Source organism: Lissotriton helveticus, chromosome 3_1, assembly GCF_964261635.1.
Source record: "Lissotriton helveticus chromosome 3_1, aLisHel1.1, whole genome shotgun sequence".
NCBI classification, from domain to species: domain Eukaryota; kingdom Metazoa; phylum Chordata; class Amphibia; order Caudata; family Salamandridae; genus Lissotriton; species Lissotriton helveticus.
In genome coordinates, this window is record NC_136061.1 from 1,204,973,944 (window position 1) to 1,205,046,032 (window position 72,089).

At 46.9% G+C, this 72,089-nt stretch overlaps 1 protein-coding gene across 1 annotated transcript; it reads right to left on the bottom strand.

The window, feature by feature from the left end:
• Positions 1–18,467: 18,467 nt before the first annotated feature.
• Positions 18,468–30,632, bottom strand: LOC144823396 (uncharacterized). Its single transcript, XM_078681863.1, has 4 exons — positions 30,562–30,632; positions 29,977–30,058; positions 27,984–28,110; positions 18,468–19,786 (listed from the first exon to the last, which is right to left on the bottom strand). The coding sequence occupies exons 2-4, from the start codon at positions 30,023–30,025 to the stop codon at positions 18,667–18,669; spliced, it is 1,296 nt and encodes a 431-aa protein (XP_078537989.1). The 5' UTR covers positions 30,026–30,058; positions 30,562–30,632; the 3' UTR covers positions 18,468–18,666.
• Positions 30,633–72,089: the final 41,457 nt, after the last annotated feature.

Consider the following 72,089-nt stretch of genomic DNA (forward strand, 5'->3'; position numbering starts at 1 on the left):
CAACTATCCCTCTTGGTTAAGGCCCTAGGATATAGCTATGTGCCAGGGGTTATTATGAACCTATTAGCTTAGGGCTAGATCTAGCATTTGCTAAATATCCAAGTTTTGGCACATCCTAGAAGGACTTCCCTACAGGCCTACCTTGCCATGACAGTAAGTAAGATAATACCCAAAAGTGAGGGCCCCTCCCAATGGAGCGCCACAGGAGAAAGCACAGTAGCAGATCTGCAATATGTATGATTTTCAGGTGCCAATATAAATTCCCACACAGCCATTAAGGAGTCACAACGTGGCTCGGGGCTCCCCCTAGCACACCTTTGGCACACTGATTCCTCACTGTTGTGGTCTACGTGCTTCTGTTCTGACAGTTGCACTATCTTGTTTTGAGTTAATGGTAGATGTAGTCCAGAAGCGCTCAAAGTTGGCCTTACAAATGTGCCCGAACAGGCGTCCATCACATACATGTATACTGAGCGCACAATGACGCGCCTCTCCTGGACCGAGCAGTCATACATAATTCTGCTGTGCACACATGACCCATTGCTCGGCACCTCACCTGCGGTTGACAGGCGCTGATACACACGTCCGCTGCTCGCCCCTCACACCATGTCTGTTCCATGCCATTCCTCTGCATGGCCACACATTTACAAGCCCCTCAAAACCATGCCCTCCGACCACCGCATGCAGGGCTAGGTGCGTCGCACATCTCCGACAACATGCCTCAGACACCTGAATACATATATCATGTAGTGGACGGCTTGCCCCAGTACAGGCCCCTTAAAGGTGAGCACTCAAACCCATAAATATTCTAGCCCCAACATACTGTATCTGTAAGCTGGTGGCCTGAAACACTGCACATCTCCTGTACACCAGCAAACGGTTGTGTGTACATATTGTCCACACTATGCAGTAGCATTTACTTGGCTGGTGTATCGCCTGAGACCTAGAACTGTATCCTCGGACCTCTGTACCTACTGATCACCTCATGCACGGATGGCTTCCTATTTGTCTGGACTAACACAGATCTCTAATTTGGGCACACAGTTATACGTATACAATCCTCACCTCATACCGTACTAGCTTGCTGCATAGCCTGATGTATCACACGTCTTGCACAGGGGCACCCCGAAACACGTACTCATTAACCGCCTTATGCCGAATACCCTAGCTGGTGGCCTGGTGTACCACACACCTCAAATGCATGTACTCAAACCCATAAGCAGACAGAATAAATCACCTTAACTCATCTGCAGGCACCCCGGATATACTCGGGGATGTGAATCTCCTATCTGGGATTTGCATTGTCTAATGCAGGCACACAATGGTATGTACTTACTGAGTATACATGCAGAGTCGGCTTGCTGCTAGCCTGGTTGCCTCACACACACACAAGCACTTCATACAGGTGTACACAATCCCCAAAGGCACCTCATAGCTTGTGTAACATTGCAAAGCTACCACTCACCACCTTTCCTAGGCATCTGTGAATGATTCTGACTAATACAAGATTATTCGCCCAGCGTAAATGTGATGCAACTGACTCTCAGTGATGCGCTCTGACACCTATGTGCAAAGATCGCGCTATGAACAACACCCTTAACTAAACGACTACAGCTCCTGCCCCGCACCCTGATGGGAGCATAGCCATGGCTAGTATCATGAAAATCGGTTCTTAAATGCGCCACTCAGACCTAGAAAAAGTTCGCGCCAGATCTAGGTTCGATTGGGTAACATACACACACCTCTTATCTCCTGAAACACAGCTTTGTAATCTGTACATTTGCAAATATCTCCTCCTGTGACATTACCGTTCCTAGGTGGAGCGCTCTGCCGCCTACAGGAGCGCGGTGCGGGGGCAGAAGGTGTACTGGAGTTACTACCAATCCTACCACCCTGTCACCATCGCCTCCTACAGCACAGTAATGATCGCCTTTGCATTAATGTAACACAAAGCATCATGCCTGCTGAGAGGCATGGCCCTATACCCCAGACGATGCAGCAGGGCAAAAGCTCACAGGAACGTTACCCGTTCATCGGCAAAGAAGAGAGGCTGGATAATAAAGGAGACAAAATTGGAAGGACGCCAAACAAAAACGGCCTTTGTGACCAACGGCAGCCACAGCAAGGTGTAGGAACATGCCTCGACTTGTATTGCGCCCATAGTAGTCTAAAATACTGACCCGCACTAACTATCGGGGGACGCCCTGATGTACCGACCGAAGCTACCGGGAAACAGTAGGGCAGATGGGAATGCTAACACTACGCTTATGAAGCCTGAACACGTCTCACTGATACCCTCTGTGAAGTACGTTTGCTAACTATGTCACACGCACTCTATCTACTGACACTTTGCCGCTTGTCTTTAGCGCATGCTCTGTAGCTTGCTCACTACACTTATATCCCCACCACGAGAGTGAATTCTATACCCGTGGTGAAGCGCTCTGAGAGCCTGGGTCAGTCGACGCATAAATTAGCATAGAAATAAAATAAACTGGCCATGCAAAGAACATCAAAGGTCGGACAGCCTATAGAAGCGTGGGCCCTCGTTGGGCTAACACAGGAACCAGGTGTCCTAAGACCGACCCGAAAAGGGGGGGGGGTACACGGGGATTGTCTCACTTCCCGCCCCCACCCCAACAACTGCAATTAGATTGGGACAACGCCAGGCAACACCTGTACAAGAAGGCTTGTATCCCGCCTGTAAGGAGGGGCAGACGCCAAGGAGACATCACCCACGAAGTGCCACGGAGAAAAGTTGCCAGAGGATATGGAACGCCACAACCGGGAAGTACTCGTATCCAAAGAACCTGAAAATGCGCAGATGAACCTCGCATTACGGACTCCTGTCCATGCTACTGCACAGATGAACCCTGCATTACGGCAACCGAGGCAACCTGAAATGAAAGAGCTATGACTCATAACACGTAACTTGGCCCTCGTAAAACCGGACAAGTGATACCTTTTCGCAAATGACAACATCTGTAATCTTTACCGGTCTGAGCCGTAAGCAATCCTCCCTTAACAAAACACCCCTCCCTACACGCATCTCATTATAGTTGTTGTTACAAGGATTGCTCATGTCTCACTGCCTAGCACATCGTCTACAACAGGCCTGCTGAAATAGCCAGGATCAATCTTTTACGCAGAACGCACCCCAAGAGCAGCCCGAAGACCTGAACGTGATTGCGTATTTGCCCAAACAAACCGCACCACGGGCCTCAGATACTATGGCAGGTCACTCGAATGGGTCTAGAGATGCTAAGGCCCAAAGATACTATACCCCGTTGTAAATACGAACACCATCCACCACATTGCGCACAAAACTGCAATGCCACGTGTTTAAATGAATAAGTGACACAAATGGGCCCGATGTACTATGGCCCGAAGATACTATACACCATTAGTAAATACGTACACCCTCCACAACTTAGCGCACAGAATAGGCTTATTTATCCTGCTGAAATTCCAAGCCACGTGTTGAAATTGAAAAGACACCCATTTCGTGGCCAAAGAGCATTTGCTAAAATACACTTCTCATCCCATACACAGTTATCACATAAAGGCCTGTTGGCAAGAGGCTCACACGGTCCACCACCGTGCACGATATTGGGACACAAGCATAAAACAAAACACTTGCGGCAATGTGGAAAATTGCCAATGCTTCCCACCTAAAATTATGACTGTGGGGATCTGTTTCGCGGCACTGGCTGAAAGCGCCCGGAAGTTCATCTCCCTACGACGTGAAAAGGCCGCTACCGGTGCTCTACACCCCACTCGGCCAGTCGTCCCTATAAAACATTTAATTCCAACTTGAACAATGACATTGACAAAGGCGTACACTTGGTGCACAACAGCTTCATACCGGGGCATAGCTATTATGAACGCCCCAAGAACCTTGCACCTACGAACTGGACACGTGGGGAAGTAAGCCTCAAAGTCTTTTTGAGCTTAAAGAAAAGTGGTCAAACTCAAAGCAAAAGCCGTGCCCACTGATCCACTGTACACTGCTCAAACATAAGATGAATCAAATAATAGCCAGGTGCCTCGCAACGCTCATCTCCTCCTTCATTTGAAGCTCATTGTTTACCACCAGTCCCCCTTGCTCTGGCATTCCTATGTAGCAGCACCCTCTCCTCCCAAATGGCTCCTTCACCCTAGGGACTATTTATCACCTCAACAAAGCAGCCTGACTCATCCACTTAACTCTGACCAATCAAGACAGATCACTGGAAGGCTGAATTTTGGTTTATGGACAAGAAAATGTTATAACTTCTTGTCTGTACATTTTATGATAAATTCATCAATAGCATATTATTGTATTTATCAATACCATTTTAGTGAGTTATTGAATTATATTTTCAGGTTTTCCTAGTGGGACTTATTAATTATTAACATCTTTCCAGGTTAACCTTTGTGGCTGAGGATCTGCAATGGGAAAAATGAACTGGGCAATTTTTCCAACACCAGGGTTTATAAAACACATTTTATAAGGACCCTGCCTATATCTACAAGACCCCCCCCCCCCCCCGGAACACCTAGGGGAGATTTTAGGTGTTCTGAATATGCCAAAATATTGCAGATCCTCACTCCATAGTGATCCTAGCACAAAAGTTGATTTTGGGTAGCACTTTACTACAATGTGGGAAGTGAAATGTGCAATGTCACTATACTCAAGGCATATAAATCCTATTTTATAAGGGTCCTCCTTATAAGTACCTGACCCCCCACCCCCCCACCAATGAGACACCTATGGGAAACCCTGTTAATTTGTAAGTGCCCCAAACACCAAAGTGAAGTTTGGGCACAATTTACATGTTAAAAGCAGTCCTGCAATTGCTTTTAAATGGACCTCAGGCCTGAGCAGTGCACACATGCAAGTGCAGAAAGGGCTACTGGCCTCTAAACTGCTATGCCCTATTACATATTAGGGACTTAAAGGTAGTTTTGATTTTCCTGCACTTTTATGTATTAGGGCCTTATAGGGGAGGTCATGCCAAACATAGAGTACCCTAACCCATAGTGTACCCTACTACATGTAGGTGTTTTCACAGTATTCTAAATGTGTTTTCAGCAAAGCACTGTACCTGGGTTAGGCAGAACCCAAAGGCAGTCAAAATCAGTTACCACAAGTACCAGTCAGCAAACAAAAATGGGGGGTGTTCAGGGCACCAGGATGAATTTGCAACAGACACAGTATTTGAACGAGAAACAGTCTGAACAATGCGGGCAGAGTCACACGTTTTCCAACACCGCAAGCCCTGCCATGCTTGCCTTAACCAGGCATATGCCTTAACCATGCTTATGCTTGGTTAAGGCAATGCGTGGTCTAGATGCATAGATGGGGTGGATGAACAGCAAGCTTCGGGACAGAAGGCTTGCGCACAAAGGGAAGAGGGGATGGGACGGGTTTGGGGAGGGGAGTAGTTTTTAGTGGGGGGTGTTTTTAGGGCTAGGTGGGTTGAGCTAGCTTTTAGAACTATGGGTTGGTGTGGGCTATGGTTCCCGGTGTCTAAAGCTCAGGGCCCGTTTTACTTTCATGCATATAGGAGTTGGCAAGATTTGGTATGTTTTTGACTTATTTTGGCTTACTTTTGCTTGTTTTTCAATGGGCGGGTGGGGGGTCCTTGGGGGGTTCAAGGTGCGCCAGATGAAAACGGCTTCTGTCACCAACAGCTAGGAATGTCCACTGTGCCTGTGATTTTTTGGAGGAAATCCATCCACTGGAAGGGTGGTTTTGTGCCTAGTTTTTAAATGGGAAATCACCTGCTTTGGTGCTTCGGAAAGGGGCTGGTTTGCACGTTTTCGGGGAGTGATTAGAGGTGGTTTCTAGCGGATCTGCTTGAATGGGCAAGTAGCTGGGAACCTCTAGTCCTGATGTTACCACATGTATTCCTTTAGCAAGCAAGCCATTACAATGAATATTGTTGTAAAGGCATGCGTGGTAAAGGCATGCATGGTAAACGAATGCATGGCTAAGACGCATTTGTGGTTGGGACCGCTTTGTGAAGGCATGTGTGGTCCAGCCACACGTGCCGCTGTCATACAACCTATATGAACTGATATCAGCGACTGGGCATGCTGATAGCGAGGAGTCATGGTTTTCATAAACATTGGGCCGTCTATCCTGGTCTCCACATTACAGATAGTCAACGTGTTTGGTTTATCCCTGCCATGCAAGTCTCAAAGACTAATGTGGTGCTGCCCATGAACATTTACTTATCTGGTTGTATGTGTATTAAAAAAAAATGCAATCTAAAGTACAATGTTCTGATGAATCTTCTTCGTCAAAACTTGTTTGATGAATTTTTCCACCTAGAATGGTTTTCATCAGGCTGATAGTCTCTTTGCTTTTTTAAGAGGGGTTCCCACCCTTAACCTGCCAAACCTTTTAACTAGATTACCCTGTTTTTGTAGTTTCTTTTTAGGAGGGTGTATTCCATCAACATTAACCCTTAAAAACCTCACATAAAACTGCCTTCTGCGCTCCATTTTTGTTTGTTATTTTATTAACATTTATTCACACAATTCCTATTGCAACTGGATTTGTAAGTACGTTTTTTCCGGTAACAGAACCAATCCCAGTAACAGGTATTGAAAGCTGTGCCTAGTATACCTTTTTCACAAAATCTTTCTGTTTTGTGAAAAAATGATATGTTATCATTTTGCCCTTACTCCAAAATATCTTTTGCCAGCCTAATTTTACCAGGCTGACAATCTTCATTTCGGATTTTCCTCATAATGACGGAATTTCATTTTTTGGTCTTGCCTAGGCAGCGCTTGCGCTGTCTCTCCGAGACATCAAGTAATCTGTATAGGTGTTGAAAATCCACCTACTCCACCCTCTTTGCTTTTAATTGGTTTCTTCCCTTGGCTGCTTTAATTTCTTTGTTTTCATCGGCCAAAGCACTTGTCTGCTTTAATTTCTTTGTTTTCACAGGCCAAAGCGCTTTTAGTTTGTCCTCTATTTCTTTGGGAACGCCTATGCAGCAACGCATAACTACAGTATACATGCTGCTAGTGGAATTAAATGTTTGTCTTGGAACTCGTTTTTTTTTTTGTGGCTTGCTTTTTCTTCTGTATTGCAGTGTTTGATGCACGTCTGTTGTGCCCCTACTGTCATCACCCCTACTGTTACCCACTTTTGTTGTCCCCCCCTGCTCCCCGCCTCTTCTCCTTGTTAATTGATGCTACCTGAAATGATCATTGCAATATTAAGCATTTGAGTGTTGTCAGTGCAGTTTTAATGTTATTCTTTGTAATTTAAAATCAAACTGAAGAGCATTTTTGCGATGCACATGGTTTTGAATGTTACATAACACACTCAAGAGCATTTCTGTGATGTGCATGGTGTTGAGTGTTTCATTGGTATTGTCTCCTGCCTTACCTCGGTTTCAGTCGGGCTATATTGAAGAGGATGCCTTTGAGAGCTTCACGGGGGGTGAGCTGCAGACCCCCTCCAAATGGGCAGCAGCTGTAGAAAGACTCACTGGGAGCATTTTATGTGGGGCTTGGCAGGGTCAGGAAGGACGCTGCTGTCGGTGGCAAGGGTAAGCAGGTGTTGCATGCTGTAAGTGCTGTAACATGCTTTTGTTCTTATGCATGTGTCATGATAAGTCCAGAGGAGCTGTACAGGTCACGCCACAAATAGAATTGTATTTTGGTACTTGTTATTAGGTCGAGGAACTAAAGGCTGCACTTGCGCAGTCTGGGGTCGGAGATTTAATGTCCCTTAGTAGCGCTTTGGAACCTGCCTCCCTGCCCTGTCTCTCCTCCATTGGCTGGCTTCCTAAACGGAGGCCAGCCATTGGAGGAGAGATGCGTCACTCCGATTTAGCCCCGTCTTTTCGGATTTGGGGGCGTAAGTTTTGCTGTTCTTTAGACAGTGACGTTGTCTGTCACTCAAAACAGCAAAACCACGCCCCCGAATCCGAAAATTTTCAGAAGCTTTTGGCCGCCATTGTTGCCTGTCCACCGCCGAGTCTTCAAGTGCAGAGAGCCTCCTCCTCGAGTCGCCCGCGAGCCTGAAGGCAGCACTGCAGTGAAGGTGAGCCGTTTTCCTGCCTACCCCGGCCGTTGCAAACAGCGCTTGAGCCCGCGAGCCTGAAGGCAGCACGCGCAGAGCGCTCCTCGTGCTCCACCCCCCCCCATTGTCGGCGCCGCACTCCAGCCGCCTCGCGCTGCTTTCCTCCCTCCTAATCCTCTGGCTGGGCCCTGATCTGCAGTTGTCAGTGTGGGGGGTGCCCCCCAAGAGCTGCTACGAGGCTAAAATTAAATGCGCAGGTGAGCGCCGTTCAGGTCTGCGCCGTGCGAAGCTACGCGAGCTCTGAGGCTCGCACGGCACAGCGTCTGGGGAGGCAGCTGCAAGTCACGGGGATCAGCCAGGCAGGCACTCTGCGGCTCAATCATTCACCTCGGGCCGCCGCATGGTAGTCTAGCAGTCCCTGGCACCCCTCGCACGGCCGCAGGAACTCAGCCGTCTCCGAGCAAGACCCCCGCCCAGGGTGGAGCCACCAGATTCTTTGTGGAGAGAGCCCCGAGCTTGATCTCAGCAAAAGCTCCACTGGGCCGCCACTAGACAGGGAAGAGGGTGTCGGTGTGGCCCGGGCTGGCATGACTGAAGCTTACAATTCTATTTTTACTGATGTGCAATGGTTCGATGTTGGAGAAATGACACTGGTATTCGTGGCCCAAGCAGCGTAGCACAAGGGGGGGGGAAGAGTATCCTCGCCGATGGAAGACGTGCTGTCATCCTGGAGCAGGTATGGACTCCCTACTTGTATGCAGCGATGTCTGAGGTCCCCCAATACACTACAGGCTACATACTGTACAGGCAGACATAGGGGATCATTCCAGGCGGTGAATTCAGCCCTCAGGTGTTGGGCCCGAGTCCGGGGGCTCAAGTTGATGCGCCACCTGGCCCCAGGTCCTCCTCACGCCCTCTTCCTCTCAGCCCCCCCTCCCCCCACAGTGTTAACCTTGCATCACCACGAACCGTCTGCCCACCGACACTCCTTCCCTGCATTTCCCCACCCTTACATCCTCACCGTGTGCAGCCCCCCGACCTCACATCTCCCACTCCTCCATCACCCACCCTGTCACACCTCCCAGCCTCCGTCGCCCCCTCCCTCACCTCACCCTCACAGTCGTATCCCTCACCTGTCACGCGCCTGCACGCTCTCACCATCCACTCACTTCCTTCCCATCGTACCTCTCACCCCTGCATCACCTTGCCCCCTGCTTCACCCCAGCCTTACACCCTCTGCCTCACCCCACCCTCATTTCACCACCCTCGCAGTGTTACTCTGCATCATCCCTGTCCCCCTTTCTTTATCCCTCCCTGTGTCTCACCCCACCCTCACACCCTGCATACCTCCTCCCCCCCGCAGACTCTCAGCGCCTGACCCCATTCATGCTGAAAGCTGGCAGTGTTTACTGCATCTCGGGATTAACCCCTTCGTGCCCTCGCCCTGCCTGTCGGTGCTGATGGGAGCTATGCCTGCCCTCCTCCGGACCAGACTCCGCACTCCGCCTTAAACATCTGCCCTTTGCGACTGCTCTTGTACTCGGTACCACTGCCCTGCCCCTTCCTACGGGGGGCAGGAGCCCCCAACGCCAGAGGAGCCCGCTGGGGTGCACTGAGCAGTGCATCTCAACCCCCCAATGCAATGGTTTCGGCATTATTAAAGGTAGAGCTATTGGCATTGCGTTTGTTTAAAAAAAAAATGAAAAAATTTCATAAGCAATGCCAATAGCTCTACCTTTAATAATGCCGAGACCATTGCATTGTAAATGCTTGTTTTTAGTATGCGGCTAACAAACCACTGTTTCTTTCTGGTCTCGGGAGGATGAGGAACTGAGTTGTCCCTGCACTATTTTCATCTCTGCTGCATTTAGTCAACCCACCAAGCTATCTCTCTCTGTGGCTATTTGCAAGCGCTGTGTAAAAACTGGTTTCTTTGTGCTTCCTTTAAACGGGAACGTTAAATGTTTTGATGTTTTTTTTAAACGTTAATATGGTTTAGCATTTGTACGTTCTCATCACCTGCTTCATATAAATTGTTATTATGAAAATAAGCTGGATAAATGTTAATAAGATTGTATATGAGCAGCATGATGTTTGGTTACTGCCACTTTTATAGTGCTTAATTTGTACCAGAAGAGGTGCCGGAGCTAACCTTTCTTGGCTTCATTGCAAAGCCCGGAGGAGCTGTACAGGCCAGGCCACCAATAGAATTGTATTTTGTCACATGTTATTTTTAGTATGCGGCTAACAAACCACTATTTATTTCTGGTCTCAGGAGGATGAGGAACTGAGTTGTCCCTGCACTATTTCGCATCTCTGCTGCGTTTGGCCAACCCGACTAGCTATCTCTCTCTGTGGCTATTTGTCAGTGCTGTGTTAAATGTGGTTTCTCTGTGCTTCCTCTAAAGGGGAACGATGTGTACAAAAAGTAGCCAACAGGGTTCCTTTTTTAGGTCTCGTCTAGGCAGCGCATGCGCTACCCTCCGAGACATCAAGTAATCTGTATATGTGTTGAAACTCCACCTACTCCACCCTCTTTGCTTTTAACTTGTTTCTTTGCTTGTCTGCTTTAATTTCTTTGTTTTCACAGGCCAAAGCGCTTTTAGGTTTCGCCTAGACAGCCCATGCGTTGTCTCTGCGAGACATCAAGTAATCTGTATATGTGTTAAACTCCACCTACACCACCCTCTTTGCGTTTAATATGTTTCTACGTTTGTCTCCTTTAATTTCTTTGTTTTCAAAGGCCAAAGCGCTTTGTAGTTTGTCCTCTATTTCTTTGGGAACGCCTATGCAGTACCGCCTAACTACAGTATACATGCTGCTAGTGGAATGAAGTGTTTTTTTCGTGGCTTGCTTTTTCTTCTGTATAGCAGTGTTGATGCACGTCTGTTGTGCCCCACCATCATCACCCCTACTGTTACCCACTTTAGTTTTTCCCCACCGCTACCTGCCTCTTCTCCTTGTTAATTGATGCTTCCTGCCTTGATCAATGCGATATTAAGGATTTGAGTCTTGCCAGTTCCATACCGCTCCTGCGGGCTTTGTAATGGAGCTAAGAAAGGTAACCCCCTGCACTACTTTTGGTACAAATCGTTCCCGTTCAGAGGAAGCACAGAAAAAACCCATTTACACAGCACTTGCAAATAGCCACAGAGAGAGATAGCTCGGTGGGTTGGCTAAATGCAGCAGAGACGCGAAATACTGCAGGGAAGGGAAAGATTTGTACCAAAAGAGGTGCAGGGGGTTACCTTTCTTAGCTTTATTACAAAGGCCGGAGGAGCGCTACAGGCCACGCCACAAATGCAATTGTATTTTGGCACATGTTATTTATTCAGTATGCGTCTGTCAAACCACTATTTCTTTCTGGTCTTTGAGGATGAGGGACTGAGTTGTCCCTGCAGTATTTCGCAACTCTGCTGCGTTTAGCGAACCCAGCGAGCTATCTCTCTCTGTGTCTATTGGCAAGCGTTGTGTTAAAACTGGTTTCTTTGTGTTTCCTTATAACGGGAACATTTAAAGTTTTGGTCTTTTTTTTAACCGTTAATACTGTTTAGCATTTGTACTTTCTTATCACCTGCTTAGAATTTGCTGAATAATTGTGCACCAATCCGCTCCAAAATATTACCATCCGTATGACGGCAGTGAGACTCCATAGCTTCATACAAAGGACGGGGGAGCTGTACAGGCCAAGCCAGAAATAGAATTGTATTTTGGCACATTTTATAATTAGTATGCGGCTGATAAACCATTATTTCTTTTTTTTCTCAGGAGAATGAGGAGCTGAGTTGCCCATGCAGTAGTCTGCTTTTTTTACTGTGTTTTGTCAACCCAGCGAGCTATCTCTCTCTGTGGCTATTTGCAAGTGCTGTATAAAATGTGGTTTCTCTGTGCTTCTTCTAAACAGAAATGATTTGTACCAAAAGTGGTGCAAGGGGTTACCTTTCTTAGCTTTATTTCAAAGGCCGGAGGAGCTGTACAGGCCATCCCACAAATAGAATTGTATTTTGGCACATGTTAAATTTAGTGTGCGGCTGACAAACCACTATTTCTTTCTTGTCTTGGGAGGATGAGGAACTGATGCACTGATTCTGCACATATACAGAACTGTGCACAGGAAACCAGGACCTCAGTGTGTAGTGGTGTACCAAAAACCCACCTTAGTGCCAGGAACCCCAATCCTACTAGCTATAGTGTTTCATTCGTTTTCCATACTACCGCGAAGGGACCAATGATTAGACATTCTAGAACATGTAACTCAGATCCTCCCAGGAATTGTGGGAGCAAGATTGCTCTTTCGCTCACTCACTCATACTTGTCCACAACGTGAATAATCAGAGACACTGTATAGTTTAAAATGTTTATTTTAACTAACGTGCTTGATAATGCAGTACACGAGCCAATACTAGCAGCAAAATGAATAAACACAAGATAGTAAACATTGTTACAATTCTATAGAAAATAAACGGAGATATCATTCTATAAAGATAGTGGAAAAAGGACTACCGTGCCTTGCCATCCTTCTCGTGCTAGGAACTAGTTTAATACAGAAATAGAAGACCTCTGGGCTTTGTCAGAGGGGACCCCATACCTCTAGGTTTAGTTGCAAAAGTTTAAATCTCTGTTCAAGCACAGCTCTTCTCTCTGGAAGGGTATTCTTCAAGTGCTTAACAAGCATGCAATGCCTTATTGAAGGCACTAAATGTTCAGTAGTGCAGCTGTGTGTGTATTATGTCTAATATGTGTGGGACTGACCAAAGCAGATTAACGAGAAACATTGTTTTTCGACCTTGAACACGATGTGCAGATGAGACCCACAGACTACAGCAAGAAACATGAAAGGTAGACAGTTCTCATGTGGACGAACACAAGCACTGGTTTTACGAAAACAAAGTAATATAGAAACGTGTGCAAAAGCGGCAACATGGCAGCCAAGCATGTACTAACATATGCTAACTTAGCAATGTCCGCAGTGAATCATGTATCCTCACTACACCCTCCCCATGTCAGTCCATTGTATGTAAGTATAGGACGAACACAGAGTTCAAGAAACGTGAGCAGAGTTCATGAGTTTCTATAGTCTATCGAATTTGGAAAAAAGTGGATGGCGGAGAGGAAAAAAAATATTTTAAGGAAAAAAAATGGAATTGTAAATTGGGTGCGAACATCTAGTTTGCCAAAAAATACCATTAAAAATAGGCAAAGACATGCGCCAGCCATTTTAATCCATCAGAGTGTATGAGGAGTAAACAGCCACTGCCTCCAATAGGAAATCATTGTCATCTGTAGAAAAAAGAGATGCCATCCAATTAACAAGCAGAATGAGCAAGCATGGACATGACAATTTGGAACTTCCAGGACCACCGCAGGACAACTTGCGTGATATTCAATGTAGCTACATTGTAGGAGATCCTGCGCAGCCGCACAGATATCCCACTGCACCAACATTCCAAGTGCAGCTGCACATGCCATAAAACCAACCCCGGAGCATTCTTGCTGTTGGGCCACTAAGGGACTCAACAACAGGTTGCATTCTGGGTCGGGAGATGACGTATTGGAGAGGCAGAGATCCAATGCCCATTGAAAGGAACATTCCAAGCAGGAGAAGACGGGTTGCACGCTAGTGAAGTATGCAAAGCCGAAAGACAGTTCATAAGCTTCGCTGAGTGTCACCAGCGGCAGTATACCATAGCAGTCAAGCATACGGTCATGAAGCATTTGTAGCTGATCTGGGTTGTGTAGAACCACAAGAGGTGCAGCCATTGCGTAGTAGTCAAAACAATAGCAGAACACCAGCGGCTATGGTGACCAACAGAGGTAAACCTCGAAATACGCTGGAAAAAATAGAATGTATAAAGACTGGTATCACACCAAATATAGTCTAAAAAGGGGTCACAAGGCCACAGCCCACTACTTTAAAAAAATGAAACAGGCCGTGTGTATGAGACGCATTGAGGATCCCGAGAATTAATTCACCAAAATGGAATGGGTTATTGGTATTTAAAAGGGCTTGAATTTCAGAATTAGTGCTCGCTATCTGCAAAACGAATGTTTCACATACAGAAGTAAGTATTACTTCTTGCTTAAATAATAGAGCTATTATTCTACTCAACTTATTGAAGTCTGTTTTCACAGTCAGGATGCAAGACCAAATCGAGACTTCGAGCTTCCCCTGCGGGGGCGGGAAAAGCAAAGTTTTACGACAAACTACACGCTGCGAAACTGTTACAATATATGGGATGCCAGCCACCAAACCACAACATTCTTTGTTATTTAAAAGAAGATAGCTACCGTTAGCAAGCAGAGTGAAAGTGGGTTTAATAGCTAGTACTGGCATACCTTTCAAAAAACATACAAGATTCGGGGAGGTAACACTACAAGTCCCGTGTAACTGTATGTTTTTGTGGACAAGGGAACGACCTATTGTCGAATCACAAGATTCCCCTGTAAGATATACCTCCTTGTTATCTCGCAAACATCTGTACGTGAAAGACAAGTACCATAACTCATGCAGGAAAGTGCTGCCTAGGGTTTCATAGCGACCTATAGGGTAATGCCTCATACAGGAGCTAAAATGAAACAGTGAAAATGGTAAAAAGATAACCCGTGGATGAGCCAGAAAGCATAGTCCATTTCAGCCACGGAGAAGGGTAAAGGGTTTATCTTTTCAATATGTAAAATAGTGTATGTTGCATCATTCATGGACATAAATTGCTGTTTCTCTGTCAAATTAAAAGGCAAAAACCAAGCAGATGCATTTAAATAATCCCATGGCACTTTTCCCATTTTCAGAGTTTGCAAAGTCCATGCAAACTGCATAACAGAACGCAATTGACTATGACCATGATACAATACAGACACATCATCTTGAACAATGTCAACAACAGATGAAACAATATTATCTAAGGTGTAAATGCGGGAAGACAGTGTGTTAATACTATTGTCAACTACAGGAAGTACTTTTTCTAATTTTTTCTTATCTATTTCCCTTAATCGTGAAGCAGCTTCAATTTGAGACATCTTTCAAATTTCATTGTAAGCTGCGTAAACACATCTCTTTGTCCTGGGACTAGCCAGTCCCTTGATAAAGTCTGCAAAATGAATGTTATTAGATAACAAAGATAAATGTTGTTTCACGGATGATAAGGATGAGTGCTGTAACCAATTTTGACATAACTTACCCTCAGAGTACGTGGTAACCGAGTGTGTATTTGCAAACCGTGGGTCAGGTCTAACCTGTTTGTAACCAGGAACTGTCTTATAGAAACATAATTGGCAGGCATCAGAAGTTGTCTGCTAAACCAACAATCTTAGTGGATCTAAACTGGAGACATTAAATGTCATCTTCTGAAATAAAGCTTGCAATTATTCAATGGAGTAATCAGTATGCAAGCTCCAGTTATGATGCATAGCTAGGGTAGGAATGGTAGGGGCCTTCATCTGTTTTGTAGTGGCTAAGCCAAAACAGGTTGTTTGATATATGGAATCATTTAAAAGAAGAATTTGTGTTGGGATAAGGCACTCCCTATGTAAGGCTTCAGTGCTGCGAATCTGCCAGGGACTAGAACCTCAGACGGATTTCAAATCAACGGTGGCCTCCCAATGTTCATAGCCACCCACTGATAATTTATCTATAAAGGAATTGGAATATGACAATTTTCTGTGAGTCAACATCACCTTGGGACTAGATGAAATGTTCAATTTAAAATAAAATGACCCTGGATTTGACCTATCAAAATATGTAGAATATGTAAATTTCCTTTACAGAGTTTTTGAGCTGCCTTCTAATTGAGTTGTTCAATGTTCCCATTGTGTGTTATTAAACCATTTCTAAATGAATTAGCCTAATGTAGGAAGTGGTGTCCAAAATGCTGATAACAATATAAATCAGCATAATTAGCAGTATTTAAATACAATTATTCAGCATCAAAGGCAGCATAATACTTCAAATCTGAAAATGAAGATTGTACTACCTGCACATCCCAGTCGTCTGAACGTATGTTCTGTTTCACCTCAACACCCATGCATACATGAAGTACATTTGGTATGTTAATAATCCCTGTCAGGCAATGAATTTGGAAATCCACAGCATCCCAGACAATGCCATCAGTGACTGGTAAGGCAGAAATGTTCACAAGAGTCTAGTCTTGCTTCATGATGTGGGAACATGAGTGTGGAGCCAAAGTACCAGTAACCAACTGAGATCTATATCACTGTAGATATTGGTGTGAGATCACCATCACTGCAGATATTGGTGTAAGATCACTATCACTGCAGATATAGGTATTAGATCACTATCACCGCATATATAGGTGTGAGATCTCCATCACTGTAGATATTGGTGTGAGATCACCATCACTGCACATATAGGTGTGAGATCACTATCACTGCAGATATAGGTGTGAGATCACCATCACTGCAGCTATAGGTGTGAGATCACTATCACTGCAGATATAGGTGTGAGCTCACTGTCATTGCAGATACAGGTATGAGATCACTATCACTGCAGATATATGTGTGAGATCTCTATCACTGTAGATATTGGTGTGAGATCACCATTACTTCAGATATAGGTCTGAGATCACCGTCACTGCAGATATAGGCGTGCAATCACTATTACTGCAGATATAGGTGTGAGATCACTGTCAATACAGATATAGGTGTCAGATCACTATCACTGTAGCTATTGGTGTCAGATCGATATCACTGCAGATATAGGTGTGAGAACAGCATTACTTCAGATATAGGTGTGAGATCAACATTACTGCAGATATAGGTGTGAGATCACTATCACTGCAGATATAGGTGAGAGATCACTATTTCTGCAGATATAGGTGTAAGATCACCATCACTGCAGGTATAGGTGTGAGATCACTATTACTGCAGATTTATAGATGTGAGATCACTATCACTGCAGCTATAGGTGTGACTCAATATCACTGCAGATATAGGTATGAGACCACTGTTACTGCAGATATTGGTGTGAGATCACTATCACTGCAGATATAGGTGTGAGCTCACCATTACTTCAGATATAGGTGAGAGATCACTATCACTGCAGCTATAGGTGTGAGATCACCATCACTGCAGATATAGGTGTGAGATCACCATCACTGCAGATATAAGTGTGAGATCACTATCACTGCAGATATATAGGTGTGAGATCACAATTACTTCTAAGATATACGTGTGAGATTACTATCACTGCAGATATAGGTGTGAGATCACTATCACTGCAGATATAGGTATGAGATCACCATCACTGCAGATATAGGTGTGAGATCACTATCACTGCAGATATATAGAACACCTACTTGTTCAATATACGAGAATTTAAGCTATTGGCATTGTAAATGACAATGCCTTTTATTTATGTTTTAAAAACAAAAACAAAAATAAAAGGTATTGTCATGTGCAATGTCAATAGCTCAAACTGGTGTAAATGCGAGACCTATTGCATTGCAAATGCTTGTTGTTAATTTGATGTTATGCATCTTAATGGTTGTTTGCCGGGATCTGAAAAACACGTGTAAAGCTGTTTTAGGGATGCATCGCATGTCCGATATACCTTATCCAGGGAAAACAATATATTTTCCAACAGGTAAATGACTCTTCGAGGGGCGCATGGATGTGGAAGGAGCAGGCCCATGTCAAGCTGAAATCTAACATGTCACGGTCTCATCTCCACCCACACGAGATGCTCAAGGGGAAACTGGCACGTGATTTCTTGACCCCAATCCTGCCAGAATGTCTGAAGCACGTGTTTACTGTAAATGTCCTTGATGTTCCTCAACAAGTGTTCTTCTGCCTGTTGAAAGAGTGCACAAATACACATGTGCATCCCCTGTTCACACCATTGCTAGTAGGTGAGTCCTCTTGCTGTGAGTCTAGTCAAATTACAAGAAAGTTCTTTTTTGTGGGCCTTCCCTCGCCCATGGGTGCCCTGAAGCAGCAATTTAACAGTGGACTGGTTCAACTGCACAGTGTGAATCATTAAATATGACAAATCATCTGTAACCACTGCACCACCCACAATTACATTGTGGCCTACTCATCTTCATGACACTACATACCAATTTGTTATTTACCACCACAATCAACACCATACTATTGTCAATGCCTTTTCATTGCCAGCTCCCGTAGCCTTAAAACCCTAAACTCAATTGCAGCCCTCTGCCCTAACCCCTAATTAAAACCCTAACTCTAACCCTAACCATCTAACACCAGCCTTAGTCCTGATTCCCAACGTTCTACCCCAACATAAATATTAACTTATTCTAACCCAGTCCCAAAGACCCTATCTCAAACCCTCATCACAACTACAAACCATAGCCCCTAACCTCAGCCTCGAACTAAACGAATGTATATAGGATAATGTCAGGGAGCACATTCCAGCTATTCAACAAGAGAAACAATTCAACAGTAGACACATTAACCAGGCTTGAACTGTGGTGCGCAAAATCTATTTTATTGGTCATGTACAGCTTTGAAGAGGATGTTTCATTATTTTACTTTGCAAATATTCTCAGGAATGGAGTTTGGAGTTTCTGCACAGCCTTATTATTAAATCTGCTAATGAGCATGGATGTGTTGTCTGTTAAATAACAGTGGGTTCTTCAGAATATTGGTGCTGGTCGATGGGCCCATCAGTTCTCAGCCTGTTCATACCTGTTCAGGAAGGAGGTAATCTTATCCCTTACGACCCCTTCAAGCATGTCCAACTCATCCTGGATTTGACTAGTGTATGGATCCAGATTCCTCTTCATGTCTTCAGCTCTCTGGATGATTATTGTTTTTAGATCCTCTCCATATGGAGTAGCTGACCGGCTGAACTCCTCGATCCTATGGTTCACTTTCTTGTTAAAGTCTTCCAAGTACGGTGATAAATTCTGCTCAATGTCGTCCAAGTGAAGTTTCTCTTTGATTTGGTTGGTGGAGGAGAGTATTTGCTGTCTCATGTCTTCCACATTGACAGAGAACTTGGTTCTCATATCCTCTATGTTTTTCTGCATCTGGAAGGCCATGATCTCAATCTTTTGGTTGAGGTTTTCATGGACATTCTGTGCGTACGGTGCCAAATGCTTCTGCAGCTCCTCAATGTTCTGCTCAATCTGCGCCAGGACCTCATCACTGTAAGGGCTCAGGTTCTTCTTCATCTGCTGTGCTTTTTCACAGATCTTTCCCTGAAGTTCCTCAGCATACGGGCTAAGGGCCAAATGCAGATTGCCCACATTTTCTTGCAGTTTGGCTTGAAGCTCTTTGGCATATGGTAAGAGTTCAGTCTGGAGGCTGTTCATCTTTTCCTGGAGTTTGGCCTCAAGCTCCTCCGCATACGGAATGAATGCTGCCTGGAAGTTATCCATATTTTCCTTGAGTCTAGCTTGAAGCTCCTCAGTGTATGGGGTGAGCTGGAGACGAAGCTCCTCCGCATTTTTCTGGACACGAGTGCCAAGTTCCTCGGCATATGGTGTGAGCGCCTGACGAATCTCCCCTGCATTTTCCTGTACCCGACTAGCAAACTCCTCAGCATATGGAGTCAGCTTCAGCTGTAGCTCCTCGATGTTCTTGTTAAGCTGCTTGTGGATATCATCTGCATATGGTGACACCTTAAAGCGTAACTCCTCCAGCTCCAGGCGTATCTGCTCCTTTAGTTTCTCTGAGTCTTGGGAGAGCCGTGCATGGAGCTGGGTGGTGAAAGGAACTAGCTGGCTTTGTAGGTGTGCAGCATAAAGAGGAACATCTTGGAGGTTTTCCTGGAGGAGGGTGCTAAGGAAAAATAATGTAAAAATTGATCAATATTACTAATTCAGATGAAATATCCTATATTTTTAGAATATAACAACTAACCCCTTTTTCTCCTCTTTTCTTTCTCCTTTTCCTTCAATATCTGCATCGTAAAATTTCTTCTATTGAACCACAAAATCCAAAATGGTCTTGGTAGTTTCTCAACTAGCTCAATTCTCTAAGGTTGAGCTATACACGCATTTTACTTATATCCCTTACTCAGTAAGTACAACAACCGGGTGGGTTACTAAATAGAGTCATGGAATAGAGGGGAGCTGGTGAGGGCATGGTACTGGGACAATGGGGCCCCGGAACAAAGTGATCTTATGCAGGCTGTCCAAGGAAATGGACCAACTGTTAGGCTAGAACTGTGTGTCAAAACCAAAGCCTCAGCGCTGGTGTGAGCAGCACTAGAGGTTAGAGAATTGTGATATGGCTGAAAGCTCCCTGTCACTGCTGAGATATGCAGATAATAGAAGCAAAAAGGGTATATGAAACCCATAGTCTTCAAAATAAAACTAGGATGCGATCAAAGCTGTAACAGGCATTTAAATATAGAAGACATGTTAGTGGAATATTGTAGAGGTATGATAAGAAACCTCAGAGCTTGTGGCCATAAAAGGAGAGGTGAGGTTAAAGATTTCAACTGCAAGGGCATGGCTTGGCACCAGCCAAGAAGGCCGCGCACTTAGGGGGAGATTTACTAAGATTTTACGCCGTGTTTGCATAACACAAGTGACGCAAAAAGGCGCAAAATCTTTCTTTCCTAATTAACTTTCCAGCGCTAAACTTGTTTAGTGCTGGAAATAATGTTAAAGTAATGCGAAGCAGTGCACAGCGCTGCTTCACATTACTTTGCACCATGGGGACGTACCAAGGGTGGTACATAGGCATTCCCATGAAACCACCTAAGGTTTCTCATGCTAAACCCAATTTACTAAAAACAGTAGATTGCGTTTAGCGTGAGAAAACTGCACCCCTTTCAGCTAGGCGCACGGGTGGAGAAATGCTTTAATTTGTCCTTCCTTTTCCGACTTTGCATGCGTGCTGCACTGTGCAGCACGCATACAAGGAGGGAAAAGTTTTGCATCATGCCTAGCATAGTATTTTGTACAGGAAGGGTACCCTTCCTGTACAAAACCTATGCTACACTAATGCACACACCCTAGAGCTACCTTGCCAAGTTGTGTGCATGGCGCACGGCAGCTGAAATCAGCGCAGGCGCAAGGGAAAGGGGAGGAGAGAGCCATATCTTTAACAATATAGTGCTGTCCGGCTCACTCCCTTTCACGCAATGCAGCGCATCCTCGCTGGGGGGGGCTTCGCTGCGTTGCGTGGAGATGTTGTAAATCTCCCCATGAGGGAGCTCTGTGCGGCCCAACCTCTAATCCTTAACATCCGACACATTCTCTGTCCCTGCCCTCAGTAAATCTACACCAGAACATGCTGCGGCAAGTGGCGGTCTGGTGCAAGTAACTATTTTCTCCCCCGCTGATTGTGGAGACCGCTGTACAGCTTTCCGAGTGGACAGGGAGGACCACCTTGTGTTAGAGGCTGTAACGTGCTGATCCCCAAAACTGGAGGATTACATTGCTCCCTGGGAAGATCCCCAATAACCAGAGGTGACCGCATAGGTGGCGGCCCACCTACCTGGCCCCCTGCCTTCCCCCAGCTGAATTGATGTGATTGCACAGAGGCAGAGTGTGTGACCGCACAGGCCCGTTGCCTGGACAGGCACTTAATGTGGCCCACGGTGCGGCCTCAATGAGCAAACCCAAACTGGTGGGGGGGAGGAACGTATCACAGATTGGGGCTTATCGGAAAAAGTGAACAGATTGCAGAGACACCCTGGGCCCCTGGAACCGGTGTGACTGAGGGAGGGGCATGGATACAAAGATATCACCGGGCTCCCATTTCTCGCAATGGAGAGCGCAGTCTCGTGGGCGCAGGAGAGAGCTGGTGGCTAAAATAGCATACCAGAGTGGTGCCGGGGGCTGTGCTGCAAAGAAAAGGAGTGACGACCCCCTCCTGAACACTGCTGGCTGGCAGCTGGACGATGGAGCATTACAGTGGGGGATTAGAGCGGATTGATCTGTGCCTGGTTCTCTTCTCTCCCCAGCCCTCCCTATTTGTGCCCTTTCTCCTTTGGGGGCCTGTCCTCCCTACAAAGCATCTAGACTGGCGAGTTGGGAGCACTGGGGGGGAGCCATGCGGCACTAGGTAGTACCCTGCGAGAACCAAAACCTGAAGAGGGATTCCAGATGCAACATGAATGCGCTGACTGAGGAATAACCTACAGGCCTAGATGTCACCGTAAACACAGCACTGTGTGACTGGGTGCTTAGCTGTGCCTGGGCATTGAGAGGAGCATCAGGAAGCCATACATGATTTGACTGGAGGGGGCCATGGCTGCCAGTAATTGTGAGGTGCAGTGGCTCAGCCCAATTGTATGTCATACCGATGACCCAATTCAGACCTGCTACTTGACAGGAGATCAAACTGGGAACCCGGAGGGGCCCTCATAAGGCTGAACAGTAAGGTGCTGTAGCGAACCCCAACCAAGCAACCAGAACTGGGGGTCCTGGGGAGGACACTCTGGAACTGCAGATACTAGTTGTGCCATATGAGGATTTAGCCAAACAGCGATTCACCAGTGTGGTGTCGCTGGGGCACCAGAGGCGCAGTTGAACACAGGGTCTGGCGAGCTCTGTGAGGAGGACCTGGCAACTGTGTCCTTCAGCCTATGGTTAGGGCTAGGGGAGTGGTGCACTCACAGACCAACAAAATGGATAGATATGCCATACCAAAGCCAGCATCTGAGGCACCCGGACAACAGGCAGAACAAACAGAAATGACGAAGCCCTTTCAGTGCCATCATGGTTGCCATATGTGACCTCAAGGGTACCATTTAACTGAAGATAGATACAGCGACTGTTGATGTAAAACTCCACGGAGTAGACTTTAAAAAGATTTCCCAAAAAGTAAATACATCCAAATCCCATATTAATCCCATATTAACTTGCTATAATCCACGTCCAAAAAGAAGGATGAGCAAGTGCAATAACTCACGAAAAAGCACACCATAATTGCAGCAAAACTGGAAGACCAAGAAGACAGAGCTTGCAGGAATAAACTCAAGGTAGTAGGGGTTCCCAAGGGGGAGGAGGGGCTCAGCGTTTACCTCTTTCTAGAAGACCTATTAGTCAATACTATGCACACTAAAAGCTTCTTGAACTTCTTTTCTATTGAGCATGCACTCATGGCGCCTGTCCTACAGTTGAAACCTGGAGCCTCTCCATTACAATTATAACCAGGATCTTTCACTGCTGTAACAGGGACACTATCCTACAGGCAGCCTGTTTTCATGGTAACAAGCCCCATGAAAATGCACGGTGCGCTTCTTTGCGGATTTCACCCTGCAAGTTCAGTGCCAGCGCAGAAGCTTTGAAAAAGGTAAAAAAGTACTGAGTGGCAAAGAACTTAAGTACATGATGCTCTATCCAGTAATGCTTGAAGTTGTGGCAAAAGGCAAATCGTGGCACTTCACCCCTCGAGAGGGTTGATACACTGCTGGTCATCAGTCTCAACGACAGGGGGGAAGGGCAACCAATCGATTAGTAGGAAGAGGAGGGACCTGTTTGCAATGAGGGACAGATCGAGGATGGGGCTCGGAGAAAGGGCTGAGAACTGGACTCCATGGCTTGACAGCTATGTCATGTCGCTCAGTGGAGCTGGTCGACCTGTCAGACACCCAGGATAAAGAAAGATCGTGACTGCATGATTTTGCATCAGGTATTTTGGGATTGGACTTGCCTGCCCAGGTATGAGACGAGGGGAGCTCCGGGAGGGGGGAGAGTAGATTTATGATGCTGTTATATTTGAAGCAGACAGAGACCCTAAGAAATGCGAAAGGGGTACAGTAACATGATCATACCAGTGCAGCCCTGGAGATGGTGCTGGCCAACCCTAAATAATTGCATGATATCATTGGGACAAAAGGCGCTCTACATGTTGGGTTTGTGGTGGGCAGTCCTGAGCATACTGAGCAGGGTAGCAGGCTGGGGGAGCTACAACATTGGGTATATCAGATTCATTTCAGTTTTTGTTCTATCTTCTGTTTTCTTCAGCTCAGTGAGCGTAGGCACACAAGGACAGTGATCGGGGACATGCTAGGAAAGGGTAGGATTGTTACTCTGCCATTACACGCGGGAACAGCCCTCTACACTATATCACGCTAGATGGTACACCCCACTCAGCACTGAAGGTCCTAACGTGGTACGTAAATGGCTTAGGCAACACAATTAAATTAATAGTAGTGCTAAAATACCTCCGTAGACATGTCCCAGACATAGTTCTTCTCCAGGAGACTCACTTGGAGGGCAACCAATATGAGGCCATGGATCATTTTGGTTACACCCAACTGGTACATGTGGGTTTCATCACCAACTCGAGGGGCGCAGGCACATTGCTAACAAAATCGGTGCCTTATATCCCTTGACACACTTGGACTGACCAGCTGGGGTACTTTGTGGCACAGACGGGTACTTGGGAGAGGCACACGCTCAACATCTGCTCAGTCTATATACTATGTAGAGGTATCACCTAGACAATTTTCCCGCCCTAGGGATATCCTGATGGAAGTGCCCCTGGGATCCTGATATTAGATGGGGACTCCAATGTGACAATGGGCCAAGCACTAGATAGAGACTCTAAGCGCCTAATTTACAATATTCTGACGCATAGCAGCGAAGCTAGCATTTCCGCTGCACTGCCATGCATCAAAATAAAGGGCAGTAATACACTGTATCTACAAGATACTGGGGATTCCTGTCCTTACCCCCATGCCTGCGTTAGAAGATCAGCCATACAGCAGCACAGACATCTTTGCGTCATTTTGCAAGGGTGCCTGCTCTGAGGTGATGATAGTTTTTGTGCAGGTGCAACGATAGCAGAGTGGTTTGCTACATATTATGAAGATATATATGTACGTCTGTGACTGTTAGGGTGGGGAGGATTGCATTGACCTTCTAAAACACCGCCCCCTTTCCGGCTTTCCCAGGCGCAAAGATAGAGCAACATTGGAGAAAGACCTAAGTGCAAACAAAGTTAAACAGGCAATCCGAGACCTGCAGTCAGGAAAGGAGGCAGGGCCTAACAGCCTACCAGTGGAACTATATGAGTGCATGGTGTATAATGTAGCAGGACACATGCTAAATATGTTCAAGGAGGCCCAGGAGGTGGGTTGCCTGCCAGAAGATCAAAGAACCGCTAACATAGTGGTTATCCCCAAAAAAGAAAAGCCAACTGCAGCCTGTAGCTTCTACAGACCAACCTGGTTGTTAAATTGATAGGCAAAGTTCCTGGCCAATACCCTGGCTAACAGACTGCAGCCAGTTATAACTACAGTGTTAAATCCAGATCAGTCTGGCTTTATGCCACACAGGGGGATCCAATTAAACCTGAGGTCTCTCTTAGGAGTACTTCATATGACTGAGGCTACACAAGCTGAACAGGCCGTATTGCTCTCATTGAATGCTCAGACGGCATTTAATAGCATTGAATGGAGCTATCACTTTGCTGCTCAGGTAAAGTTAGACTTTGGACCTCAGTATTGTAAATGGATCCAGCTTCTATATCAAAACCCACTGGAACAGGTGTGAATCAATAATGAACTGTTACAGCCCTTTGTTTTTCATAGGGGGACAAGGCAGGCCTGCTCACTGCCCCAAAGATATTTGCACTTGAACCTCTAGCGGCATGGGTTCACCAGGACCTCCTTATACAAGATATCAGCAGAGGTTGGGACTGGGAAGAGAGGATCTCTCTATATGCTGCTGATATCCTGTTACATGCCACACAGCCCTGCTCCACAGTGGATAGCACCTTGCACAACTTCCAACTCTTTAATGGATACCCTGGCTATGAAATTAACTACGAAAAGTCCCAATTTTTCCTAATTTAAAGGGCGGTATCCCCAGACTGACTTCGAGATGTATGGCTTCAACAGTGCAAGATGGCTTCTGATACTTGGGCATCTACATTACGCAAGATGCAGAAGAATTTCTGAAAAGGAACCTCTTCCCGCAGCTGGACCGCCTCTGAAATGATGTTGCCCACTGGTGAATGCTTCCGATCTCCCTGATGGGCAGGCAGGGGTTCTTTAAGATGATGACCCTCCCAAGATTGCTGTATGTTTCACAGAATACCCTGTATAAAATCTCCCCTGACTTCTTTAAGAAAGTTGATGGCACACTACGGCAACTCCTGTGGGATGGGGCCAGTTCAAGAATCGCACTCTGCAAGCCCCAGAGAGGGGTATATGAAGGGGGTCTGGCGGTCCAAGATATACGCAGATATTACTGGGTGGCACAATTGATAGTAAATTCTAATAAATGACTGGGTGTTGTCGGACAGTACTGAGCCTGCGTACAGTGCAGGCTCAGTACTCGGGCTGCTCCTCACTGCGTTATCCAAAAGGACATGAGGGCGCCCTTCCATTCGAGACACAGCTGATGGTAAGGACTTGGTGAGAAGCCACTAGATTCCTGGGATGGGACAACAAACTGACAGACAGAGACCTTCTGCAAGAGGTTCGGGATCTGAAGGGGTTCTCCAAACAGAAACTAATAGCCATTCTAACTACTGGCGGATGTGTGGAAAGGGCCAGCATTACTCACATTTGAGGCTCTACAGCAGCAGTATGAGATTGCTGAATCATAAAGTTTTAAATATTTACAATTGGGTCACGCTCTTAGGCAGCATATACTGGAGATGGAGCAATTACCAAAGTCGGTACCTTCAGAGGATCGGCTCCTCTTGAACCCCATGACAGAGAGGGCGGTATCCTTAACCTATAAGAACATGAGGAATAATTCCCCTGACCCTCTGCCGAAGCTGCGGGAAGCAGGGGAGGGAGACATTGGACTTATAGAAGAGGTGGATTGGTTGGAGGCTGTACAAAGTCCCAGAGAGATGGCCATACGGGCTCTGTGCCACCTCATTGAGTTGCGCATACTCCATAGATCATACTATTCCAGGACGCTTCTGCATCGCCTCAGGAAGTGCGACACCACCCTATGTGCTAGGGGTTGTGGTGAGACAGGTTTCTTTTTGACATACTATGGGAATGTCCAGAAATACATCGCTACTGGAGGGGGGTGGTTCAAATTATGGCCACAACCACTGGATTCAACATGCCACTGACGGCCGGTGGCACCTCCTATGCATAAGTGGTGGAGAGGAGTGGCCTAAATACCCAAAAATATGGCTTACGTTGGCCTCTAGGATTGCCAAGAGAACTTTAGCCCTGGTCAGGGGGACGAGTGGGATGACACGCATTGCGGAATGAGAAGCTGGCGGGGAATGGTGTCAAAGGGCTGAACATGTGGTGTACCAGAGTCAGGGCAGCCCAAAAAATGGGAGAAAGTCTGGGACAGTTAGTGTATATACAGGGAATAGAGGGAGCCCTCGAAAAGGGGGTGAACCATACCTTGAGTGCGGAACTGGGGTCACTGTCGAAATTCTATCCTATAGCATTGCTTACAACTGTATGCACAATTCTTATCCTTATGTATCCTAGTGGTTATGCCACTCGTACTGTACTTTGTTCTTTTATGTCTATTCTGTACATGATAACCCATTTATGCTTACTGTAGCACCGAGCAACTGTTTAATAAAAAATAAGTAAAAAAGAAAAAGATTTAAATGGCAGACAAAGGACAAATTAGAAACTAATTAAGGATCTTGAGGATGTGAGTCGAGGTATGAGACTTTGAAGACACTACCTCACCTAAAGCAGGAAACCAGTGCTCATGAAAGCTTCAACTAAAATCGACTTTCTAATCCCTAAAAAGAAAGACGGGGTGGATAACATTCAAGCATGGAGTTTTAATCACAAAGATTTCAATGGTTAGGGTTTATTTAAAGATATTTAACCATGGGGCTTTAAGAATCGTGAACCATGGGTCTTAATGTAAGGATTTGTCACAATGCGTCTTATCGTAAAAATCTGTATTAAAATATCTGTAGTGTAAGGATCTACAACAATACGGAGTATAGTAAGGATTACTAACAATTGGTCTTGGAGTAATGATTATTAGCAATAGAACTTCCACGAGGGATAGTGACTGGTCATTGATAAAGGTGGATTTTTTTGTTCGTACTGTCAGACAATGCTTACTTGAACTGTTTGCTGATTTGCGATTCCTGGATCTGTTGCGCTGCCCGCTTCGCGCTGCTGCTTAGTTCTTTTAAGTCATCCCAGAAGCCATCTTCCACCTCATCAGTGCCCACATCTGTGCAGGACCCTGTGGGAACAATAAACAGGAACAAGGCACTTGAGAATGGATCCATACATTATCTGTTTTATGAGGACCACCAGTCTACTGTTCTTTTTGGAGTACACTTCATAAAGGGACAGTTCTACAATAACGTTGCTACAAAGGCTGACCTATGGATCCATAATGAACGGCACAAGACAGCATAAGGTTACATTCAATGGGCTAAAACAAGCCTTACTGCATGGGCATGGGTGCACCCACAAGTCAAAAAATCATTTGACCTATGGCTCCCCTTCACCACATCAAATGTTGCACTTTCTGCTGAATTTCAGGCCAAGGATTAGAGCTGAATAGTTTATATGCGTGAAGGATGTGCTGTAATTGACCAATCGGGTTATGCGTGTGAGATACCCATTGATGTCGCTTGTATCTACAGGGAGCTTTGGAAGCTGGTTGGACGACATGAGAACTATGAACCTTTGGAATATCCATGGAAAGGGATCTTACCTGCCCTTGCCAGGGAACAGAGCAAACTAAATGCCACTGCTGGTGTGTGGTATGTGAAGGCGCCCAGGAATCACACAGCTCAGACCTTAGATTACAACTGGCTGTGTTTTCTGCATCCGCAAAGCCCATCCATGGACTGAAATCTAGTCCTTTGCTATCCTCTTCCCCAGAGCTTTAAGTGGGATGAAAAAACTAGGGGGAACTCTTAAAGAGGCATGACCAATGTATTTAATGGTGTGGCTTAAAAACACGTCAACTTAAATTCTGTGCTTAGCATAGTGTGCCGCCCGAGTGGTAGTTTGCTGCTTCGTTAGATCCAGATATATAATACAACAAGTAACATTACACTTACAACAAGCCAGGCCAATTGGCTTTGTCAATGGTTGTTAGTTGTGTAAGAGAAATAATCCACAACTATGGCTTCGTAGTATGTAATATTGAAAATGCTTCTGTTCTGAAATGATGAGCCTGTGAAAGAACTATAAAGAGGCTCTTGGAAGATACATCACAGGCAGTGAGGGGTGGTACTGCTGCAGAGTTAAGCTTTTTTTTATCACCTTGAGGGTGATGGCAGAAATGGAGAGCCCGGTAGGGACCCGTCTCAGCACCTGCTTTTAAGAACTGACGGTGCTGAACACTGGCAGGACCCCGCCCACTTAACGCCCTGCTCCTCCCTTTAGAAAGAGGGTGAGATGGACCAGCAGTTAAGGGGTGTGGAGCATGAAACCAGAAAACAAGTGCTCCCGGTAAGACTTCCCCTCTTGGAGTGACCATAGGTAAAGTGGTGCTAGAGCGGTTGCTAAATAGTGTTAAGTGTTGATAAATGTATTGATTGATTAAGTGCAGGGTCGGATTGGTAAGGCGGGCACTCGGGCAATGGCTGAGGGGCCCGTATCTGAGTTCCAGCTGTTAGCTTGTTTTTTGGGCTGCCTCGGGGGTCCGATTTGGGCGGTGTCTGAGTTGTTCCGATGCCCCCAGCGTCCCAGTAGGTGCCTGAGTGGCCTTTCCGGAGGCAGATAGGCCTCCATGACCTCCCTTTTACCCTCCGGCAAAGGTGTCACCCCCTTTCTCTTGCTGGGCTAGACCATTAGTGTATGCAAATTGAGCGGGGCAGGGGGCCTGAGCACAAGTGGTCTCAATATTTTTCAGGTGTGTTTCACCAATGTGAACTAATCCCTGTATTTATTTTTTATCTAAGTGAAGTTAAAAAAAACTCCCCCCCCCCCCCCCCCCCCCCCCCCCCGTTTTCATAAAACTTCATCGAAGCAGTGTTTTGCGGAAAGGCAATATGCAAATGTGGGCCACCTTTTTTAGCGTGTCCAGGCCTATTTTTGATCTCAAGCCAACCCTGGTTAAGTGCTCAGCAAATAAAGATTCTGCTCTTACCTGTAATGGTCAGCAAGGCCAACAGGACGCCAATGGATCTCAGAAACATCTTCAGCTTCGAAAGGAGCTTCGGGGGTGGAACCTGCGAGGGAAAATATTGAGCTTAGTATAAAAGTGGAGAGGAGGGGCTTAGAGACAAAAAGGCTGCAGCACACTGGTGGTCGCTCATCACTGCGGTGTCTGAGGAGCTCTCGTGTCTCAGCAGCACCCCAACTCACTGACGTGTCCCCGGAGCTCATGGCAGGCCCCCGCACCCCCACTCAGCTCCCCCCAGCCCCAGTCTACAGTGCTCGAATCTCACAGCCCAGATGTCGACTTTCACAACCTGCTCGGCTGGAAACCTCGCTCCAGCACTGAATTGTGTCTGTAGCTTCGCTGCCCCATCCTCCAAGGCCCCAAGTCAGAAGCCCCTATCAGGGCAGTGCCACTTCCGGTATGTGCCTCCACCCCCTTAAAGCAGCGGACCTCACCTCTCCTGTACCTGGAGTGCAGATGTGCACCTCCTAGGACAAGAATAGCCCCCACCATAACATCTGGGTCTCTGGCATTCACCGGACCCTCGCAAGCCGCTCTTCCACAACTCACCTCTGGACTCTACAGCTGCTGGTTGGCCTCTGCCGGTACCAGCCCCTTGTGCCTCGCTGGTATTTATATGAGAGCAAACGCCCTCTTCTCTGGATATAGCGCCCAGAGGGAGACCAGAAGGCGCCGTCCTGGACTTTAGACCGGGCAGACGTGTCACCTGTGGACGGTGGTTAATCTGCTGGTGATGCTGGAGCCCTCGCGGGTGCCCTCAGCAGGTGACGCGCAGGGCATTGATCACCATGACTGGACTGCAAACCAACAGCGGATGGTAACATGTGGCGCAGACGTCCCACATTTCACCAATCGAGCGCAAAGTGCAAGCTCGACCCTCTTCCAGGGCTCCCCACATTCGATTTGATCTGCAGTCGTTTTTGAAGTGCCGTTCCAGCCGTTGGAACAATAGATTGCTGCACATAGCGACCAGAAGAGGCGCTGTAGGGAAAGCATGAGTTTCCAAACTAAGGAGCAGATTTACGTTAACTGGCGCATCCTCAGGGATGCGCCAGTTAATGTGCGCCACAGTGCGCCACAGCTCCGTCACCCATGGTGCGCCGCATTTACAATGCGGCGCACCATGGTGCAAGGCAGGGAAGAAGCGTGACGCATCTTTCGGCATACGGGCGGCGCATTGCTGGAGTCATGTCGCAAGTGCGACATGACTCCTGCAATGCACAGGGGCCACCCCTACATTGCATGGTGCATCACCCTTACACTTGCTTCAAGCAGGCGTAAGGAATTGACGTAGAAAGTGACTGAGTGAAATCTTATAGATTTCACTCAGCCACTTTTAGGAGGCGTTCCTGCGCAGGAACGCCCCCCCCCTGCGCAGGAACGCCTCCTAATGGCGCAGGGCTTTACAACGTGACGCATCTCCTAGATGCGTCATGTTGTAAATAGGGCGCATTGTTTGCGCGCCGTTGCGTCAAATAAAGTGACGCAATTGCGGTGCAAAGAGGCGCAAGGGCCTCATAAATCTGCCCCCATATGTGCAATAACAGGGCTAATATTTTTCGTGAATTTAGACAGTTTGGGCCTTATTTATGAAGGCCTTGCGCCGCCGGTGCGTCACTTTTAACATGGGAAAAAGTGACGCACCGGTGACGCAAGGCTTTCATAAATGATGCCCTTTGTACTTTGTAGTCTGTGACGTCAGAGGGCAGAGAGGGAAGACAACAATTAGCAGACAATGTATCTTGGTGGGTGGGTCACATGAAGTCAGAGGTGAGACTGAGGGATGGGGAGAGACATAAATTAGTTGATACATGCAACCTGAGGGGCGAGGGGTACAACAGTAAGGCATGAATGCCTTTTAGGAATCGAATGACCTCGTGGCGAGTTGGTGGAAAGAGGGGTAGGTCATGCCCAGGTGAGAACATCCACCAGGCCCTTTCCTTGGTAACTTTGGATCTCCAGTTATGAAAAAGCACAAAAGAAGGAAGGCTTTGGTGACCCAAGCTAAAATACCTGTTAATCTACTAGTTCAACTTGTTTGTAGGGGGTGGTAGGGTGCGGGGGTGGGGTGTTTACAACTAAGAAACATATGAAGGGCTAGACCAGAGTGTTAACTCAGTTGTTAGGATGCAGCAATGTATTAGCATTTATAGTCATCCATACCTCTGATGACCGCCCAAATGACGCTTGTGGATGGATAGCATGCTACTCCCTGGGAGTGCAGTGGATGTAAGTGTCTTGTCTGTGATGCAGCCTATACGGTTAGTACTTGACTTTGTGTGTGTGGGTTAGAGTTGTGCTCTTATCGTGTTTCAGGTGACCTGTGGATAGTTGAGCGCCTGCATGGAGTATGACGTTCTTTGGAGCCAAGGCGAGCATGATTTGCCAGTTAATAAAGCTTTGCTCATGTCCATATTGTATAAAAGTGCTCCTTTTTGTCATGGTCACCCCCACATTTTCCTGCTAATTGATACAATTTTGACTGAAGTGCACTGATTTCCTGCTATCCAGCTCCCCAATGCCAGATTTCATTCACTAAAACTGTACAATTGTTCCACCCAATTACAATACCTTTAGAACCCCTGTAAGTCCCTAGTAAATGGAATCCCAGGTGCCTGGGGCATGGGTATTAAATAGGGTCCCTAAGTGCTGCATTATGTATTGTGCCACCCTAGGTGACCCCTCAACATACTCATGTACACTGCCATCGCAAACCTCGTACCATGTCTGCAGATACTGCATGTAATATTAGTAAGTCACCCCTACAGCAGGCCTTACAACCACAAGGCAGGGTGCATTATATTACATGTGTTTACATATCTGCATCAGCAGATATGCCCATGTGGTGTCCAAGTCGATTCTTGGACATTACCAGTGATCAGGGAAGCCATCTTGAGTAAATATTCTGGGCACTGGTGATTATAAATTCCCCAGCTACAGGATGGCTTCACTGAAACCTAAGATATTTGGTATGAAACATCTTGTATTAATAAACCCACCCTGATTTCAGTGATCATGTATTATTACATGCACCCAGAGGGCACCTTGGAGGTGCCCCCTCAAAACCTACCAGCCTCTAGTGTACTGGCTGACTAGTGTAGACCAACCTGCAATCACAGACAGGTTTCAGATCCCTTGCAGGTGAAAGCCCATGCTCTCTGAGGGCAAAGACAATGCCTGCTCTGGTCAGAGGTGTTGTCACCTCCTCCAAGCAGGATGGCTAAGTAATTAGTATATCAAGGCAGGAGGCTTCAGAGGCCTCTGCTGCCTTTGATATGGCACACAGGCTTCCCCCGGATAAGGGAAATGCCAACCACTACACAGGCCCATTTGGCCCCAGGAGAAGTGAAAAAATGAGCTATTCAGGAGGCGTGTTCTCTATCAGGCTAGTTCCACCCCTAAAGTGGCCTACCTGATGTGCAAATGAAAACTAGAATTCCACCATCCTGGTTTTTGCTGGACTTAGATTCACTGGGTCAGGGTTATGCGCACTTCCCACAAAAAGTGGTCATATTGGGGGTGTAGTCACCCTAAAGTTAACATTTTTGTACATAGAGTGGACTGAGTGTCTTTGAGGGGGAAGGCAAAGAGGCAGACTCTTGGAGATCAGTAACACTAATGTCAATGTGCTAAGAGAGGAGAGTCACATGGTCCAGGCGGGGCACCATATCAAATTCTACACACTCGTACAAGAAAAGGCGTGGCAGGAATCTCCCTCCGGTGATAGAAGGAACCTAGTTAGTGCTGCAACTAGGATGTAACCCAGTCTGGTACTAATGTACCAGTTGGTTTTTGTCTTTTTTCATGTGCAATGAAGTTCCGCTGACTTTTTATTCAAGATTTTGCCAAGGCAGGGTAGTTGGGTGATGAAGCAGTAGTTGGATAGGCTATTTGAATATGTGGTTATTTTTTGGAAGAGATTAGTCTAATTATCTTTGTGGAGGTGTTGTTCTTGAGGTTGTGGTCATTAATGGTTTAGATGATGGGGTAACGCGTGTATTTCAAAGAAGGGACTTGACAATAGTCATTGTCCTTGTAAGTGACAACTTCAAGCGAGGGAAGGATACTGGCCACATATTCTATAGGTTTTATTACATGATCAAGTGCCAGCTCTGGATTTTGAAAGTAGCCATAGATTAGTTTGACATGTGTTGTGGGAACATTTTAGTGTGTCAAGGACCATCTGTTTCCGTTTTTTGAATTGGCAGAATTCCATTTTTATCTGCCCTCACCATATGTATGACCAGAGTCAAGAAACAGACTTGATGTGCTATGTGATGGGAATGTGGGATGACAGACTGAAATGTGAGTGCTAAATTAATATTCTAGAAATTGGTTTATGTTTTTAGTTGGTGGGTAGGAGGGAGGCAAGTTGGTTGTAGATCAATGTTGACGTTTTTGAAGGAATAGTTTGAAATGTTTAAGACCAAGGTTCTTGTCTATGAGGTTGGAGACATAATGGGATGGACTACGACCTTGTAGCCAGAGTGGTCAATGAGGTGGATAGCAAAAGGGGTCTTAGCGAGTGAGGAAGTAGCTTACCCAAAAGACAAAATGCTAGCATGCTCTATGTGTCCATCTTAACGGGCTACTTCAGTTGCTCAATTGCAGTCTTACAATATTTCCCTGACACATACTGACGAATTGTTATTACATAGGTTAGATCACACTGAAACATCAAGTAAAACAGCAGATATGAGGAAGGCAGAATAAGTGGTGTGTGCTTGATCAGGTCTGTCTCATTTCTTCTCGCTACTGTGTTCTTTTCTCACTTTTGATTGCTTTCTCCTCTTTAGTACAGCCTAACTTTATCTGCAGACGGCATACAGAGGGGCAGATTTAATAAGATTTTAAAAGTGACGCAAATTAGCGCAACATGTTTTTGTCAGATTTTCTTTCCAGTGCTAACATTAAAGTAATGCGAAGCAGTGCACAGCGCTGCTTTGCATTACTTAGCGCCAAGGGGGAGTACCATGGGCGGTGCATGGGCGTTCCTATGCAACCACCAACGGTTTCTGATGCTAAACCAAATTTACTGAATACAGTAGGCAGGGGGTAGCGTCAGAAAATAGTGCACCCTTCAACCAGGTACTATGAATGGGGAATGCTTTTTTTCCTCCTTTATTTTCCAACTTTGCGTGTGTGCTGCACTGTACAGAACACATACAAAGTGGGAACATGTTTAAAATTAGTTTAAGCATAGTATTTTCTGCTGAAAGGGTATCCTACCACTACAAAACCTATGCTTGACTCACAGCGATACCCTTGTGCCATGGTACAAAGGGGTCTCTGTGGCGCACAGCAGCTCATTTCAGCACCGGTGCTAAGGAGAGTGGAGGACTGCCATATTTCAGGAACTTTGATGCTCTCGGGTTCTCTCGCAGAGTAGCGTTTGCGACTGCTACACTGCGCTGTGTGAGAAATGGGTATATCTGGCCCAGAGTGTGTCATAGACCATAATGTACACAAAGAAAAAAATATTCCTCACTTTTCTTCTTTCTCTCTTTCTCTCTCCATTTGTTCTTTCTAAAAAAAAAATCTTATCCTTTTAAGAGAACTTTGTGGATTTAACTGAAACCTACTGGTTCTCAGCAACTTTTTTTTTTCATTGAATGTTAAACTTAGTTCAGCTTCATGGCGATTTCTACTTTGCAAAGGGGAGTTGAGGGGGTGAATACGCAAATACATTTTATCATTTTATTACTTAGGACCAGATTTTCCCAAGGAGACTTGAGCGTAAGAGCACACATCAGTCCTCCAAGAACGTACTCCACATTTCTCCACTCGAGGCAATTAACATTTAGAATTGGAAATTAAGCATGACCTTTACCCTTGTTTGTGCATTAGAGTCTCTGCTCTGTCACCCTGTTCCTGCTTCCATCACGCTAGGTGAGTGCACACGTCTGACATTCCATGATTTCCACGAAAAACCACACCCTATGAATCACAAGTGTCTCTGCTTTATCTGAACTAGGAAGATATGGAATGGGAAGGAGGAAACTAGATGTTTCTTCTCACAGCAACATCGAAGGAGGTGTTTGCGAATGTGTGCGGAACTCCTCACATCAGGACAGGATATCAGGTTCATGTTAAAAGAGAATGCTACAACCAATTCCAAAATTCATACTGGCACCCTCTTAACCATACATATCAGCCTACGGCCCAAATTCACAAAGGTTTACGTTGGGCTAGCGTTACTTATTTGATGTCGAACCGACATTAAAACTTTTTGGGGATTAACAAACCAACAGAAATTGGTATTTGCTTTGGTTTGTATGGAAAAGTAACGCTAAGCAGCACAAAATGCTGATTTGCATTACTTTGCGCCATGGGGGTGTTACATTAGTGGTACATGGGCATTCAAATACACGGACCCTAAAAACTATCCATGGTTAGAAACAAGAGGCTATAGGACCTCAACAGTGAGCTGGCCTCCAGTCACAGCAGTTTTCCCACAATTAAGCTGATAGAGAGCGCAGGTCACCTGTCTATACTTTTACAAAATACTTACCTGGGCCAATATACAATTTTATCACAATCACTTAGAACAGGTAACCTGGGCGTTGACTATCAGAATTTTTATATTTCCTAGGTCCAATACCTTGACTTACACTCCTTGTCACTGATACCTATGATCACAATGGATTAGGGAGTTAGTTGTAAAGAAAGGCAGTCAATAATACAATAACATTTGCACTCATGTAATGACTACAGACTCAGGAAGTTTTGAAAACCTTTATCTAACCTTCATCAATGGTCATGAACCAAAGGTTTACCGCAAGCAAGCTATCAATAATTAGAATCATAAAAAGAGTATAACTATGCAAAAGATATATGATTTTTTTTTTTTTAAAGACCAACGGTCTCAAACTTTATTTAATTTCACAGATAAGCCAGTAGTTATTCATACAGTGTCATAACAACGGATTATTGCCACAAACAGTACCCAGCAAATAGCACATGTCGACATAGCAGTTATACATGAGTGAAAATAAACAGTTGCTGGTGGAAGTGCATTAGTTCATAAGTGACTGTGCCAGGAAGTGACTCATGGTGCAGTGCCCGCAGTTCGCAGCACTGCAGAAAGGGACCAGCGTGTTCAAAAAGAAAAGTCAACTGTCATTGTGTGAAATGGAGTCCCCTAAGCAATGTAGCAGAGGATAGAGGCAACAGTATACCCTCCGATGTCGCATGGATCGCTGAGTGTCCGCTTCCTGGTCCTGGGCGCATCGAAGCAGCCTCACGTGAGATGCAGACGAGGAAGTGTGGTCGGGCATGATCAAGGGCACAGTATGAACGGCCTCTGTGTTAACCAAAAGAGTTAACTGGGTAGTCTAATACAGGGGGGGGGGAGAAACATTTCAATAACTGTTGGACTAGTATTCGTGTGTGTGGCAGTGCACCTAGGACCCTAACTGTGTGTGGTGCATCCGATGTGGGTCATGCAGGGGCGGGGACAAGTGAGGAGGCGGCGTCGCCGCGGCTGTAAGGCAAGGGAGGGGGGGGGAAGCGAGCGGCAGGGAGGCGAATGTGGCAGGGGACGTCTCCGTCGTGAAAGGCCTCAGTCCTCGGGGGAGGAGGGGGGCATGGGAGGAGGGGGGGCGCGTGGAGCGGGGGGGAGGACAGGAGGGGGGGAGGGGAGGAGGGGGAGAGGGGCGGCGGAGTCCGTGCCAGGTGAGGACAGCTATCAAGTGGGCCCCCTCTGTGTCGCGTCGAAACGGTACTCTATGCCGGCTTGTGTGCATGCGCGGTGATATGCAATCAGGGAAGCGTCCCAGTCCTGGGCGATCGGGTATTTACGTAGGCCAGCGGTTTCCTCCCTGTGGAGGGACACACTCTCCGCACAGGCCCAGTTGGCAAAAGAGCGACGCCAGTCCGCAGGGCGCGGTGGGTCGGCACTTTTCCAACGTCGTGTGATAAGACGTTTGGCCGTAATGAGGCCTAAATCCCAAAAGCGCGCCCGTAGCTTGGTCTGCTTGGTTCTTCTGTAGAGTCCCAGTAGGCATACTTCCCACGTCTTGGGAAGGGTTTCGCCTGTGGCCGCCGTCAACATGTCCGCGACCGCAGACCAGTACGAGGTAAGATGAGCGCAGCTCCAGAGTGCATGCAGGAAGTCCGAGTCCTGGAGGCCGCATCTGGGACACGCCGACGAAGTGAGTCCGAAGTAGCGATTCAGTTTGTCCGGAGACAGATATGCACGGTAGATGATGTAGTATTGGATAATCTTGAATCGTGCGTTGCGGGGGATGACCCTGGCGCCTGCCAAAATAGCGTTCCATTGGTTGTCCGTCCAGTCTGTGCCACGGTCGGCCATCCACTTTTCCCTCAGTCTCTGAGAGGAAAATTGCGTGTGGCTGTGTAAGGCTTGTGCAAGCCAATGCACAAGGTGGGACCCATCTCCCATCACATGCAGATATTGGATGAGTAGATGAGTGGACGGTTCGCGGCTGAGGTCACCCCACGCCTTCGTCAACTCATGGAGGAGCCTGGCGTGTGTCAGAAATTGACCCACCGGCAGTTCTGTGTCCGCGGTCAAGGTCTCGAAGGGCAACAGCTCCCCGTCGCTGTACAGGCCGCCTAGGTCGTCCAAGTCTGCCGCAGTCCAGCTGCGCAGCTCGGTCGAGGACAGTGTGCCTGCGCCCAGGGGTGTCCCCAGCAGAGGTAGGTTCGGGGCATAGGGCACCGAATGTTTGGTGAGCCGGAGGCTCCGCACGAGGCACCGCTTTGCCACCGCTACATGGACCTGCGTGGGGGGCCGGCCCTGTGTCAGTGGGTGGAAGAGTGTGAGCGCCTGTACGGGAGAGAGGATGGAATCGGCTGTGGCCGTGTCCACTAGGTTCTTACCGCTCAGCCAGCAGGCAACCCAGCTGTGCTGCTAAGTAATAGAGCTCCTGATTGGGAACCGCCAGGCCTCCAGCGTCTGTGGGTGCATACAGGGTCTTTAGTGCTACCCGGGGTCTCCCCTTATTCCAGATGAGGCGTCTGGTGAGGGTGTCCAGTTCTCTACATATGCGTGCCGGCACATACACTGGCAGATTGGTATAAAAATAGAGAAGCCGAGGGAGCATAATCATCTTGGTGAGTGCCACCCTGGCTGGTACATTCAGCGGGAGGGAGTTCCAGAACGTGACCTGGGCCGTGAGCGAGGAAATGGCTCTCACTAGATTTCCCTCCAGGAGGTCTATAGAGTCTCAATATATTAAGATCCCTAGGTACCTAAATACCGTCGGGTGCCATCGGAGCGTCTCCCCCATCATGCGCACCTCGCACTGTGGCATCTCGCTATCGAATGCATAGGCCCCTGATTTGGCCCAGTTGACGTGGAGCCCCGACATGTCTCCAAACATCCGAAAGATGTCTGTGATCGCCGCTGCGTGAGGTCTCTGACATATAATAACAAATCATCGGCATACAGAGACACCGAGTGAATGCCATCCGCCAGCGGGATGCCCCAGGTGTCTCCGGAGGTGCGGAGCATCTCCGCCAATGGCTCCATCGCCAAGGCGAATAAAATGGGGGAGAGGGGGCAGCCCTGTCTGGTACCTCTCCCGATGCGAATCCTGTCCGAGAACAACCGTCCAGTCCGGACCCGGACCTCGGGCGCCTGATAGAGAAGTCCCACCATCTGGACGTAAGCATCCCCCAGCTCGTACTTCTCGAGGACTCGGAGGAGATATGGCCACTCCACCGAGTCGAACGCCTTTTCCAAATCAAGTACAATGCATCCCGAGCGTGGCCAGGTTAGGGTCGCATAACGTTGGACCCTGAAAAAACGGCGTAGATTGTAGGATGTGCTCCGTGTGGGTACGAAGCCATTCTGATCAGAGTGTACCAGAGTGGGGACCAGTGGTGCAAGCCTCCGGGCCAGGGCCGCTGCAAGTATTTTGTAATCGGTATTGAGGAGCGCCAACGGCCTGTATGAGCCGAGGTCGCTCGCTTCTCTACCTGGTTTCAGCAGGGAGACCACGTTAGCCTCGTTCAGGGACGCCGGGAGTTCAGCGTCTTCCAGCGCCGCCTTGTACACTTTCAGCAGTTCTGGTATTAACACCAGGGAGTAGGCCTTGTAAAACTCCGCCGGGAGCCCGTCGGGGCCCGGCGCCTTGCAATTGGAGAGGGAGAAAATCACCTCGCGCAGCTCCACATCAGTGAGCGTGGCTCCCAGTTCTGCCTGTTGGGCAGCGGTGGCGGTCGGGAGCCGCAATGCCGCCAGATAGTCTGTGATCTCCACCACCGTGGCTCGTAGTCATGAGCTGTACAGGGATTTGTAATGCGATGTGAACGCATCATGGATCTGTTTCTGGGTATAGACCTCAACACCCTGGGCTGTGCGGATAGATAGGATCGATGCGGATTGCGTGTCCTGCCGTACCAACCATGACAGTAGCCTGCCAGGCTTGTCGCCTGCGTTGTGGGTGCGTGCGGAATGTGCTGCAAAGTTGATATTCTTTAGGCGCTCCAGCAAGGCAGCGTGGTCTGTTCTGGCCGAGACGAGTTGGGCATCATCGCCCCCCGTTGTCCCCTGTTCTTTATCCAGTAGTGCCTCCTCCGCCTGTATCAGATCTCTCTCCACTTGCCTACGCAAGCCCGCTTGGACACCGAGGCAGCTACCCCGGGTCACCGCCTTAAAGGCGTCCCACTCGGTTCTCGGGGAGGAAGTCGAGTCAATATTGTCCTCGAAGTACTGTAAGATCTTCCCGGAGATTTCCTCTCGGAATGGGGTGTCAAGCAGGAGATCCGGTTGCAGGCGCCACATTGGTACGGGCGGGCATGGGCGTTTCCATCCATATACCAGCGTGTGCGGGTTATGGTCCGAGTGCGTCCGGCCGAGGTAGTCAGTGTCAGACACGGAGGGGAGCAGGTCACGGGACATCATGAATCTGTCCAACCTGACATGTAGTGAGTGGGCTCCCGAGTAGTAAGAATACACCCGGGCGGTGGGGTTTCTGACGCGCCAGGCGTCCTGTAAGTTCCACTGTGTTGCCCAGTCAAGGAGGGCCCTGGAGGTCGCCTGTACCGGGGCGATCGCCGCCGGGAGGGACGAGCGATCAAGGGAGGCGTCTAACACGCAGTTGTAATCCCCGCCCATCATCAAGGGTACGTCCGGCCATGACGCTATCACCGCCGACAGCCGCGTGAAGAATGTCCCCTGTTCTACATTAGGTGCGTAGATGGAGGCTATGACGATCTGCTGCCCGTCAAGCCTGCCCTGTATGAAGACGTAGCGTCCCTCAGTGTCAACATTGCTGTGTGTTAGTGCAAACGGGACCCCGGGCCGGACCCAGATCAAGGTCCCTCTCGCAAATGCTGAGAAGGTCGTGGCAAATATCTGTCCCCTCCAATTACGGCGAAGTGCGGCCACCTCAGTGGCAACTAGGTGTGTCTCCTGCAGCAGTGCAATCTGGAACTGATGCCTTTTAAGGTAGGAATATACCTGGTATCTACGTGAGGGTGTGTGCATGCCCCTGACATTCCAGGTACAAAATTTAAACGTAGCCATCAGAGTGCTGATTGCGGCCAAGTACCCAACCCCCCCCCCCCAGCCCCCCGCCCGCCCCACCCGCACCCGCACAGCAGCAGCGAACAATGAGCATTGTCACCCCACGCCCCCTCCCACAGTCCCAAGGATGCACGCAATAGCAGGTCAGTACCAACACTAGTCTCAAAAGGTAGAACTTGAACATAAACATAATACCAAAAGGGCAACAACAAAAACAAGTCGTCGCCCAAATGCTCTATCGAGCTCAATCAATCCGTAAGTTCAATGGGGGGATGACTAAATACAGCACTTGAATTAAACAAGGTAGTTCGGTACGCCCAAAGAGCTGTAGTGGCCCCCCTTCCACGGGCAGTGGGCCAAAAGGGCGCTAGGAGTCAGTTATAGCGTCTGTAGCCAGGACCGGTTCCCAGTGTCACTTGACCCGGACAGTTGGTCCCATGGCGGGATCACATCTTTTATTCCCCCGGGGGAGGGGCACTCACCTCTAGGGGTCCGTCCACCCCTCCAAAGTTATGATCCCGGTGGCGCTCCAGCGGGATAGCCCCGGCCCCTCACCCGGTGCTACGGCGGCTCCGCGGCAGTCCGGTGGGCGGGGTATTCGGTAGCAAAGCACAGACCCCGGAGAAGGTGACGTTTATGGCTGCCAGGGCCTCCAGTAGCGCCAATGTGGGCCCCTGATCGGGCCATCCGTGGGGGTGTGCTGACTGGTCCATTATGCGAGACATGTCGGTCCAGCCAGGGCTGGGTAGGGGAGGATTGCTTACGATATCAGATCTGACGTTTGGGGCGTGACGTCAGGTAGGCCCTCTGGGTTCGAGTCATCTGGCAGACCGAACATGTAGTCGCCGTTTTCGCTCCCGCGTGAGTGCGGGCTGGTGTTGGAAAGCAGGATAGGTGATTGTGACCCGCTGATCGCAGCTGTTATGCGGACGGCTTCCAGTTGTTCATTCTGAATTTGCTCCGGGGTTGGGCCGATTTCCGTTGCCATGGTCGGTGACTCGGCCCTCGAGGTGTGTCGTTGTCTCCGCCTGCGAGCGCCACGATTCCGGCGCTGTTCCCTCGGCACGGGCCCAGGGTTCGTGTCTATTCCCGAATCCAGCCATGCCATCGCCGCCTCTGGGGTGTCGAAGAAATGGGTCTTGTCCAGTGCCACCACTCTGAGGCGTGCCGGAAACAACAGCGAGTATTTGAGAGCCAAGCGTCTAAGTCGTTGCTTCACTGCGAGGAAGGATTGACGTCTTCGTTGAACTTGTATGGTATAATCGGGGAAGAACATCACCTTGGCGTTGTCCACTTGTATATTAGACAGTTGGCATCTCGGTCGCGGTAGTTCAACACCCGCATGAACATCGGCCTCGGGTTGGAGCCTTCCGGGGGTGGGCGGGATGGCACTCTGTGTGCCCGTTCCACTACAAAGTGCGGCGACAGCGTGCCTTCTGGTAGGAGCTCTCTGAGCCAGGTCTCCATGTGTTCCGCCGTCTCTCTCCGTTCCCATCGTTCCGGCAGGCCCACTATGCGCACGTTGTTCCTTCTGGCCCGTCCTTCCGCGTCCTCTGCCCTATCCTCAAGGAACTCCACCCGGTTGAGTAAGTCCTGGACGTGTCTGTCCGTCTGCGCCAGTTTGGGTGTGGTCTCCGCCATCGTGTGTTCCAGGGTCGCGGTGGGGTCGGTCACTTTCTTGTGGTCTGCCCGGAGAAGTGTCAGATCCACGGCCACCTTGTCGATCCTGTTCTCCAGCGACGTACGGGTCAGCTGCATGGATTCCTCCAGGCGCTCCATGGCTGCCAGCATAGTGTCCAGTTTGGATGCAGTTTGGTCCGCCTCTACGGTTTTCACCATTTTCCCTTTGCCAAGTGTCCCTCCTGTGCCAGTCTTTGCCCTGGTCCCCCCTGACATGTGGGAGGTCTTTGCGGCTGGTCAGTCGGGTGGGTATGTCCCCGCAATGCGTGGCGGAGGGACCGGTGTGTGCGAGTCTCCCGGTCAGGTCCTCTGTCGCTCTTGTGGCGAATGGCGTGCGGCCGTAGGCGGGGGAAGGCCACCCCACCGCAGGGCTCCAGGGTTCCGCGTTATGCAACCGACTGGGGAGGACGAGGTGGTTGCGCAGTAACTGTCATATGAACACCCAGGTGTGGCGGTCAGTGCCGTGTCAGACCTGATTGCTGGTCGCCTCCTGTCTGCGCCACGTGGCGGCCCGGCGGGCCGGAACTGCAGGCCTCTCCTGGTGAGTCCGTCCACTGGGTCCGGGAAGACGCACCCCGCCGGCCGATGCCAGGCGCCACCCAGCGCCGCCTGGGGGTCTGCGTTGTCTGGCACAAGCCCGGTAGGGGTGGGGGGTGCGCGTTGCAAAATCTTCGTGTCTGCACCGGGCCGGGAGAGCCTCTCAGGGCTGGGCCGACTATCAGTGAGGGCCGATGTGGTGCGGCCTCAGTGTGCGTGTGGCGCGGTTCAGGCCCCTCGGTGCCAGGTGGGTCCGGTGATGATCTGTGACGTCTTCTGCGAGGCGGACATGTGCAGAGGCCCGAGAGATAGGGCCGTGCAGTCTCTGGCGGTGGTCTGCCGGGCCCAGGGGTGACGGTGTCTGTGTGGGCCTCGTGGCGGCCCGGCTCGGTGATCCACCGGTGTCTGTCCAGCCGGGGTGGGCGGTTCTGGTGCCAGTGGGTAGGATGGGGCGGTGATACAGACCGCTACGGGCTGTCTCGGCGTGGGTGTTCGCAGCGCCTGGGGCCCTCGTGCGGTTGGGCCGCTGGAGGTGTTCGGTATCGTGTCGCAGGTTCCCTTCCTGGGCCGGGCCGATGTCAGGGCGGCAGGCGGGTCAGGGGGGGTCCAGCGGACTGTGCTGGGTAGCGTACGTGTTAGGCCGGCAGGGCCTTGGGTCGATGGTGCCAAGGTGGGTCTCTGGTCAGTTTCGCGCACTCACCCCCTGGTAGCCACGGAGCTCGGCGGGGTATCCCCAGTGTAGGCAGACGGGGCAGGCTGATCTCGTGGCCCTCCGTGAGCTCAGGCGGCGAGCCTCTCGCTGGTGTCCGAGGCCCCTGCAGGGTTTAGTCGCTGTGGAGTTTCCGATGTATGGGACGTGGTCCGGGTTCCACGCTGGATTGCGCACTGTAGGCCACTCGCCGTGCGGCCTACTCCGCAGGGCCGGATCCCCGGCCTCAGGTAGTTGGGGTCGCCGGCCGGAAGTGCGCTTTGGGCGGTCAGCCGTCAGGGTCGCTGCCGGTCGGAGGGTCAGGTGCTCCGATTCGCCTGGAATTCGCACTGGAGGTGGGTCGGGTACCCGGGTACACTCGGTCCGAGTTTGGGCCCGGTTCCGCCAGAAAATGCAGGATAAATGGCCCGTGGTAGGGGAGCTTCACTTGGAGCTCAGCCCGAGCACGTCCTCTCACATCGCGTGCTTGGCCACGCCCCTCGCAAAAGATATATGATGCCAACCATTTAAAAGCCTTAAGGGAAGGTAAGAACAAGGAACATACTGAAATGAACTTATAGAAGCTAGACTTGAAAAGGTATTTTTTAAAGGACGGGAAAAATAAGGGACATGCTATAAGTAACAGTTGAATCACTTTCAAAAAGGAAACACCAATTATTATGACATATCTGAATTTACCATGTAACTAGAGGGAAGGTAAGAAAAATGGAACATGCTAATAATTCAGGACAACCACTTCAGTTTGCCTAAGGGAGGGGTAAAGAAAAAGGATCATCTATTTATTCAAAAGAAAACGGTACTTAACACCCAAGACTAAGGAGGAGGGGAGAAAATGGAGCAAGCTAATAATGACAAGTTCACGACTTGGTATTTTGTCACAAAGGAAAGGGAAAGAAAAGGAACATGTGCGATTATAACTTCAGCAAGATTAAGGGAAAGATAAGAAAAAGGACGCAAATGTACTATTTGTTTCCCTCACAGATTTATATTTACCTAGATCGGAGTGAAGACCAACCCTGGCCACGGGTCAGTTAAAGATAGAAACCCCGAAAGTTGCAAACGCCAGTAAGCCAGCAAGTGCAGGTCATAGACAGGACAGGAAAGCCAGATTTGGATCAGAACCGGACCACCAAACTTGAGACCAGCACCCGCAGTTCATTTGCAACGCCTGCGCTACACCCTCTCTGCAGCTATCAGTCAGAACCCCGATTGGGTTATCGGTTTCCCCAGCAAAGTGCTTCGCCAGCACTTCAGGTCCCAAAACCCCGATTGGGTCAGCGAGTCTTCTGACAGAGTGCTCCGCAGCACCTCTGTTCTCGATCAGCTATTGAGTGCGTTGGGTCAGTGACAGGTCAGCTATTCGGACAAGTCGGACAATTTCTCTAGCTAAACCTAGGCTAGTTATACTATTTTCCAGGTCAGTGTACCACCCCCAAATGTTGCAAGTGTAAGGATCCCCAATTTCGATTGGACAGAGGAAAAGGACAGCTCATCACACCACCTACATTTTGAACTTTCTCAGGCTCCTCATTTGAATTTCGTATACGCCCCTTGAATTTCAGGTTCTCATGACATATGCTTTATATAAAACAATGGTAAATTTAACATTGTATGCAATGTTATAATTTCAGCACAGTTCAGCTTCTTCGACTAGGTGAGAGTTGTCTTCCCAGGCCCATCTTGGCTGGAGTTGCCATCTGGCTGGGATTCAATGTCAGATGATTTTAGCCCTCCTCTTATAGCGTGCCGTGTGCAAAGGACTTTCAAAATGGAGTATTCCCGTCTCTCAGGCCCAAAGTTTTCGATACATGAAAGGTAAAAGGAAACAGTCTTAGAACACAGAATAAATGACTTCACTGTATACCATGAGTCCCTACACTACTCCCATTACTTTATAATAAACTATAGCATTAAGATTAAGTAGGATTGAATAGCTTAGCAAAAGCAGCAATGCAAGCTTCTCGCATGTGAGAACACAAAGCAGCCATCTTAGCTCTACTGCGCAAGTGCAAACAGTTTCCCACCAAGACAACTAATACGTCACGTCACATGGGTATGACCGACGCATACGCTGTCTAAATTCCCACGTAGCAGCAGCCATTTTAGGTTGCAAGCGTATTAACATTAGTAAATACATAAGCAAGCTTCACTCAGATACCCCCGTGTTAAGGGAAAATATGCAAATTAGTAAAACAAACATGTTGGTTATATAATTAACATTATTCGAGGTTCATGAGTACAAGCACGTCGCTTTACGTGCGAATCCTTGCTCCATCAAAGCCACCCGAGATTTAGATGTATATAAACCAATGCTCCACCTCATACCAATCTACTCCTGGACAGACACATAAATGTAATGGGATGTCTTCACACACTACCAGGGTCATGCTACGTCATAGGACTCCCCACGCTCTTCAAAAACCCGGTTACAGCTGGGTTCACGGAGGCACTTCTACTTAAGAATGGACCTGTGAAATATAAACATTAAAAACCAATGTGATAATGCAACCTGACTTTTATGTTTCCATGGAATACCACTTTGTATTAAAAACCAATCATGGGAATAAGGGTTATTAGTACCCCATTACCAAATATACAGTTAACATGTTTCAGCCCAATGGCTCATGTGAGTCCATGGCATTCTTCAGGACAGACACACAGGATCCAAGCGTGGCCACTGCAGATGTGCGTACCACTCAGCACTATATGGTTGATCTATGTCTATCCTTACTGCTATTCGGACCCTTAGGTACCTGCAATACAATAATAATAGTAAATGAGTTGGGACATTTCAAGGTAGGTGGGCAATGGATATGTAATAGTCATCAGCATGCAACATTTGCATGCCAAGTAAAAAAAGGGACCCTGCACATGTGAGATAATAATTCTACTATATACATCCTATTGTGAGGTCAGCTCACAAACATACCCCTCTATCAGGTTATCTGGGCCCCGTGTAGTCACACTCTAAGTAGATAAGGGGGGAAGAACAAGAGAATCAAAAGCCCCTCACCAATGGCCAGTACTGGTAATAATAAAGGGGGCCAAGAGTCAACCCCCTCCACACATTTACTGAAATATGGCACTCTCCTCCCCTTTCCCTAGTGTTGGCACTGAAATCTGCTGCTGTGCACCACAGAGACATCTTTGTGCCTTGGTGCAAGGGTGCCTCTGTGAGTCTAGCATAGGTTTTGTAATGAAAGGGTGCCCTCCCTTGACACTAAGTAATGCAAAACTGTGCTAAGCGCTGCTTTGCATTACTTTCATGTTATTTCCAGTGCTAAACAAGTTTAGCGCTGGAAAGGAAATTTTGCATGGATTTGTGTCACTTTTGTGACACAAACACGGTGTAAAATCTTAGTAAATCTCCCCCTTGGTGTTTTGTCCGGGGAATAAGGCAGTGTATGTCTTGCGGTGGTTCTGTAGTCAGCATAAGGTAGGTTTAATTTGTTGCTCCAGTGGTTGGGCTACTAAGTGGCATCAACAGGTTTCAAAATCATAAGACTATAACCAGATAGCCCCAGTTGCACTGCATTTAATCTTAAAAAATTCGTTTCTTGACTTGTGTACATTGGATTTATGTTTTTTTGGTCTTGTTTTACTCACTAGCTGTAGATAAAGCCTTTTTGGTGTCAAATGTGGATGTAGAGGAGAAATGTCTGTGGTGTGGGAGGCTCTGAGGGCACTATGTGTAGTTGGGACAATTTGATAAGATCTGGCAAACTGAAACAGGAGTGGTGAGAGACTGCAAGTAGGCCGATGCAGGAGGCAGCAAGTAGAGTAGCGGCTGCCGTGGTTGCCTGCTTACCACATGTACCAAATGAAGGACAGCAAGCATAAAGCAAAGAGTATGGCCCGGGGGGATGGTGGCCCTTCACAAGTAACAGCTTGGAGTGAGCACAATTTTACTGGGCTTCCTGTCAAAGGAAACAGTCCAGATGGGAGCACAAGGGAGAGCATATCTGCTGGCGCCCAGAGGAAGGAGATCGGCAAGTACTGGAGGTGTGCCTGGGGGCGGGAAAACACCACCCGATCGCATAAGGGCTGAGGCAGCCCCTTCTGTTACTGTTGTGGACCTTGGCAGAAGGAGGACAGAGTGATGAAGGGGTCAGGTGTGAAAGGAGGGTGAATGGAATGAAAGGGGCAGTGTGTTGAAAGCTAGGATCTTTTGGTGGGAGTTTTTTTAAAGGTTGGGAGGGAGGTACAAGGATGGGAGGGGTCAGATTGACTTATTGTAGTAGTGAGGTGAGGTTGTTTTTTGATGTTAATGAATTGTTTTATGAAGTTCAGTTGCAGTCTGTACTAATAAAGTGGCCTTTTGCTCTCATATTGGCCTGTTTATCTGCATGGTCTAGCCCAAAGACACTTTTTTGTAATTCCAGCCCATAATGAATGCGGCGGCTTATGTTGTGGTAGCCGTGGTCCAAAAAAAACCTATTGTTAGTACCGCTATTCACACGCAGCCTACACATGTATAAAACGCAGCAAGTAGTGTAGCTTTATCACTCTCCATTTTCAAAACCTGAACATTGATTATGTGCCCTTTGAACAAACCCTCAATAGGAGGAATTGCCAGAGATTCAACAGTGGATTAGAAGTTAGAGCAGGACATCACATGCTATGTTGACATATAACTATTTTTTGTTTGTTAAACAATTTTTATTTTATTTTATTACAATACAGCAGATCATAAGATCATCAAGCATATAGTATCCATTGCTGTTGCATACATGTAACACTAGATTTAGTATTGCACCCTGAGCAAGCCAACTGGACTGCTTACCAAATAACGTACTAATAGAATGTGTCAAGTCCAGTCCGGCATCTTCCACCATTTGTTCCATATTTTACAATATTTAGAGGTACATCCCCGGACTTCATACACCAGCTGCTCCTATTGGGGGCACCAGGCTACCCCGCGGCACCACTGAGTGACTGTAGGAGGCTGAGATGTTTTCCAGCAGGATGCCATGTCCCTTTTCGCAACCATAGTGGCCCTACCAAGCAGGGTCTGGTCTGCCCGCATGCCTCTCACACACTCAAGCACTCCCAATATCAATACTACAGAAAGTACAGTAGCCACTGCTTCGCAGTAGTGCTTTATGACTGAACAGAACCTCACCATGTGGTAGACATCTGCTGGTTCATAAGAGCAATGAAAGCACCCAGGGTGTGTAAGAAGACCTACCCTAAATAGACGGTCTGGAGTAAGATATGCACAGTAAAGCTAATATGTTTTTATCAACCTACATCTAGAGGATATCGTGATGAGTCTGGGGACCATCATTGCGTCTCTCCAGTCTTCATCCTCAAGAGTACCCAGCCAGCCCTCCCATTGAATTCTGAGTTGACTCATTAAGTCAGCAGCGTTAAAGATAAGCGTACGCTAGGCCTGGAAGACACCTCCCTTCCCAAGAGCTCCCATCATGATCTTTGCCTCACAAGGACTGAACTTTGGGAGGTAAGTATCTTGTTTGTAGTATGTGTCACAGCTGTAAATATTTATGGAACTGGGTCGCTGATAGTGCATACGTGGTTTGGAGTTCCTGGAAGGATTGCATATGTGTACCGGCCAAACATCCACAGCTAGCTGTGTAATTCCCATAGCAACCCAGCGACCAAAGTTTTCCAGCGCCTACCACCTCTCCCAGCCACCTGCTCTGCCACAACAGAGTCTTCTGGGTGAGTATAGTGCTCCATCCAGTGTGGCGAAATGCCGCCCTCCAACCAAGATAAAAACATTGGGGTCACTATTGGTAGGGTAGTTTGGACAGTGGCACTGTAGAGCATGGTCATTAATCTTTGGAACCCAAGTGAAGTAAGTTTGACTTTGTAGGTTGGGCCAGACCACTCTCCGGTAAGCCTTCATTTATCACCAGGCGCTGCAACGCCAGAAAATATAACCTGGTCATGCCAAGGCTTCTATCATATGGGGCCGTTGACAACTGCCATGGACCAAGCGCAGTCTGGAATTATGCCACGAAAGGGCAATAGCCACAGAGTCCAATTTGCAAAACCAGTGGCGGGGTACCATCAGGGGGCTATTTTGGAAAAAGTAAAGGAACCTCAGTATGACCATCATTTTATAAAGGGCTATTCTGCCCATTACTTTCAATTGAAGAGACTGCCATTTCTTAAGTTCTGCGTTGTCCCAGTGGGTCAAGGGGTTGATACTAAGTGATCAGGTCAGCTCAGGGTGAAGAACCGGGATGGTGGCCTGCCACTCCACGTAATTGCACATTGATGACAGCGGTACTAGGATCGACTTATTAGGATTAATGTGTAAACCAGAGGCCCCTGCAAATATCTGCAAGAGTTGAAGACAGCGATGACCACTGATATGAGTGTCCAAAAGATACAAGAGAACATCATCGGCATATAATGCGATGCAGACTTCATGGCCAGAATCCCATTCCCACCCACAGATCTGTGCGTCACATCGAATAAGTCGAGCAAGAGGTTCAATCGCCGGGGCAAGCAGCAGGAGGTATAGGGGCAGCCCTGCCTAGTCCCCCAGCATATGGTAAAAGTGTCAGACAGCACCCCATTCATTTGTACATGGGGTAGGGTATAGTAGAGCATGCGTACAAAGCTGCGAAAGAGGGGCCCGATTTCAGCTTTCTGGAGGACCTGAGCAAGGGATCCCCAGCCCACTGTACCTAAGGCCTTCTAAAAATCGAAAAGGAGTAGGGCCAGCTGATGTGGGAAGAGGTGACAACGATCCAGGGCCACCTGCAGGCATCACAAACAATGCTGTGTGCTCCTAGCAGGCATAAAGCCACATTGGTCAGGGTGAATAAGAGTCTGGAAAACACGTATAAGGCATGAGGCTAGGATGATCACAAAGATTGTGACCTTGCCATTGATGAGAGAGATGGGCCGGTACTGTGCACATGAGATCGATTGAGGGTATACGTTTGGTTTAACTGCGATAATGGCTTAATCAATATCAAGAGCCAACCTCCACCTCTTCTTTATAAAGGTTCACTAAGTAGGGAGCAAGGATTTCTCTATAGTTGTTATCAAATTCTGTGGGGTAACTGTCCGGGTCAGGCGTCTTCTCAGATGCCATCGCCAATATAGGTACTCCAATCTCTTCAAGGGTGATAGGTTGATTTAGGCCCTACTTGTCAGAGGGAGAGGGCTGGGGGAGAGGCACCTCATCCAGAAAGTGAGAGGCCACCTCACCAGGAGGGCAGGGAACTGCAGCATATAGGTGAGCATAGTATGCAGCAAATGTCTGGGCTATAGTGGAAGAGGTGTGGTGGAGAGCACCATCGTGGACATATAACTATTTAAGCATCCAAGGAAAGCATAGTAAATATGACTACACAAAGGTTGCCTCAGAAACCAAAGATGAAAGTAAAGTGATGTCACTACCTGTATTATACCATCCATTGTCAACTACAAGTAAAGAGAGAATCAACCGTAATAAGACAATATGCCCAACCATTGGCTTACCTGCACTGGTGTACATGATCCTGGACAAATATTGTGATGTGGAAATTGCCCTCCATGTTGGCCACGCCATTTAAAGGAAAGATGACCAATCATAATCCTGTGACAATGCATTACCAGCCCATCCATGTATAAAATAAATTAAGTTGTAAGACTTTCTCCATTTTGGTGTTATGGGAAACCTATTGAAAAATGAGCTAGACCCTGTTTCAAGATTACAAAATTACCATATATCTACAACACACACCATAAAGTAGAGTGGTACGTGCAGTCCAATAAAGCGTCACCATGCTGACTATGTATACAAAGACTTTCCTGTCATTTGATCCCTGAGTATTGCGTGTTAGTAAATATATTATGATGGTGCCGAAATTTAAAATGTTGTGAGTGGAGAGTCCAAAAAGAACTGACACATTTAAATCAAATTCATTCCATCTTTGAACGAATCAACACAACTGGCAATATTCAATTTCCAAACTATGAGTACATGACTTTGCTGACATGCAGTCCTAAACCATTATTTATTTATAAAGTTTATATGGCGCGGACTAGATCCCGAAGGATATCAGAGCGCTTTACAGTTATAGGGAAAGGTAACAATCAGATCATGAGTCAAACATGGGTAGTAAAATAGGCATACGATCAAATAGTTCACGCATAACAATTCAATTATAAGTACAGAGAGGACAAGGAGGGGGCTATATGATGTAGCGTAGTGATAGAAGGGTAGCAAGTGAATAATCATAAACAGGAATAATAGCCAATACTATAGTAAAATCTAAACATGAATTATATGGGGCTTCAACTAAGCATTGAATCAAGTGGTAAGCAACTAATAGAACATTTACAATCCTGGGTGAGCGCGCGATGGGGAAGAAGATGTAACATAATGATTTGAGGGGTGTAAAACACAGAAATCATGTACAGGAAAATAAACACTACCAAATAATCATAAACGGCGATGAATCATACTATACAATGTCCGATGCCTTTCGGGCGGAAAATAAAGTACCAGAAAGGTATATATATTGTCCCTCCTATTAAGGTAAGAACTTCTTCATGAGGAATTTTTTTGCTTCCAATTTGAAGGCGGCCTTAGATGAGATCCTCTGAATTTCGGGTGGAAGAGAGTTCCAGATTTTAGGAGCAGATCCAGAGAAAGTTCGGTGGCAAGTTCTTTTTTTGCGGAAGATCCGTGGTTTCAGGAGGAGGGAATTGGCACTCCTTGACGATCTACCTCCTCCAGATAGTTCTAGTTTTTGTGCGAGGTAGGTAGGGGTTTTGAAGTGGAGGGCTGTGTGTGAAAGGCAGACAATCATCAGATGAATTCTAGATTCGTAGGGTAGCCAATTTAGTGATTTTAAAACCGGAGAGATGTGTGTATTCCGCTTGGTGCCCGTGATCAATCTGGCCACTGCGTTCAGAGAGGCCTTTAGGGGGGCCAAAGAGTACTTAGGAGGTCCACATATCGTGGGACTGCCATAGTAAAGTCTCAGTAGGACAAGCGCTTGGACCACTTGCTTGAAATCTGCTTGCAGTAGACAAGGTTTCAGATTCCTGAGTGTTCTTAGAAGGTGGTTAGTTCCCTTGCACACGTTGCTGATGTGAGACTTCATATTCAGATGCTTGTCCAGAGTAATTCCTAGGGATTTAGCTGAATCGATGATGTGGGGGGAGCAGTTGAAGGCGGTTAGTTGGTTCATCCATAGGTCGATATTAGGAGTATATTTTGGAGGAAAAATGAGGAGGAATTCTGTTTTGGAGGTGTTTAGCAGAAGGTGGTTCTTAGTCAATCAATTTTGGGTAGTCAGGAGGGTAGAGTTGAGTGAAGTGATGTCCTCCGGAGAGGAGATTTTCAGATAGAGTTGGGTATCATCTGCATACATGTGGAACCTAATGTCCAATGAATTTGGAACGTTAGCTAATGGTTCCAGGAACAGATTGAAGTGAATGGGAGATAAGGAGGATCCTTGGGGAACCCCCATGCTGACAGGGGATGGCTGGGAGAGTGAGTGGTTCGCTTTATTTGTTTGGGTTCTGTGTTGCAGGAAGGACGCAAACCAATGCAGCACCTGACCTGAAAGGCCCATCCTATGCTCCAGAATGAATAGGAGGTTTTCATGATTAATAGTGTCAAATGTAGAGGAGAGGTCAAGTAGGATAAGGAGGCAGGATTCATTTCGATCAAGCATTGTTAATATATCATCAATCACGTGAGTGAGGGCCGATTCAGTGCTATGTCCACTACGAAAGCCAGATTGATGTTGGTCCAGGAGGTGGTAATTTTCAATGAGTGCACATAGTTGTGATTGGACGCATTTCTCCAGGAGTTTGGCAAGGGTAGGTATACTGGAGATAGGTCAGAAGTTGTTAAGAACTGTACTATCGCCTGTGGGTTTTTTCAATATAGGCGTTACCTGTGCCTCTTTGAGGCATTCTGGGATCATACCTTGTGACAAGGAAGCATTGATTATCTTTGTCCAGAAGGGGGTGATTTTGTCCTTAACTAATTTGAAGATGTTAGGTGGTAACGGGTCATTGAAGTGATTAGAAGGGTTGATAATCAGCAGTACCTTTTTGATATCATTTTCGTTAAGGGGGGTAAAGGTGTCCCAGGAAGCGTTGTTCTTGATACCCCAGCTAATTGGTGTTGTCTTGTCAGGAACAGCCAGTAGCAGTGCGGGTTCATTGGGTGGCAATAGTGCCTTCCTGGCTACCAGATCAGTGTTGATTTGGTAAACAACTCATCAGGGGTGGCTCCTCCATTATGGCGGAGGAGTGTTCCCCCCGCCTGCTGAAAGCCAGCAGAGGCAAAGGACAAAAATAAAATGATAATAAAACATTTTAAGTATAATTTTATTTTTCGCCCTGCAGGCTGCAACTCCGAGCCGAGGAATGGGTGTGGCTATGCACACAGATGCTGCAGCACCAGGGTGTAGGGGGGAATGGTGAGCACCACCAAGTGCACATGATAGTATGGCTGGCCCTCTGGGGCTGGCCAAACCGTCATGTGCACTTAGCATTTCTCTACCCGAGTTGTGGTGTACCGCTGGGTGGAGAAACCAACACAAGCTCTGTGTCTATCAGCACTGAACCGAGGCGCTCAGACCAATCCGCTGTGAGCAGTGCTGGGTTTGAGAGCTGGGAGCCTGCGCAGTGTGCAGCAGTTCCCACGGGACGCGAGGATCGGGGGCAAGGTGGCGGCCGTTGGAGCAAGTTTCTTTATTTATAGTAATGTTTTTTGTGTTTGTGTTCCCCTTCCCCCCACTACTTTGCAATATAGGTGGCCGGTACTGCACCCATGCCATATTGTGGAGTTGCGGGAGTGTAGATTATGATAGAAAGGGATTGAATAAAGTTGTATGCAAACCCGGGCTACTGTGAAGTAGTAAACAAACTTCCCAGGTGTACCATTAACATATAATGTGGCAAGATGTACTATGCAGTTGTTCCTCCGTCAGTGCTCAAAACAATCCTCCTGAAAGTTAGCAAATAAATTGTATACTTCTATTAAAAGTACAATGTAAAAGCTACCGTTTCTTTTACCTTGCCTGGTATAAAAAAGCATCAGTGGCATAAAATTGAAAGCACTAATTAATCATTTCAATGTGCCCTGGGCAAACAGCGTCCTGGTCCAAATATATATCCACAGAGAAAAACTTTTTATCCAACTTGACAAATCCATAAATAAGAGACACGCAATCAATGGACTAGTCTAATCTGTTAACATAGTTAGCACAGACTGAGCTGGATCTAAAGCAGTAGGAAACAAATGGCAACCTGAAAGTCATTGGGAGTGATGGTGATAGAGCGCGCGAGGTCACCCAGCCAATGATTCCGCCGTTTCCGGCTTCAGGGCCCATACACTTTCAATTCACACTATTCATTGACCAGGCGACTTCACGGGCTGCTACCAATTGTGTGTGTTCCCTACTGTTATTACTCAGTGTACCCGACTTACCATCCACCAACACGGGTACCTATGACATCAATGAATCAGGGGCCTAGCTGTAAAAGGAAAGGCAGCAAAATGCAATTTCAAATGACATTCAATATTGTTTAAATGACCACGGACAACTGGAAGTTTTAAAAGCTTTATCTAAAGTTCGTTTGTTTCATGCATAAGGTACATAAGAATAAGGCAATCAATAACCAAGATAATGTAAATGATATAACTATAGAGAAATAACGACAGAGTAATCATCGAAATACTGTTATGAAATGCAAATGGGAAATATACTACACAATCTCAGAAATGTTTAAGCATGGACAGACTATGCATGGGTTACTATAGGAGGGCCTATAAAGAGTAACACGCTAAACTTAAAGTAAAGGGACCTTTAAACAGTCTAGGTAAGGAGGTTCTAGACCATATCAGAAAATGACAAACTGCAATGCAAAATATAATTTCTAAAAGGTAGGGTGACATGGGAACATATCATGAAAAATATGCAAATTACTTTTACGTTCAATAGTTTGCGGCAAAAGGCATGGAAAAATCAACATATGCAAAGATGTCACTTTATTGTAGCAAAAGGTAGAAATATAGAAAGGTGCAAGTTTAAAGAACTTAGAGCAGTATTTACCTAGACTGGTGTGGAAACCAAACCCTGGCCACGGGTCAGTTAAGGACAGGAAACCCTCACGGAAGGATACCCCTCAAAGGACAGCAGGTGCAGAATGGACACCCCGGACAGGACAGGATACCCTCAGATTAGGAATCAGGACAGGACCCTCAGGACAGGACAGCAAACCCTCAGGACAGGACCGCTCAGGACAGGACCGCACCCACAGTTTGGAAGCAACGCCTGCGCTCCACCCACTCTGCAGCTATCGATCAAGACCCCGATTGGGTCAGCGAACTCCCAGCAAAGTGCTTCGCCAGCACTTTAAGGTTCAGTAGAACCTTAGTCTATGGTCAAATTCGGACAGAGTGCTCCGCAGCTCTCTGTGTCTTCAGTCACCTATTGAGTACGATGGGTCAGTGACAGGTCAGCTAAACCAGACAAGTCGGACAATTCCCTAGGTAAACCCAGGGTAGATATACTCTTTGGGACGGTGTACCACCCCCCAATGTTGCAAAGTGTCAGAATCCCTCAATTTGGATTGGTCCTAAAGTAGGATTTGGGTAACACACCAATCAGAACACGCTAATTCGAGCCTATATTAGCATACTTGGGTACCGCCTAGAGAGATTGGGGTTCTCATAAGAAGCTACACGGCAAACAGTAGCACAATATTACATTGTAACATATAAGGAGCCACATTCGCTGTTCTCGCAGGGCAGAGGTGACTTTCTCAGGAACATCTTGCCCATCACTGCCAACTGGCTGTGTTCCATCAGTCAAGGTCCACTGTGCCTCAGAGTTTGCGCAGGCGCAGAAGGGACCTTCAATATGGCTCTCCTCTCTCTCAGACCCCCATTCCCCGCGGTACATGAAAAGTAAGCGAAAACAAATTAATACATAATAATGGCATCATGAAAACACATCACAGGGTTTGTACTTCTAACTTATCATCAAAAAATATACTTATGCAATCTACATGTTAGCTTACATAGAAACGATGACAGTGGCAGTGGCACGAGCAGTACCACATTGGGCCAAGCTATGTATTACGCATGCGCATAAATTTCCCTCCACTTCTGCAGACGCGTCAGGACACGTGAGTGTGGCTGACGCATGCGCAGTAACTAAATACAAGCGGCGGCCATTTTAGGTGACTCGGGTAAATTATTTTAGTAACACACATGTGCAAGCTACGCGATCTTTATTCAAACTTAATATAAACGTTAGTAAAACATACATTTGTTACCTTATTACACATATACGAGGTTCATGACTACAGCAAGTCCGCAAAATATGCGAAGCTTTGCTTCATCAATCCCCTCTTTGATGATATTTACTATCATCACAAAATATATGGAACCAGATGCCAACTTTCTTTCACACTTTATACAGCTCTATCTCTTCCAACAATCGCTCCAACTTCTCTCTTTCAGTTCTGGTAGGGTGAGATGTCTTCACCTTCTTGTATATCTGATCATTCACTTCCTCCAATTCGATCTCATCCACACTCCGTTTCAACCCTCTTGCATTTACCTCGTGCTTTTTGGTGCGCTTGCGGCATTTACAACAGATAAAAATGAAAAATATGATAAGACCTATAATTCCAATTGGCATCAGTATCTTGAACAATAAGCTTTTACCTACGCTAGCAAGCCAATGACCTACATTTGCGAGACCATCTACCAGTCTCTTCCAGGCACTATCAACCTCGAGTGGTTTGAGTTCCTTTGTCAAATTAGTAATGTTTTTCACATATCTTTTGATCTGTACACTTTTGTCCGGAATATAAGTGCAACAATGTTGCGCCTTCAACATCCGGCAGACCCCCGCCCTCTTTCGCTAATAAGGTGTCAAGAGCAAGTCGATTCTGCAAAACCATTGATCTGATCGCAACCATTTCGGTATTGACCAGCAGAAATCCATGAGCTGTCTCAGTAGACAATACATCCACTATAGTAGACAATTTGCAAATTCTGTGAGTGTTCAGAACCACTCCCACTCCAGGTATCAGTGCACTGAAAATACTACCCATAATTTCACCTATACTTTCTCTTTTACTACGCACTAAGCCATTAGTATTTTCATTGCTTCCAGCTTTCCCATTCACATGGTATATTTTCGGGAAGACAATGCCAAAATAGCAGCTTCCATACCAGTGATCCGGCAATTTGAAATAAGCCTTGTCCCCACAAATATAATAAATTCCAGGAAACACAGGCTCTGACCCATTTTTGAAACCCCAACCTCCAATTACCTTGTAATTATGTTCGCATTCACTGGAACCAATGAAAATGTTATTATAATAGCTAGTCTTCTCGCGGTGAAGACATAGCTTGCCTTTCTTTTCAAAATCCAGCAACAGAGCAGGTCCCGCCCCACCATTTGAGGTGCCTTCCATGTTCTCAGCCCACTTTGGCTTTTTCTGACTTTCGTCATTAGCCTTCTTTTGTATTTTAATTCTTCTTTTCTCTGCCATGTTCAGGAACATCTTTTCCTGTTCACGCAAAGAACAAGTCAAGTTATCTCTGTGTGCGTCTGCTATGTCAATGTTACCTATAGTCAGGAAGTAGTCTCCCATATATCTAATTGTGTCACTTTTGGTATGTACAGGATTCAAGTTCCCACGGATAGGAAGCTCAGAAAAAATCACGTCATTGTTAGAGTAATAGTACTGTAACGGTCCTCTTTTGTAAAATAAACTAGCTAAAATGCTACAGGAGATTCCATATGTCAATGGCAAGTGATGGTATGTCACGCCTTCAGCTACAGAGGTAGGTAGCTTCATGCAGACATAGCAATCTTCAATTTCCATAGTTTCTACATAGTGTATTAACAAGTTTGCGAAAACATTTAAGTGTGTCCTGTTCTTTATTCCATGATAATGTAGTCCTCCCTCATCTGATGCTTCTAAGTCTTGTCTTATTTGTCTCAGTGCTCTCTCATGTCTCGCTACACTCTGTGTTGTCAACTCCTCACTGTCAGTATTTACAATTTCAGTAGGGACAATGTTAGTATCTTTACTTACAGTAAAGGGTATAAAGATTGTTAGTCCTATCCAAATTACTATCAGTACTATTATACTACATATACACACCTTGCAGCACGTCTTGCAACGACTACAACTAGGTCTACCATTCACAGTTGAATCAGACATTTCAGCTCAGAAGAAGTTTCTCGACCCCTCTTTGTGTCTTTACACAACTAGCTTACTTTGTGCAAATTCACGGTGGTTCGTCTTCTTCTTCTGCAGAGTACTCAGGGACGGGCTCTCCGTCGCTTACGTCAGTTATATCAAGATCTTCAAGTTCTTCCAAAACGAGTGTCCATTCAGGAGACTTGTACTTTTTGTTTTGTCTTTTTATTCATTTACTCCTTCTTTTGGAAGAGTTTTCTTCTTGCTCTGCTATCCGCGCACTTCTCCTTGCTTCTGCACGTTTTTCTTCCACCGTCTTTATCCTTAGCCTCAATTTCTTTACGAACCTAGGCTCAAGGTTGTTTCTTTTCTTGAGTCTCTTAGTTGGTACTTGGACTTCGCTTTCTTCTCTTATCCTCTTGTTCTCTTTAGCTTGTGGCAATTCTGCTTCACTTTCTTCTTCTTCTTCCCCTATCTGGCTAGTTCCAGGGCTGGCATCTAGTTCTTCTGCCTGGTTACTAATCTGGCCTTGTTCAGGAATATTTTGTTTTTGGCTTTCGATTGTCTCTGTTTCTGTTTCTGTTTCTGTTTCCTGAACCCGTTCTTCTAACCCTATCTGATCCTGTTCAAGCACTTCGATCTCTTGATTTTCTTCTGCTCGAACTATTACTCTATGTCTAAGCTGTCCCTTATCCACATCAGGAGTTAGTGGAGGTGTATCGAACACCTGTTCTGTCCCTGTCTGACCTTCTCCTTCCTCAGTTTTGATGTGAATCTCAAGAGGCTGAGGTTCTTCGCCTGTGCCTTGCTTTTCCTGACTAGTCCACTCTCTACCTTCACAAAGTCGCTCTCTTGTTCGGATGGGATCTTCGGTCAGGTCAATCAATGGTATCCATTCTTCTGGCCATATGCTTGGCAGCTCGTCATCAGCTATTCCTGGCTCAGTTTCCTGGACCTCTTCAGCAGGCTGGATTCTTGGCAGTTCGTAGTCAACTATTCCTGAGCCAACGTCTGCTGTTCCTGCAGCTTGACTGGTGCTGGGCTGTTCGTTGTCAGCTGCTTTTGGTCTGGCTCTTGCAGGGTCCTCTGCTGGTTGCCCTTCCTCAGGTTCCTTGTCTGGTAATACCTTCTGGGTGTGGCCAGCGTGGATCCACTGGGGAACACCTGCGCACTTTACTGCGGTGGTTGTTACCAGGATTACTTGGCGTTTCTTTCCCCACCTTGGTGCCAGACAGCTTGACCGAGTGTGCTTCTTTATTTTGACCCAGTCTCCTGGAACCAAGTTGTGGAGAGGAGTCGTTGGATTGAGGATGCCGTCGTCTCCAATCTGGCGAGAGATAGAACGCACTTGGTCACCCAATCTTCTGCAGTATTCAAGCACCAAATCATCAGTAATACTCAACAGTTTGCTTCCTGGCACCCATGCTTGTCTCATCACTCTTCCCATAATGATTTCATGGGGACTTAGGCCTGTCTTGCGGTCAGGAACACTTCTCAGTCCCATCAGGACCAGGGGCAAGGCCTTCACCCAGTTCATGCCAGTTGCATCAGTCAGCTTTGCTAGTCTGTTTTTGATAGTTCCATTTACTTGTTCCACTATTCCAGAAGCCTCTGGATGATATGCACAATGAAGTTTCTGCCTTATTCCAAAGGCCTTACAGAGTTCAGCCAGTATTTCATTCTGAAAATGTCCACCCTTATCTGATTCAATAATGAATGGCACCCCGAATCTAGGTATTAGTACTTTCAGTAAACACTTCGCTACTGTCAGTGCGTCACTTTGGGGAGTAGGGTAAGCTTCTACCCACTTTGAAAATACGCAAACAATGACAAGGACATATCGCTTCCCTTCACAACGGGACATGGTTATGAAATCAATCTGTATCCTTACAAAGGGACCCCCTGATCTCCCAATTTTGCTTAGTTCAACCATTGTCCTCTTGCCTGGGTTCATCTGTTGACATGACAGGCACCTCTGGCAGAGGGACTCTGCTACTTTCCTGAACTTCTTACTGTACCAAGTCTGTTGAAATACCAGAATCATGGCATCCCTACCAATGTGTGATCCCTCGTGTATTAATCTTGCCATTGTGCTAAGCAAGTGTCGGGGTAACACAGGCATACCGGTTGGGCCCAAAATGACACCATCCACACGTCTCGGTCTACACCCATCCTCCTTCCATTTCTCTCTTTCTTGCCATGGGGCCGCCTCCTGCCACTCTCTCACTTCATCCCAAGTAGGCACTTCTTCAAACACTTGAAGTTGGCAGCTGGCTCCGATCCCCCCTCGTTTAGGATTAATGATATAGTGATCTCTGGCGCACCATTGGGCCACTCGATCAGCATAATCATTTCCCAGTGATACTTTGTCCATGCTCTTCTTATGAGCAACGCACTTTACCACTGCCAGTTCCTTTGGTAACTGGATGGCCTCTAAAAGGTCATGAACAACTTTTCCATTTCGAATGGGAGTACCTGAGGAAGTCAGGAATTCCCTCTGTAGCCACAATTGGCCAAAGTCATGCACAACTCCATAACAGTACTGACTGTCAGTATACACTGTTATGCGTAGGTTCTTCCCAATTTGGCAAGCTTTTATCATAGCAATCAATTCGGCTACTTGCGCAGACTTGATGTTATATAGGTAACCTGCTTCTTCAATTTTTGTTAAGGATACTACTGCATAAGCAGCACTCAGGCCTCCTAGTTCATGTCTTAGACAGGAACCATCTACAAACAGTTCTTTATCATGCTCAGGCAATGGCGTTTCTTTTATGTCTGGGCGTGGTTTGGTGCTGAACTCTGTCAGATCAATGCAGTCATGTTCATCATCATCCCCACCTTCCATTTCCAGGGGGTCGGGGAGTAAAGTGGCAGGGTTCAGAATACCACACCTAACAATGCTTACATTTGCTGCACCCACAAGAATCCTCTCGTATTTAGTCAGCCGACTAGGGGTGAGATACTGCGTTTTAGTTCTAGTCAATAAAATTACCACTCCATGTGAAACATACACAGTCACAGGATGTCCCATGACAATGGACTCACTCTGTTCCAAACTTGCGCAGGTAGCAGCTACTGCTTTCAGACAGCCTGGTAACCCAGCAGCTACTGGGTCCAAGGTGGCAGAGAAATAGGCCACAGGCCTTCTGGTCGTGCCATGTTCTTGAGTCAGGACTGACAATGCGCAATTATCGCGAGTGTCACAGAATAGGGCAAACTCTTTGGAATAATCTGGCATTCCCAACGCAGGGGCTGTACACAGACAATTTTTCAGTCTTGTGAAGGCCATTAGGCTTTCATCGTCCCATTCTACAATATCTGGCATTCCTCTCGTGGTCATTTTTATAAAAGGCCTGGCTAAGACTGCAAATCCCAGAATCCATTGCCTGCAGTACCCTAGTACACCCAGGAACATTCTGATTTCTTTTTGAGTACAGGGCAACTGCATCTTTTGAATTATTCTCACTCTTTCTGATGTGACTTTTCTGACACCCTTTTCTATCTGGTGTCCTAGATATTTCACTGATTTTGCACAAAACTGTAGTTTGTCAGGGGCCACTTTATGCCCTTTCTCACACAAATGATTTAGTAGGGCAATGGTGTCAACTACACAGTCCCTATGACTTTTAGACGCCAATAGGAGGTCGTCTATGTACTGCACTAGGACGGAGTTCCCAGGTAAGATCAAAGTCTCTAGACATTTTTTCAAGATCTGATTAAAGATAGAGGGGCTCTCTGTATACCCTTGAGGGACCCGGTTCCAGCAATACACGTGACCTTCGAAGGCAAATGAGAAAAGAAATTTGCTGTCAGGGTGCAAGGGTATCGAAAAGAATGCATGACACAAATCAATCACAGTGAACCACTCAGCATCCCAAGGGATCTGGTACAATATCACTGCTGGGTTCGGGACAATAGGGCAGCAAGGAACTACAATTTTGTTAACTTTTCGCAAATCCTGCACTACTCTGTACTTGCCACTAGGTTTCTTAATACCCATAATCGGTGAGTTGCATGGGCTACTCATCACTTCCTGTATGATGTTTCCTTCTAGTAACTTTTTCATTTCCAGTGTGACACCGGCTTTCACTTCAGCATTCATTCGGTAGGGCTTGGTGTTAGGGTATACTGCATTGTCCTTGATGGCTATCTGTATGGGGTCCACATCTTTCATTAATCCTACATCTTTTCCAGTGAAGTCCCACACATCTGGCTTTACTGCTTCTTGGAGTTCTTTGGGCAAGTCCTGCAGGGTCAATCTTTTAATTTCTGAGTCAGGTCTGAGTAACAATAATTTATAAATGCCATCTTCATCCGGGGTCTGAATTTCAACACCTTTTGGTGTGCAAAAGATGGTACAGTTCATTTTGCACAGCAAATCACGACCCAGTAGATTCACTGGACTGGTGTCACAGACGACAAACCTATGCATTTGTTTAAAATTTCCAATTGAAATCTCCATTGGTTCGGTAACAGGAGTACTAATCAATTGATTAGATACACCCACTACTTGGATATTTTCTCCCGAGAGGGGTAGGTTTGGAACGTCCACTGTTCTTACAGTAGAACGGGTAGCGCCAGTGTCCAACAGAAAGGTGACATCATTTCCGTCAACCTTTCCTTCAATGTATGGTCCAGACTGGTCTACCGGCAAGGAAGCGCCAAGTACGCACTCCTCGTCCTCCCCTCTCAGGCCCCGTCAGTACTGATCATTACAAAGGAAGGTATCATTCAGCAGATACTGCGAAGTTGCTGTATTTCTGTTCTCATTGCTTTCCCAGACTTCTATCTCATCTCCCTCTGCCTGTTTTCCCCTGTATACTTGCTTTGGTGCTCGGGGCACCTGAACTGTTTTTACCTGTGGTTGAGTCTTTCTCGGTCTCTCTTTCTGCGTCTGTGGAGTTAAATCAGGAGTTTTGGAGTTATCTTCGGGCAAGTAAGGACACTTGTTACGCCAATGTCCAATTTCGCCGCACTGATGGCAGGGAAATTTCTTCATAGCCTCCTCCCTGCTCATTTTGGGCCGGGGCTTGCCTCCTCCCCCTCCCCCAGGGCCTTCATTCTTAGCATTTTTGACCATATTACTCAACTGCTTTTCCTGCTGCTCTGCGAGCTTCACCTGAGCCCACATCACTTTTTCCTTTAGAGCCTTTTTCTTTTCTGCCATCTCGTCCTCGCAGTACTTGGCGTACCGCAGGACCTCATCTACCTTCTTGGAGTGCCAACAGATTTTGTTATCTTTTATCCACTGACAAATCTCAGGTCTTAAACCATTTACAAACCTGTAAATGAAGTGCGTCATGTCCTTCATCTCGATGTTATCTATACCACTGTATGTTTTGAACACCTGTAACAGCCTTTCATAATAGGAGTGCACTGTCTCTTCTCTTTCCTGCGTTGTTCTATCTATCCTGGTCCAATCAGTTTCCTTTGCTGGGACCTTTAGTTTCAGATGCTGAATTACCTGCTCATATTTTCTCATCACTTCTTTCGATGGTTCCCCAGTTTTTTCATCTCTCGGGTATTCCTCGCTAGGCCAGGCTATAGCTATTTTACACTCGGTCCATAGATCGACTGGGACCACAATGTCGAAAAACCCATCCAGGTCTTTCCACAGGCATTTCTGTACCTTTACAAACCTTTCCACTTGCCGATACCATTCAACTGGCTTCTCCCGCAATTTTGGGAAATCGTTAGTAAATGACACAATATCCTGTCTGGACCACGGAACGTGCACATACCTCCCACCGTGTACTTCGCGCATGGGGCATAAAGTTTCGGGCTTGTCTACTTCTCTCAGAGGGAACTCAGGGGTAGCTTGTCTCGATCGGGCCTCCTCTTTCTTATGTGCCCACCTCGTTTTCCACCTTTCCACGTCTCCCCATTTTTGCAAGACTGCAAGCAATTCTTTAATCTGTAATTTTCTTCCTGACACATTCAAACTTTCTAAATCTTTGTCGGAAAACTCAGCTCGGTATGGTTTCTGCAAGGGCTTCGATCTTGATATATCTATCCCCATACTAGCTGCAGTGTCGGTCAGTTTTTCATGGAGCACCCTAGTACTCCGGGTAAGACTTTTACACATAAACAGCAACTCTTCTTCAGAATAGGTATTCAATCTGTCTAACCCCACATTTCCTGCCATTAATTCCTCTATTTCTACTCTCAGTTTGTAGAGGTCTAAAGATTTCGTTTGCGGAGCCTGTTTTTCTAATTCACGACTCCAATTTTCAATTTCTTCCGGCGTTACCAAAGAGACACTCCTAGTCCCTGTTGCTGTTTCTAATTTAATTTCTTTCGCATCAAAAGGATTATGCCTCTTCTGCACTCCCTTTCCGGTCTGTTTGTTGGGCAGATCCAAGAACACAACATCAGACTCACACTCACTGGACTGATCGTCTATTAGTAAGGGCTCTTGCCTCGGCGGGGCCATTATCGGGTTCATAACTGGAGGGTTCAGACCTCCTTGATTATTCCCGTACAACGGAACCACTGGTCCGATTGTTACCGGAATAGTCAAAGCTTCAGGACTGGTATTTAACTGGGAAATTTTCTGAATTATTTCTGACCTCTGTTTAGCTATGGCCTCTTGCTCCCTTTCATCTAACACTTTTCCTAATGTTCGGTCAGGTATCATCTGTGGGGTCAGTTGAGGCGTAAAACTCGGGGCAGTAGGATGCGTCTCACTTGGTCCCCCACCATAATTTGGTTTCGGGAACAAAGTTCCTGTGCCAAATGACCTACGCTCTTCCCCATATGGAGGCTGCAAAAAGGGTACCCCTGATCCTACTGGTTTTTCTTCGTTCTCATAAAGAGGTCTGGGGTAAAATGTTCTTTCACGAGAATATTTTTCCTCTGAGCTCTCGGGCATTCTAGGATATATATTGCGTACCTCCGGGGGCTCGGGCTTCTCAAAATAGGGCAATACCTGGCCCCCTCCCCCCCTACATAGGGATCTGTCCTCCTCCTTAATAGATGGACGCTGGTGGTTCTCTCCTGTACTGGAAGTTCGGGCTCCCTCATTATAAGGGGGCGGACTTCTTGTAAAGATGTCATCTAACAATTCATCATCTGACTCTCCCGGGGCCCCCCAATGCTTACACTTTTCGGTACTTTTCTCACCCGCTGCAGGGTTATGACATGCCGGCATCATAGGAAACAGACCCTCAACAATCATGCTCTGCCTCCACTGTTTCATCCTCTTATCCCTGGTCTCTTGTTTCAGCCTGGGGTACCATTTGGTCAGACCTTTGTCCATTCGGGGTTTCTCTCTTTCAAAAGCCTCAATTTCCCATTCCTCTAATGCCTCATACTGCGTTAGTCTCGGTCTGGGATGTAATTCATTCATGCGGGTTCTCAAATTGAATACAATTCTACCATTAAAAGTACCGTCTAACGGAAAAGCCAATACTCCGTCATCTTTTGTGTACTTCACCCAATTCTCCAACCACACACAGGTGTTGTACCCTCGGTCAAACATCATGAATGAGGCAGGAGTATTCGGTGGCGGGACAACAACGCCTTCCCTAGATTTAATCGGTTTGTCCGTTTTGAAATAATTCTTTACCCTACTTACAAGGGACATCTTTCTCTTTCCTCCGTACATAATATCGTATCTATTGGCTTTCCACTGATCCCTTTCGAACCCTTGGTTTCTCGGATCGGGTCTAGTCTCTGGACAATACGAGTGCCACATACGATTTCTACGCTTAACTTTGTTTACAAAGCTACCTCCAATCAGAACGCGCCTTACAATTCTGTGCGACCAATGAGGTGCACGCGTTCAAATAATTTCGACCAATGGGTGCGCGGCCCCTTCGTGAGACAGTTCTCACTCCTCGGCGCTTCACCCCTCCTTTACAATTCCAGCCCCGCTACCCGCCCGCTGTTTCTACCAATCCCAGCGCGGCACGGAGTGACGTCAGAGACGCTTCGCGACTGACTCCCTCCCTTCACAAGGTAACGGAAACTTTATTTCCTTTAAAGTGCTCAGTGCTTGGTTATTTTACAACAAATACACATTCGCCACAGTGCTCAAGTGTCTAGACAGTATAGCTTTGTTTCGCTGCAAGTAAACTACTTCCATTTACTTTTCACGCGCTGCGGGCAGATCTCTTCCGCCTACCCTTCACTCTAGCATCAGTGAACCTGTTATTCCCCTAAACTCATCCACTTCTTTCCGGGATATGTTCCGAGTCTAAGGTTTCTCAGCGGACCCCTTTGCTTTCACCCAAGCTCCGAGGAACCTGCTACTTTTCCGATGTGACCCTTACTAGGTTACGCCACTATGGGAATTTTGCCAATGAACCTCGTTACTGACATTTATTCACACATGTATTCAGAAAAACCCTAGTTAGTGCTTCCCGGTTATCCTAACCTGCACCTAACTTTCCTTTAAGCCTGTGACCTCAGGACAATGGATTCTATTCACCACTTGCCCTTTCAATTCCCCGGGGAGTTCGGACAACAAGAAACTAAACGGTTGACAAACGCATGGATTAATACATATAACAATATAAGAACAAGAATAATAACAATACAGCAATTCATGAATTGTTTTTGCAAGATATTATTCGTGCGTATTCACAAGAGATTGATCAGGTCTCTTTAGAACAGCCGCTCTTCTAGCAGCATCAATGTACTAGCAGCTTCCGACTCAACTAGTCTAACTAATCCTGCCTAACCTTTAGCTAGTCCCTAACCATCCTCTGATCTACCAGAAAAACTGATAGAGCGCGCGAGGTCACCCAGCCAATGATTCCGCCGTTTCCGGCTTCAGGGCCCATATACTTTCAATTCACACTATTCATTGACCAGGCGACTTCACGGGCTGCTACCAATTGTGTGTGTTCCCTACTGTTATTACTCAGTGTACCCGACTTACCATCCACCAACACGGGTACCTATGACATCAATGAATCAGGGGCCTAGCTGTAAAAGGAAAGGCAGCAAAATGCAATTTCAAATGACATTCAATATTGTTTAAATGACCACGGACAACTGGAAGTTTTAAAAGCTTTATCTAAAGTTCGTTTGTTTCATGCATAAGGTACATAAGAATAAGGCAATCAATAACCAAGATAATGTAAATGATATAACTATAGAGAAATAACGACAGAGTAATCATCGAAATACTGTTATGAAATGCAAATGGGAAATATACTACACAATCTCAGAAATGTTTAAGCATGGACAGACTATGCATGGGTTACTATAGGAGGGCCTATAAAGAGTAACACGCTAAACTTAAAGTAAAGGGACCTTTAAACAGTCTAAGTAAGGAGGTTCTAGACCATATCAGAAAATGACAAACTGCAATGCAAAATATAATTTCTAAAAGGTAGGGTGACATGGGAACATATCATGAAAAATATGCAAATTACTTTTACGTTCAATAGTTTGCGGCAAAAGGCATGGAAAAATCAACATATGCAAAGATGTCACTTTATTGTAGCAAAAGGTAGAAATATAGAAAGGTGCAAGTTTAAAGAACTTAGAGCAGTATTTACCTAGACTGGTGTGGAAACCAAACCCTGGCCACGGGTCAGTTAAGGACAGGAAACCCTCACAGAAGGATACCCCTCAAAGGACAGCAGGTGCAGAATGGACACCCCGGACAGGACAGGATACCCTCAGATTAGGAATCAGGACAGGACCCTCAGGACAGGACAGCAAACCCTCAGGACAGGACCGCTCAGGACAGGACCGCACCCGCAGTTTGGAAGCAACGCCTGCGCTCCACCCGCTCTGCAGCTATCGATCAAGACCCCGATTGGGTCAGCGAACTCCCAGCAAAGTGCTTCGCCAGCACTTTAAGGTTCAGTAGAACCTTAGTCTATGGTCAAATTCGGACAGAGTGCTCCGCAGCTCTCTGTGTCTTCAGTCACCTATTGAGTACGATGGGTCAGTGACAGGTCAGCTAAACCAGACAAGTCGGACAATTCCCTAGGTAAACCCAGGGTAGATATACTCTTTGGGACGGTGTACCACCCCCCAATGTTGCAAAGTGTCAGAATCCCTCAATTTGGATTGGTCCTAAAGTAGGATTTGGGTAACACACCAATCAGAACACGCTAATTCGAGCCTATATTAGCATACTTGGGTACCGCCTAGAGAGATTGGGGTTCTCATGAGAAGCTACACGGCAAACAGTAGCACAATATTACATTGTAACATATAAGGAGCCACATTCGCTGTTCTCGCAGGGCAGAGGTGACTTTCTCAGGAACATCTTGCCCATCACTGCCAACTGGCTGTGTTCCATCAGTCAAGGTCCACTGTGCCTCAGAGTTTGCGCAGGCGCAGAAGGGACCTCCAATATGGCTCTCCTCTCTCTCAGACCCCCATTCCCCGCGGTACATGAAAAGTAAGCGAAAACAAATTAATACATAATAATGGCATCATGAAAACACATCACAGGGTTTGTACTTCTAACTTATCATCAAAAAATATACTTATGCAATCTACATGTTAGCTTACATAGAAACGATGACAGTGGCAGTGGCACGAGCAGTACCACATTGGGCCAAGCTATGTATTACGCATGCGCATAAATTTCCCTCCACTTCTGCAGACGCGTCAGGACACGTGAGTGTGGCTGACGCATGCGCAGTAACTAAATACAAGCGGCGGCCATTTTAGGTGACTCGGGTAAATTATTTTAGTAACACACATGTGCAAGCTTCGCGATCTTTATTCAAACTTAATATAAACGTTAGTAAAACATACATTTGTTACCTTATTACACATATACGAGGTTCATGACTACAGCAAGTCCGCAAAATATGCGAAGCTTTGCTTCATCAATGGCATCATCAAAGATTTACTCGTGCAAGAAATAATGCAATTCCTTGCTTGTTCGACGACTTTACTTTACTTTAAAATTATTTATAGAGCGCACTTTCACCAGCGGTTTCATGGCGCTAACATACAACCTCAAGAGGAAGGAAAGGAAGGGGAAAAATGAAGGGGAACGGAGTGACGAGTGATCTAGCTAAAGGCTTTGATGAATAAGTGGGTTTTAAGCTTTTTTCGGAATTGGGGGTAGAGAAGAGTGGACCTCAGCTCTAAAGGCAAGGAATTCCATAGGGTTGGTGCGAGGGTGGAAAACTTCGAGCCTCCCCATTTTTTCCTTCGAAAGCGGGGGACTGTCAAAAGGGCTTGCTAGGCTGAGCGTAGTGCCCTAGTAGGAACATAGGGAACTATCTCTGAGGTAATGAAGGCCGGAGCCGTGCCCAGTCGTACTTGGCAGATGATGGACGCAAGCTTAAACTGGACACGTTCCCCAACAGGGAGCCAGTGAAGGGATTTAAGGATGGGAGTTACATGGTGAAACTTGGGGAGGTTGAGTACCAGCCGTGCCGCCTGGTTCTGAATCAACTGCAAACGCCTTAGACTATATGCAGGTAAGCCAGCGTATAGGGCGTTGCAGTAATCCAGGCGGGAGATGACCATTGCCAAGATGATAGATTTCAGGGCATCGACAGAGAAAAAACGGGATACCTTGCATATGGTGCGGAGTGACAGAAAGGAAGAAGACACCACGGCGCTAACCTGAGAGTGAAGGGTAAGGTCAGAGTTAAGTTTGATGCCTAGTGTTTTGACTGAGGTAGAGGGGACAGTGGGGGGACCAAGGGACGGGGGCCAAAAAAGTGAGGACCAGGGACTGGATGAACCACCCGTCAACACCAGCTCGGTCTTGTCCGGGTTAAGTTTCAAATGATTATGGCTCATCCAGTCCCGGATAAAAATCATAATGGACTGAAAATTTAGAATGGAAGCAGAGGAAGGGGAAAGGTTGAACCCAAGTTGGAGGTCGTCCGCATAGTTATATACGTCGACATCCATTCCCTGTAGTGCAAAAATCAAAGGAGAAATATAAAGATTAAACAGAAGGGGTGACAAAGAGAAACCTTGGGGAACCCCGCACTGGACTTTCTGAAGGTCCGCAGAGAAATCACCCAGGCGGACTGCCTGGGTGACGACTCCTAAACAATATATCCATGCAGCTTCTGCCTGTTACAAACAGAGACTTCTGACTACCCATCTGGCTATATCTATTTAATGTAGTATAATACAAATGGAGCCCTTCTGTCAATTTAGGATTTTCTTCCCATTCTGGGTTTGTTTGGTAAACAGAAAGTAAGGGGTATCAAGAATAGGATTATCTAAGGAAAACGTTCTAATTTTCAAACAAACCCAGAGTGGAAATAAAATCCTAAATTGACAGAAGGGCTTCATTAGGTTGAACCTAGTGCAGTGCGCATGCGCTGCTCTAGAAAATTACCTCTTGGAATCACTTCAGCTTTTCAGCAAACTCGTGTGTGTGGCTTTTTGCTGAAAAGCTGAAGTGATAGGTCATTGTGTGTGGCTTTCAAAAACTGAAAGCCCGCAATTGGCCAAAGGCGGGTGTTGTCTCACCTTCCCTCTAAACGTTAACTCCCCTGGCATAGGGAGCTCGGGAGCGAGCAGCAGCACGGCCGGATGCCAGCT

What these genes read in the sequence shown, in the direction of transcription:
- LOC144823396 (XM_078681863.1), bottom strand. Translation starts at nt 30,025, where the DNA reads ATGTTTCTGAGATCCATTGGCGTCCTGTTGGCCTTGCTGACCATTACA. An exon ending in GGCCTTGCTGACCATTACAG is followed by an intron (nt 28,111 to 29,976) that starts GTAAGAGCAGAA and finishes TTGTTCCCACAG; the next exon opens with GGTCCTGCACAGATGTGGGC. An exon ending in CAAATCAGCAAACAGTTCAA is followed by an intron (nt 19,787 to 27,983) that starts GTAAGCATTGTC and finishes ATTTTTCCTTAG; the next exon opens with CACCCTCCTCCAGGAAAACC.